This window comes from Neopsephotus bourkii, unplaced genomic scaffold (assembly GCF_033783945.1).
Source record: "Neopsephotus bourkii isolate Nb327-2 ecotype Australia unplaced genomic scaffold, CSIRO-AGI_Nbou_v1 NB_1655, whole genome shotgun sequence".
In the NCBI taxonomy this organism is placed as follows: domain Eukaryota; kingdom Metazoa; phylum Chordata; class Aves; order Psittaciformes; family Psittacidae; genus Neopsephotus; species Neopsephotus bourkii.
In genome coordinates, this window is record NW_026902129.1 from 4,475,100 (window position 1) to 4,547,188 (window position 72,089).

Below are 72,089 nucleotides of genomic sequence, written 5' to 3' on the forward strand. Positions count from 1 at the left end.
AGCCCACTTACTGAGCCAAGTACATGATACTCTGTGAATCAATAGGTAAGATACCCTTTCTCCCCCACTAGATACAAATTTCCTGTTGCTTCTCGCTTTGCCTTGTATTTTAATCTCTCTTTATTTTCAAAATGGTGATTAATCGACCTACAGCTTTTAATATTCAAAGCTGCATGACTTTTTCTCATTATGCAATCAGTAAAATTAATGAACGACAGCTCTGCACCACCAGGAGGTCTAGCTGAATAGCAAAGGGACTATAGAAACAGGTTATTTTTGGGTCACTGTCAGGATGGATTTAATTTTATTGCAGCGAATATTTCTTCCAGTATAGAAAAATGTTTAGTGAATATTCTTGTGTTAATGAAAACTGTTAAATTTATGCTACTTCATATTTGGCATCACTTCAAAACCTCACTGCAGCACTTTGTTAATTTACTTTTGAATTCATTTTGTGTATAATGGCAAGAAGGAAGAAATGTGAGAAAGCCAAAGTCTTTGAAGAGTGAAACTGATGGCTCTTAGATACAGCAAATCAGTTTGGATTAGGCTCTGGATCCAGTTATTTAGTGAAAATACTTCATTTGTCTCCCATGGGATTAGCAGCAAGCCTTAAATCAAGATACACAATTCAGTTTCATCCATCTTTAGTTGAATCTGGGCTGATTCCCAAGTGGATGGAAATGATAATTTTCCTTAGCATGTCTCTGTAGAAGCTTCAAAGTAAGGTCCACAGTTATGAGAAATGAATGTGAATGGTGCTTGCATGCCCACATACACAGTTAACAGTGAGTGACCATAAATGTATTAAGTAGAAATTCTGTTTTGAGCACAGCTGAAATGAACCTTACGTAGTATAATGATTATTTTGCCTTCTGCCATGAGACAGAGTAACATTCTGCATGTATTGGAGCTGTTCCTCAATACAGATGTACGTATAGGAAGGGTGATGTGGTGTAAGATGACAACTCCGGATGGAAGCCAAACTGATTATCAGATTTATCAGAGCCTGCATGGTGTCTGATGAGTTTACTGCTCTGACTATGGGTTAGATTAACATAGTTTCTAATGATAACATCAGAAACGTGATCTAAGAGGTAGGGAAAAATTCAAGTTACATTGGGAACATTCTGGTGTAAGATAAGGCACCCTGTAATGGTGAAGAGGTGATACTTCTTAGGATAGTCTGGGAGGAAATGTGAAGTCTCAAGGGACTGCTCACAAATCACTGTTTGCAGTGCTCTCTGGGGGAGTTAGCTGATTAAAAACAGGAGAACATGACTGTCCTTGGAGCTCTGCCTTATCCCAAAGGAAAACCAAGTAAGTAACAAAGTGGACCTTTTAAATATGATGAGAATCTGCTTCCTCTGCAGAGAAGTAGATGTCCTGGCTGGTGAAACAAGAATGAATTAGACACTATGTACAACTCAAAACAAAATGAAATGCTATTAGGAGATTTAAGGTTATTTATGCTGGAAGAGACTATGTTGAAAGTTCATTGCATGGGAGGGATATGTGGAGCTGTTGGATGCCCTAGCAGTGTGGGAATGATTTTAAAGAGTGAGAATGACTAGAAGAGACAGGAAATAAAGAGATGATTGTACAAAAAATGAAAAAGATAATATTCCTGCAGTCATGTACTTTGTGGTAAGTAAAGTGAGTTTTTAAATGCACTTATGACTGGGAACCAAACCCAGGCAGATGTTTGAAGACTGGTAATATTCATCTGTGAAGAAAAGCATCAACCATTTAGTATCTTGAGGTTAAAGCATACCGAACATCAGAGTCCTTAGAAGTACTTTCATCTTGCTCTCTTGTTGGACTTTTCCTTACAAAATAGCGTATCATTAGACAGAAGCAAGGAGCTATGATGGCTTCCGTTTTGTGAGTTCCATTTGAAACGCAATGCTCTTTCTCTCTATATATGTATTTTGAGATCACATATTCTATTAAGTCTTACTAATATTTTACACAAAGGTCTCTGTCTTTATATATATGTATATAAGAGCCACTTTAAAATGTGAATTTTAACATTTTCTTGATGAAAAATATCATAACATAAATTTTGGACAACAGTGACTGACACCTTTCCCTTATCTTGTTTTTAGTGCAAGCTGCTGTAGTATTTTAACATATTTTTTTTTTTCCCTGTTGCAAACTGATCTTTCTGGAAGAAAAAAAATGCTTACATCTACAGCTTGATCCAATGTAAAACTGGGTGATTCAAATTCAGTGTTTCTTTCTGGGGAAGGAGGGTATCTTGATCGCCTTATGTAGCTATTCCATTGCTACTAAATGTAAAACTAATAGTCTAGAAGACCACAACACAGAACGTTTTTTTTCTTGGAAGAGAAGGGATTGTGTGTCTTCCTATTCAACCAGAAAATCTCATAGCCTGGTGGCTTAACATGTTTCTTGATTTAACAATCTGTTTAACTTTTTGAGTGAGTGATCTAGATCTTCTGTTTCACTTTCAGCATCATTGTAAACTAAGACTGAGCTTTTGGCTCTGAGTTTTAAAGTAATTGATCCATTTACCTCCACTTTCTCAAGGTTAGAGGGCTTTTGTCCCTTTGACTCAAGGCTGTGGCGACTAGGTGGATAGAGTCATAGGGGCAGGGTCTCCCTGTAACCTCCTCTATGGCTGGGGCCAGAGACCAGGCTAGTAGACTGGTGGCTCCTTCCTCAGGCCAAGGGTGTTTTATATCCAGTAATGGCACATGAGCAAGTTTTTGGGACTGCTGTTTGAAGAGTGTTTGTTACCAGACATTAGATTTTAGATTTCACCCAAAAAGCCAAATAATTACATTCACAGAAGGCTGAATGCAGTCTTGAACTTGTAGGTGCAATCATTTATTGGGTCTGAGTGCTTGTGTTCAGTTGTCCAGTGTGCAAATTGTCAGTCACTTTCAAGACAGTAAACATGAAAGTAAAACAAATGACAGAAACTTCTGTCACTCTGTAGGACAAAACATCCCTTTTTATCTCTCCTGCTCAGAAATGCTAGTGGTAGCAGATACTGAGGGAGTAGTATTTTCTCCAGTCCTTCTGCTTCTTTAGGAAACTACATAAAATCAGAACCATTTGCTGTATAGAAAATTGGAACAATTTTTCTAAGTTTCACATGATCTTTTAAATGATGGAAAAACCAAATTCGTTTCTCTTGGCCTTTCACTTTCTTTTGAAATATCTCTAGAAAAAATAAAAGACATGGTTTGTAACTTCAGAATTTGCTTCATTTTGTCACCCTTATTATAAAATGAAGGACTCCTTCTATAGTGTCTTGTGCAGAGCACAGTCAATAAAAGTAAATGAATTGTTTACAGAAGAAAAGCACGCAACCTAAGGTTATAAGATAGGTTAATTTAATTAATCAGCAAGAGAGGGAAATACTGAAGTATTAAGCATAAATTCCTGTCTCTGCCACCTCAGCAGTGAAGTTTTCATTTATTTGTAGGCCCAACTTGCATAATTCCATGTATTGTGGCTTTTTCTCAGACAGAATATGTATCTTTCTGCAGGGAATATATGTTTTTTAGTAAATAAATCTTACAAATTAGGTCATATTTTCATTTAAAGGAAAAAAAAAAGCCCAACAAAATAATCTATTGTGGATATTTATGAATTCTATATGGTTCCTGTTATTTTCTTCATACAAGACAGCAGAGTTAGGAGAAGTTACAGGTTTCGTCAGTCTGACTTTCAAAGGTCCTTGGAGTGAATGACTTTTCTGCAATGTAGAAATAGAAAATGGAAAAAGAGGTTATGTTATAATGCAGGTGAGGACAAACTCTTCCAGACAATTTGTATTCTGTGGAGTAGTGCTAAGAAGGAAGATGACTCTTGATGTTACAAAAATACAGTTATGCACGACTGTTCCTGATCTGCACCAAACTATTCCAGCAGAAGCAATTTTCCATCTTTCTATAGCATATGCTCATGTTACCAGATATATAGTGTCTTACCTGTACAAATGTAGTAAGAATTGCCAGCGCAGTGTGGAAGCGGGCTACATCACAGACAGGACTTGTTAGAAAATCGATGTAGGATTAATGATCTGGAAATGGGTACAGTGTATTGGATTGCACAGGAATGGATTTACCATAAGTGCAGTGTTTGAGGTCTCATTTGAAAGCTTCCAAAATTCAGAGGAGTTTTGATAAAATGTCCTTGTTTGGGCATCTGTGTAATAAAGGCTCTGCCTTAAGATTTCCTTAGGAACCTGGCTGATGGTGTTGAGGCAATAGTCTAAGTTTCAAACTGCCATCTGTCGGCCCAAAGAAATGAAAAGCAGTCTCTTCTTAATGAAGAGAACAGGAGGCAATAATTATGGGTCTGAGAATACCCAAGGGGGGAAATTATTTGGGATTTGTAAGGAGCTTTAACTTTTGGATACTATTTGATCACTGTGATGCTACATTTTTGACAACAAAGCTCTGGTTGTGTTTGAGGGAGCACAGTTCTGTATGGACCTAATGTATGCATGACACTGCTCATAGTTAATGTAAGTAAATGAAAATACTGCTTTATTTTAAAAGTATGCAAAACTATGACTTTCAGTAAGCGAGGTAGAGAGGAGGAATGTGTTCCATTCAGAAGGTAAAAGCTGCAGTGTTCATTAGATGTCATGTCCTACTGGGTTGGTGTAGATAATGTGCAATATGTGTGTTATAACAGGCAGAGCTGGTTAGTGTTTACTGGTTGCAGCATCTCTGAACCCCCTGGGGACATGTGCAATGACTGACCATTAGAAAATACCATTTGACAAGAAGACACAAACACTCCCTTCCTGCAGAACCTGCCCTGCTTCTCCTACCTGAGGCATTCAGAAATGTTTTGGAAAACTGTGCAAAAAAGAAGGGGGGGGCAAAGAAGCAGAGGAAGAATAAGAAAAATTGGGATGATCTTGTCAACTATGCAAGGAAGACAGTGCAGGAGAATTTGCTTATACTCACATGTGGAAAGGTTCAGCTAAAATCAGGTTAAAATCAGGGTATCATCAGGGAAAACATCACATAGTACATGACTGGAAGAATGCAAGGACCCTGTTAATCTGACAGTTGATCTACTCACTTAATATTTTTGTATCTTGCTCCTGAATGTTTTAAGTACTCATGGCATGGAAAGTAATGTGCAGACCTGTCTTGAAAGACATTTTTTGCCAAGATGATTTTTCCAAAGGATGTTTGGCTGTTTTGAATTGTGACATCTGTGAGGGTAGCAGGTGATCTCGCACCGGTTGGAGTGAAGAGGTCTGTGTCATAAAATCAATGACTGTAGATTACTGCTAGTAAGAAAAACTTGTTAGAAATTGTGGCCAGAGGTCTGCACTTGAAAGCTGTATGAAGGCTGAGCTATTTCCTTAACCCCCTGAGTGTTTGTTTTTGCTAATGCAGTAATCAGCATTAAAAAGCCTGCAATTTACCAGTGGATCACTTGGTGAATGCCACTTTTAAAAGCTCATCTTTACAAACTGACAGAAGTTCTTTGTGCGTAGCTTTAAAGTAAGACAGGACTTCAGGGGCAGATACATTTTGGTCAAACTGAGTGCACAAGGCTGCTGTTTGCTTGCTAGAAATCTTTCATGATCAACTTTGACCAGCTGAGGTGGTAGTTTTTAAAGGAAACCATAAATCCATCCATCTTTCAAGGTTTGCTTCCCTACAGATTAGCCCTAGCAGCTACCAGTTAGTCTTGTCTACAGGCTAGTGGCATCACGTAGGTAGAGGTGTCCTTTAAAGAGGATTTGTAGAAAGCGTGAGTTTGGTTTTTGTATGCGTTTCCTGCAAGGATCAAAGCTGAAGGTAAGGTTCAATGATCCCAGCAGCAAGGTTATGAAATGCTTTCAAATATTTATATTTTCTGGTTTGGAAAATGAATTCCATGTAGAAATATCTGTGAGCTTTTCTTCAGAATATTTCTGAAGACTCTGCTGAAGTCTTTAGGGAATGTGTATCTTTTTTCTGTGAAAAGTCTGACAAATTTAGTGCTTTTTGTCAGAGGAGATAGCAGACGATTTTGAGCAGGGGCTGTTGAATCTATCAGTGCAATGAGGAACTCCCACTGATGTGAAACTATGCAAAATGCAAGTGTAATAGACAAAGAAAGGTACAATACAAATCCAAATTTATACAGGCTAGGATAGATTATGTTATGAATTTCAGTAATGACAATGATGAGGTTGCAACCTCAACGTGAGGAAAGCCTCAAACTCTTAAAAACAGTAAACTGCACTGGGAAGGGGAAATAAGGAGGGAGTTTTAGAAGGAAGATCCTCTACCCTCCTTCCATTTCATATTCTTTACCCTTCTACTTCCAGATGCCGGAGGAAGTAGGCTTGATGGATCTGGTCTGTCCCAGTTAAGCAGTTTAACAGTAAACTCAATTTTCTGTTATGGTGTGTATCCAGGTTTACTTTTATCTAAGCATCCTTGTGAGGCTGTGTCTCCCATGATGCAGTGCAACCCCCCTTCATCCCAAAGCAGGATATACATAGAACAGATTTAGGCTCGTAGGGAACTTACTGTAAGGTAAAAAAGGGGAGGTAAGGCTTCTGTAAGGCAGCATACATTGAAATAAGCAGCTTTGAGTTGAACTGATTCAAGTGCTTTGTTTTAACAAATGAAAGATAAGCAGCTGTTTAAAAATACTTTGTTTACAAATGCATAAATACGCAAAAAAAGTGTTTCATTGTTTTGTTTTTTGTTAACGTAACTTGTACTGTATTAGTAAACTGGAGCTGAAACTTGGTTAGTGTGTAGGATCTCATCACATTTTTTATGTTGACGGACAGTTAAGAATTTAGAGTTAGTTAGACTCTGTTCACCTGGTTTGGAACTTTCGAAGTAAATCCATTAAATACATCCATGGATTCTTAAACTGACAAGGAGTTTTTTCACAGAGGGGCCCCAGACTGTGGGTTTACACTTAGTAGTTTTGATGCCTATTTTTCCAAAAGTTAATTCCCAGAAGTTCTGTATTGTTAATGGGAATACTGCAGTGTCTCAGGACCTCAGTTTGCTGTTCGTAAACTGTGTATAAAGTGTGGCAAGAATTTCTCAAACCAGACTGTAAAATCCCAGGTACTCTGGTTTCCTAGTTTTGGCTGTATCTAAGCTCTGTTATTAATGATGACAGCTAATAATTCAATGTTCATTATATGCCATTAGTTGATTAGCAGAGATATCTGTTCTGTTGACAGAGAGTGGGAGTTCCTTGGATAAGTCCACCTTATGCAAGATTTTCCCAGACATTTGCGTGAACAAATGTGATTCCATTTTCCATTAAAAAGATGAATACTAATTTTGGTTGCAATTCAGTTGTTTAGGAGCCATGTGGGACATTGCTTTCCTATCTCTAGACCAGCTATAGTAACAGCTGAGAGGAGGCTTTGGTTTGTGCTCGAATTTAGCATGCATTATCAAGGCCATTATAGGGAGGTTCTCCTGCCATCAAGAATCTGAGCAACGATATAACCAATGACTAATGCAAGAGGACAATTACTTTTGTCATCAGCTGTCAATTGAAGCCATATGGTCTAGACACTAGAGCCATGCTAAGTGATGCACTAGTAATTCAGATTCAGATGAAACCTCTTTTATGGTATAACCTTCATGCAGGGAAATTATACTTGTTTTGCAATTAATCAACACATTCATTTGTGTGTGGGTGAACAGCTTTTCTGGGGAAGAGATTAATGTATCAAGTTTTTCTCCCTCAGGAATTAACTAAACTTAAAATCTTATTCTTTTTTACAGTGTGTATAGTGTTTCTGAATCTGCCTACTTCTTAGTATTATAGAATGTGAGAGTGTAAGTAAGGAAGAAAACTATAAAGAAATGCTAGTTATATTAAACATCTGAGTTACCTCCTGCCTTTGAAGACAGGAAGACACATAGTTTGAATGCTTTTGTGTTTTCCTGGCCTGGTGGTAAAATACTTGATATTTATTCAGGGTAATAAGGATCCACAAGGCCTTGAAATACATTAATTTGAAAATAGCAACTACTGGAGAGCAAAGAGAACCAGTGGTTAAAGGCTGAGTTCTCATTGGCATAAGCAGCACTGGAGGAAATTTTTCATTTACTCTGTTAGTTCAGAATGGCACTTAGCAACAAACCCAACTGTGTCTCAGCCGCTTTTGTACCCTCTAATGGGAAGTTTTCTATGTGAACATTTAAGTTATGCTCATTCCCTGTATAGTGCTTTAATGCAGATTTTTAATGCAGTAGTAAAGAATTCAGTCTAGGTTAGTGTTGGTTTGTTCTATTTGTGTTTTCCGCATGCATTTAACTGTGACAAGGTGTACATACTCATATAGGTGGTGTGTGGGTTACAGTTAAACAGGATGAGTTCTTACTGTAGCAGCCCAAACCAAAGGAGAGCCTGAGGGGCTCAAAGAAAAGCTTTTTCTCTGTGTGTAGCAGAGAAATGGTGGTGACATCCCCACCTTGCCTTATTTAAGATTTCCATGCAGCAGACGATTTCTCTTTGCAGTAAGGCTTCCTATCAGCTCCTTTAAATATGGAAAAATAAATCCTCTTTACATCATAAGGCAGAGTTTATCCTAACCTCTCCCTTGGTGGAGAGCTGACAATCCTATGTTGTTCTGTACTTGTTGATTACTTATCAGTCTCCTCCTTTCCAAGTTGTATCTATAGGGCAGCAACATTGCCTGTAGTTTGGCAGCTTAGCCTGTTGATCAGTGTGCCTTTGGGGAAGATAGCATGATTGCTGAGCCTGGGAAAGGCTCTGAGTGTGTCTGTGGGAGTTATGAGAAGGGAAATTAGTGAACAGGAAAACTAAGCACCTTAATGTAACTTTAATGTATTGCATAGTTTCTCTGTGTAAACGCCTGGCCATCTTTTCTGTGTGGTGAACTCATTAATTGTGAGTTTGGCATTTCAATCATTTTCCCCTCAAGGAAGCCCTAAAGGTTAAAAGCTTGAGGGGGATGGAAAATGTTTTCATTTGCTCTGATCTATTACTTAATGGTGTTTAAAGGGATACCTCCCCACCAATGTTAAGTATCATGAAAATTAAATTTAGTATGCTCTTGAGTTTGGGATTTTTTACCATGTATTCGGAAGATGTAAATAACAAGTTCAGTGCCGTCAACATTAAGTGTATTATGCTGTAGGGATAAATCTTTGCACCATGAAAGAAAGAATGTTTAATTGGGTGCATAAAGTTACCTACATTTATGTTAAACAAGAGAAGTCCCACCAAGAAGTCTGGAAAAATGAGGGGATTCAGTGTATTTAATGTCTTATTTATCAAAGTGTTTTCTGAAATACAAGGTGGCAGAAATTCATCTCTGGTGTAAATCTGTTGAATTTAGAAAGAAGAGTGGGTAAAGGAAATGGTAAATTCAGCGTTTTTTCATACTCCAATGTGTTGTTAACTCATTTCTCAGGTAATAAAACTGGAGAGAGAGAGACTTTGCTTGATTGGCTGCCAACTGCTCTGATCACTATCTGATTACAGCCATAGTAATTATGTACCTTGATCATCCAGGGGGTTTTGGTCTAGGGACAGCAGATGAAGTCTCAAGCTTGTGTCAGGGAAAAAGTTGTTCAAGTGTGCAAACTGTTTGTGTGAGCATGCTTTCATTTGAAAACTGTGTATCCAGTTATGAAGTGTATTTCCAGGTTTGGAGACTGGTAGAAATGAAAATCTGATTTCAGAAATGCTTGTGCAAGTGAAATTACAAAACTTGACCTGTGCCAACATAACCACAAAAGTTGCTGAAACCTCTAAGAGAGCAGCTGCTTCTAAAGTTGTTACAATCCTGAGAGACACATTCATCATCCTCTATAGACTTTTTTTATCTGATGGCTGATATGTTTTTGAGATTCATCATAGATTCAGGATCTAAATCAGTCCTTCCTGATCACCCTACGCATTTTTTTTGACTTACTGTTCAGAATGAAAGCTTTCACTTCTCTCCTGCTGGCCTCATCAGTGGTGAAATAGACCTAATGAGAGGTGTTGACTGTGAGGATTGGCAAAGGATTGCCTCTGATTGAAAATTCAGTGTGGGTGCAAGTATGCAGCTTCAGATGTGGAAACAAGCCATGTACTCTGGAAAGAGATGATTACTTTAAGTCTTGCCTGCATCACTTGTGGTTGAGTTTGAGGTGTTCCCCTCTCACTCCAATACTGTTGGCCAGCTTTCTGACTGCAATCCAAATCTGTGTAAGGTGGTTCTGCACTGCTGAAACAGGGCTGCGTGCTTCCAGCCTCACAGCAGCTTCAGGATTGAGTTTCATTGCCTGTTCAACCTTGAACCTGCGTTAACCTTAGACTTTGCATGTAACTTGGTATATACACTTCAAATCAAGAGTGGCATCTGGTAGCACTTCTTGCTGGCTGAATTAACCATGTTGCCATTAAGAGCTAGAAATTATTTTATCATACAACATACATAATTCCATTTGTGCTTCTGAAAATTACACTGCTGCTAAAGATGATTCTTTAAGTAGACACAGGAACTCCTCCAAGCTGTTTGAGATTGGTTGAAGTCTTCCTATAATGTGCTTGCCAGAACATGAAGAAATGTGCTTTTTTTCTTTTCTTTTTTTTCTTGAGGAGTATGAAAGCATCAAATTTTTCTCAAGTTAAATCTCACAGGGTATGAACTGCAGTTGAACTCTCAGCAGGATGGTTACTAAGGCAATCACACTGGGCAGATGCTGACAGGGGAATTGGTGGAAACTCCTGAGGGTCTTTAACCCATGTCTGGAATGCAGCACACTGCTATTAAAAAATGAGCTGTGGCTTATGCGGGTGGTTTGGTTTTCCTTGATCCCCTCTTCCCCAGTTATATCTGACTCTCAAGTTTTTATCTTCAGGTCTTCACTGCTCCTGAGCTGGCTGCCTATGGTAATACCCATACATAACTTGGTTCATGCTTCTGCTCTAGTATTAATTTTTATTTCACCTTTCTTGACTCTTGTGTAGGGTCCTGTCCCTGCATTGGTTCCTGCCCTTACTCCATCCCAGCTCCTGCCTGTTTTCTTCCTTTTTGTTTCCATTCTTTTGGATCTAATCTTCAGACAACGGAGCTGCCTTGCCCCAGGCTTGAACACAGAGGAAATAACCTTCAGGTAGAAATGAGTGAGTATCCATATCTGTTTGATGACTTGCCAGAACAGGGAGTAGTGGATATGTTAGATTATACTCTGTGATGTCCCTGGTGATCTGTTTTATTTGAACCCAGTCTTATAATTCTTACATCCTAGGGAACTTTAAAAATGTCAGCAGTGCTGGAGGGAACATCACAGGACGTGAGCTGAGGCAGCTGTAGCTGTAAATGGAGTCAGCTCTGTCCTGCATTTAAATCTCTTCCTGATATTTCTGTCATATCTGCAGAATGACAACATGCTCGAAGAAGTGAATGGTAATTCACAGCTGAACAAATTAAAAAAATCCATGTCTTAATAGTCCATTCAATGGAAGTGGATATGAGGTTTGGTTATAGTAAAGAATCCTGTAAAAGTCTGGATGGTCTACTTGGACTCCCATTCCACCAGTGCTTAGTGCAGTAATTGAGCAGAAGGGCGGGCAAGTGTAATGCTGCAGGTAGGCTTAAAGACAACAGTATTGCAGCCCTCTTTAGGTGCAGTAAATCTTTGTAATAGCAAGTGCCTGAAGCTGTGTGGGCTATTAAGACTTCACAAGCCACAAATCGTGCTATGTACTGGACACCTTCCACAAGCATACGGAAAAGAGTGAAGCACAAATCGGGTACCTTACTTGCTGTGGAGAGCGGCAGAGAGCTCGAACAACCAGGGTACCCAACTTAACCTCATGTGCTGTAGCCTCTCTCAAAGGGTACCTTGGAGTTCTTTCAGCATGAGTCATTGTCCAAATTCCATCCCATTTAGCTGAGAAGTACAAGGAGCCTGGGTAAAGTGCACCTAGAGAACTGAAATAACAAAAGCTCTTGGCAGTACAAAACAAACTATAGTAATATTCTCTTATCCATATTAAACATACAAAGAAGATGGCTCAGTACAGGAAATGTGATGGAACAAGTATCATCTGTAGTGATTGATAAGCAGCTGACCATCTTTTATTTTCTCTGAGAGGTCAGGCACTTTCACTTGGCCCCAGTTTGAGGTAGCAAAAATAGTGCCGCCAACGTTCCTATGGCAGTCTATTATAGATAAAGCTGCTGTGCTCAAACACAGGATATATTGAGGGAGGGAGAAGACTCAGAGAAACATTGGCAGCTCGAAGTTCTGAAAAAAATCTTTCCCCTCCTGCTCCCCCCTGGTTCTTTCATGTCCCTACAGAGCAGGAGGTAGTTTTCCTGTGTAGCCCAAATGTAACTTCCCAAAACAAAGTTATCAGTGCAACAAGGCAAATGGTGTTACAGGTTGGGTTCTATGGTTCATGTTTCTGAATAACTTAATTTATTGCAGATGCTGACCATTGGCATTCTGAACTTTGAAATCACTTTAATCACAGAGCTCATGCATTCCTTAATTCAGTTTTTAAAACACCAGGATTTGGGTTTGTTGTCTTTGTTAGAACTGCTAAAGTAAAGGTGGGAAAGCTGGACTAATGGGACTGATCTTCAGAACCCTTTCTCTTGCCCCCTTTCTCAGGGGGATCATATGGTCTTGTGGCTTTAATGAGATAATCATAATTGTTCAGATTGCTTTGTTGGGGTGATATTCAGCCTAAATGGCCTTTCAGTTCCAATTATAGACATTAATATGGCAGTTAAAGGTCAGAAAGTGCTCCAGGCTGGTGCTTTGTCTATCTAACACAATAGCAACTAAAAAATTGCTCTGCCAGTTGCAGCGAGAGGTGTTAAGACAGTAGCTAAAGGTCAGGAGAAATGCTTCCATAGAACAAATTGAGGTAGAAAGACAAGCAGCTGTAAATAACGCTTAGTAATGTTTACATCTATTTAGTTTAAGTGATACAGCTGCTAAATCAGGACAGTTTGAATCAGGTAAGTCCTTTTAAATGAACAGCATTTACTCAGATTTAAAAGGAATGGATTGGTTTGCTCTCCTATGAATTAGAGCTTCCGTGTAACTGGGTTTCTCCATCCACTTCTCCAGCTAGTTCCATTGCTAATTCCTAAGTGAAATCTTCTGTCACTGCATGCCGAAAAAGACAGTAGGCAGCTGTGCAGCCTGACTTGGTTTTTAATCTTTAAGAAGTGGATATAAAGAAGGAAATAGACCACAGTTAAAGCTGTTTTCACTTTCTTTTTCACTGTGCGTTGATATTTTAAATGTATGACCCTTTTTTGTAAAATTGCACTTAGGTTTGGTTGGTGAGTGCACACTGTCCTCACACAGGTCTCATTAGCTTTAATCACATTTGCTTTTTTTGGGGAGGGGGGTGTGTGTGTGTGCGTGCTACTGTTCATAGCTGATCATACTTGTGATGTGTGATGTGGTTGATAGGTGGGGGGATATCTTTACTATGCGCATCTGCTTCAACCTGTTTGGAATTGCTGTTCTATGGAGTCTTGGGACTGCAGTCTGTCACTGTCTTCACACCATGAAGAAATTTGCTTGCCAGACACATGTTTAGTTTTACTGTAATTTGTCCATTGCAGATAACACAGAAGTAGAAAGAATATAATTCTCATAGGTCAGGGGCTGAGTATCCCTTCCTTGGACTCTCTTGCTTACAGTGTTAGCAGTTAAAATGTGTATTCCCTGTCTCTACTTATTAAACCAATATGCCCTTGTGCTATTTTAAAACCTTTACCACTTTTAGAAGTTGGAAGACAATGCTAACAGCTCTGAAAGTATTGTGAGATGGGGCCCAGGGGCAGCAGTGCCATCATCCATGGATTATCATGCAGTTGAAATAGAAGTGACAGGATCTCCATGTCTGAGTTAGCAAAATGCTGATTAAGCAATTCCAACTCCCTTATCCCTCTTGCAACTTCCCATTTCACAGCCAGTTAACTCCGGCAACTCATACTGTGGACAGGATCTGTTCTGAAGTGCAAAGGATAATTTTTTAAATATCCAGCCTTCCCTGCAACTTGTGGCTTTCAGAAGGCGATATAGTACTCCTGCAGTGGGTGACAATAGAACCAAAGTCTTACTGCTGCAAGGCAGTTATGCACAGACTGAAAGGCTTCATAAACTTTGGGCACTGATTTAGTAACTTAAGTTTCTACTCGGACTGCCCAATAGATGAAGCTGAAACACCCCCAGAATGTCCTTAAGACTTATTTTATGTCTCTACAAGGTCTGTGTTTTTTGAACTAGAGAAATTTTAAAGGGTAGGAACAATTGTGACTGGAGTAAAGCTATTGACAGACAGTAGGTCTATGTGTTTTACACTGTCTTAAACTGTAACACATTATTCATGATCTCTTTCAGTTCTAGTACTTTCATTCTCAGGAGTTCTTCCCAATCAGCTCAAGGTGAAGGGGAAAAAGCATGCACTTCAAAATCATATGTATTTTCTAAATTTGAATTTCTGTTTTATCCTTTTTCCTATGATGATGAGGAGCTTAAAACTGTTTTCTGATCACTGAGTCTCCTACTTTAAAATGCACTTAGATATATACAGAACTCATTTGCAGCTTCATCAGGACATCTGGGAAAGACTTTTCTTTTTCTTTTGTTTTTTCCCTCTTTTAGGTTTAAAGGTAGGTCTTTAGAAAATCCTAAAAAAGCACCTTTTATGACTCAGTAATAAAAAAAGATGTGGTAGTAATGTCTGAAAGTTTAACTTTACTGAAAGCTGATACATTAATTTAAGACTGTTCAGTTCTGGTAAAGAAAGAAGCTATCTGGAGAAAGAAGGGGAGTGCAGGTTGGCAGTTTTGTGTTTTGTGGGCGTTTAAACTTACTCTGCCCCCTTTGGAATGGAGATTTTGTGGATGATGAATTTCTCATTAAATTTGCATTTTTCATACAACCTTTTTTTTAAAATGTGTAAATTAGCAACCAGTACTGACACATTAACACACATTTGATTGCAACGTGAGCTGTGTTCTGCCATGACTCTCAGAATATCTTGATCATAAATCTCCTTCTAATAGGCTTATCAAAGAGCTGCTACTTTCCCATTTATACTATCCTGTTGATGTGTTTATCAGATGATGCTGGATTATACACCACAGAGCTACATCAAGAAATTCAACTTGTCATAATCAGACATGAGACTGTAGATGGGTAGATGGGATGGCTGTTTTCACTCTTGCCTTTGCTATCCTATTGCCCTGTTTTTCATCTTCTTTTTTCTTTTCTTTTTTTCTGGAAAACAAAAAAAATCCTGCAGAAATGATCCATTTGAGGAGCTAGTACTTGTTCTTATTGGCTGTTCTGTAATGTTCCCATTTGTTTACACTAAAATTGTGAGGGACCAGTTGTATCAGCTGAATCTTCACACCCTTGAGGCCTGATGGGATTTATCCCAGAGTGCTGAAGGAGACAGTTGATGTTATGGCAGGACCCCTTTCAATCATCTGTCAAAGATCCTCAAGTCTGGAGAGGCCAGTGTTACTCCAATTTATGTGAAGGGAGTGAGTAAAGCCCCAGGAAACTACAGACCTGTTAGTATAACCTCAGTGCCTTCAAGAATTACTGAGAAGATCCTGCTGGGCTATTGGAAGGCATTTAGAGGACAATGCAGCCATCAGGCTGTGTCAGCATGAGTTCACAAAGGGAAAGTCCTGTCTAACTAATTTGATCTCCTTCTACAATAAGCTCAGGAGCCCTGTGGGCAAAAGGAAGGCAGTGGATGTAGTTTTGCTGGATTTTAGCTGTGAGGTGAGCAGGTCTACAGTGTGTTGCTTGAAGAACTGGCTGCAGGGCAGGGCTGAATGTGGCTACATCTGGCTGGTGAGGGGTCACCAAAGCTGGTCCTCAGGGCTCAATTCTAGGGCCAGTTCTGTTCAATGTTTATGTCAGTGATCTGGAGGAAGGAGTAAAAACACACCGTTAGGAAGTTTGCTGATGATACTGAACTGGGAGGTGCTGTTGACTTCCCAGTGATTGGAGCATTGGATAATCACTGATGGCATGAAGTTGAAGAAGATTAAATGCCAGGTTCTGCAACCTAGGATGAAGTAATGCTGGACGCAAGCCTAAACTGGGAGAGGAGTGACTGAAGAGCAGCCCTGCAGAATGGGGTCTGAGGTGTGTCATGGAATGCACCTTGCTGAGAAGAGAGAAGCAGAAATATGTTTGTTGAGGTAAAATAATTCAGTAGAGTTCATTGAATTCAGTGGAATTCAGCAAAGTCTAATGGGGGTTTACAAAGGTTCCATCAGTTTGATGGGAAGGTCCACCTTATTAATTGCTGCATGGAAGAAACATAAAAAGGAAGCCTGAAGTAGGAGTGACTCACACTGAGACCAGAGGTGCAGAGGGTAAGGAAGGGCCTCCCATTGAGTCATGAGGTTCAGAGTGAAGCCCCTTGCTGTTTAGGCTCCTGATGGAGCTTAGGTGTGGCTGGGTCCAATCTTAGTCTCAGACAATTGTTTACATCTAATTGGGTTATATGTACAAAGCTATAATAGTTAATACTGAGCAACTACATGCATTAGTAATGTTTAATTAGCATGCTATTCATACAGCATGCTATCAGCCAGTTACTGAGGATATGTTGTGAGTAAGGGATCTCTGCCTTAGTTAAGGAAGGATCTAATTCCAGGTGAGGAATCTCAGACCTTGAGAGGTGTCTTTGCTCAAGGAGAGAATCACCTGGTGTGCAACCCAGCTGCAACTCAGGGACAGCTCAAATTGGGCTCCTGAGGGTAATATTTATACTGTGATGTAGTTGGCTGCTAGTCAATAGTATAGACAAGATAGATGTCTTCATTTTACTGCTAATATCTTGTTGCTCCTTAGTCAGCCTGAACCAAAGTATGGCTAGGGGTCAAGTGTATCTATCACAGGGTGCTCATTGACAGATTGACAGGAGACTCAGCAGAACTCAGCAGCGCCCAAAGCAAACTGAATCCTGGGACACATCAAACACAGTATAACCAGCCTGTCACTGACCAGGGTGATTATCCCTCTGTATTTAACATGGTGCAGCCTCAGCTTGTGACCTTGTGTATTCTGTGCAGTTCTGAACCTCACACTTTGAGAAGGATGTTAACATGCTGATGGGCTCAGCCTTGCCCCGTAGCAGGTCCCTCTTGGATCTGGTTGGCATTGGCTCTGTTGGACATGGTGGAAGCTTCTAGCAGCTTCTGACAGAAACAACCCCTGTAGCCCCCATGCTACACAAACCCAGTAGAGTAGTATTTCTAAATCACGACAATGCTCTACGTCTATTCCATCTACTAATGGAACATTTCTTAGTCACTTTGTACATTTAGTCATTAAATGGAGCTACAAAATGACAGGCTCGTTCTTGGAACCTGTTATGCTATTGTACTTCTCTGTATATGCGGAGGTGGGCGAGTACTGAGATAACATTTCTTGGTACATCAGAAGTATTTATCCTGTGTGGTTTTTTTCCTACTGTTCTTACTAGCTTTATATGCTGAGCATGATGGCCTATGGTATGGAACGTCTCCTGGGTCACTGGGGTCAGCTGTCCCAGCTGTGTCCCCTCCCAACTCTTTGTGCACCCCCAGCCTACTTGGTGGTGTGGTGAGAAGCAGAAAAGGCCTTGACTCTGTAAGTACTGCTCAGCAATAAGGAAAATGTCCCTGTGTTACCAACACTGTTTCTAGCAGAAATCCAAAACACAGCACCATACCAGCTACTTTGAAGAAAATGAACTCTCTCTGAGCCAAAACCAGCGCCTAAGCTTGTGTGGTATCTGTTTGAATAAGAGTCTTGTAACACCTCCAGTATGTAGATAGATTTATTTGAGATATCATGTGCCACTGTGGTGTTAATGATTGTCCAGAAGAAGTAATGTGTATATCTGAGCATGTGTGATGTGCTCACTGCAAGGGTGCAGGTTTCCTTTGCGCTTCTGCACGCACACTACATACCAGAATACAGTAAGATCCTATAAATACTGCATATGCAGATGCCCTCTCGCTCAAAAGTTCAGCCTTTAACAGGATATAAGGAAGAAGCTCTTTACGATGAGGGTGGTGAGGCCCTGGAACAGGTTGCCAAGGGAAGTGGTAAATGCTCCATCCCTAACTGTGTTCAAGGCCATGTTGTTGAGAGCCTTGGGTGACATGGCCTAGTGTAAGGCCCATGGCAGGGGTTGGAACTGTATGATCTTGAGGTTCTTTCCAACCTAAGCCATTCTATGATTCAGTGTTTTTCTGCATTTCACCTAGAATTGACTATTATATGAGGGATCCATGTAAAAAAAACTATATTGTTTTAATTTTATTCTCTCATGGGTACTATATTTTAAAAAGAAGTGTTTGAATGTGACAGTAAAAAATGAAAATATGAAAATACAATTTGAATTTGGAAACAGCATTCTGAATCAGTGGTTGTGCTGTCTTCTTTTTTGTGTAGAATCAAGCAAATCTTTACTACTTAAGCCCTTAAGTAAGAAAATCAGTAAAGGCAACACCACAGTTCAAGTAACTCTAACCAAAAAAAGGCAAGCAAAAGGAAAAAAAAAAGAATTGCTGTGCAAAAAATTGCCTTGTAATCCTGGGAAATAAATAAAGTTTGCTTTCACCATTTGTTGAGATGCCATTTTGAAAGACAGGATGCTTTATGTTGCAATTTTCCCCTTGTAATTCCCACTTACAATAAGATATAAACCATGCCAGTCTTGAAAAGCAAAACCAAGGAAAGCCCTTTAAAGTCTAATGATTATACTCCATTTTAAGTGACTTTTGGTCAGTGATTCCTTCCATTTCTAGATAGAAGGTAAGGAATTATGTGGTGAATATGAACTAACTGATTGCACACCAAATGAAAATGTCCTTGATTTGAAAGTTGTATGTCACAGTCGCTCTAGTTTTAAAGCTGCCCTGGCATATAAGCAAGAAGGGACAATCAGTCAAATAAGCTGAGTGCAATGGCTCCTCATTAAATAGGACATTTTTCTTCTTGACATCCAAAGTTTGCTGTGCTCCAGAGTAGAAGTGTACAATTACAGTACATGATGTTAAAAGCTGAAGTTTTAACACTTTTAAGTCACAGAAGTTTACTTACCATCTCCAAGTATACTCCTCAGCTGGACTTTTTGTTTGCTTGAAACTAGTATATATTCAGAGGATCAAGATAGGTTGGAGAGAGCCTTGGGTGACATGGTCTAGTGTGAGGCATCCCTGCCCATGGCAGGGGGTTGGAACTCGATGATCTTAAGGTCCTTTCCAGCCCAAACCATTCTATGATTTTATGATTCTATGGTGGTGATCTTTGGTTTTAAGGCATGTTTCTGTTGTGTAACCTCTTTTCAGCAGCCTAAATGCTGACATGACTTGCTCAGAGAATATTGGAAGGAGAACCATGAAGAGTGTTACTGCCTTTCACAGAAGTCTGTCACGTAGATGGGATTTATGTTTGTGCTTTTCCAGAGTTAACCTCAGAGCCCACTTTTTGACAGACTTTTAGGGCAGGTGCAGATGGACACTAACATAGAAATGAGACAAGAAATTGCTTTAGCATCTAGAGCAATCTAAGTAAATTGGTCAGGGAGAATCTTAACATTCTCTATCATAGTCCAGAATTTCTGTAAGTGATTTGGGAATGTGCCAGATGTGATAATTTCCTGTATAAAACCAGAAGGCATACATGCCTCTTAAGATAGACAAACATGCACATACACTGTCAGTATGTGCTGCAGGAGCAGTTCTCTAAAAAGCAGGTAGGAGTTTGTCTTTTGCATGTAGGTTAATTATTTTTTTCAACAGCAAGAAATATTTGTGGTTTCAAGTACCCGAGACATTACAGTGACATAAAACTGTTAAATTTTTACTTTGTTTTTAATGAGCTTGGTGATAGTTTTAGTTGAATAAGCTCTTCAGTTCCTCTTTAGGAAAAACAAAGATAGTTTCTAAATTGGAAAATACATCAGCAAAAATCCAGCATTATTGTCTTTTTGAAATCCCATTCCTCTACACAACTGGGTGATGCTCTGAAGTTCTTTGTGTACAAATGGATATAAATACATCTACCAGAAGAAAAGTAAATCTTAAAATGTGTTTTAAACTATTCATGTTGAGATTTCATACAGGTGACCTAATGTAATAAAGATGTCAAATAGAGGCTACATGGCTTAATGCTAAAGCAGTGGATGGCAGTCCAGAGAGATGGGTTCTAGCTTTGGCTCTTCCACTGATTTGTCCTTGAGGAATTGAATTTAGTCTGTCTTCTGCCTCTTTTCCCATTTGGTCTGTCCAGCTTATTCTCTTTCACTAGGTAGTAGTATTATGTGCCTGCAAAGCATTCAGTCTGATGGGTCCCTAGCCTTGACTGGAGCCTGTAGGTGCTGCTGTATGCATGTAATTGGCACTGATATAACGCAGAATTTTTCAGAGAAGTGAGTGCTTTGTAGATACAGTTCTGTGGATGCGGTAGGCAGTCTTTGAAAGCATGAATCATTTCTTCTTCCCTTAGAGTGCCTTGTAAATCATCATACATTTCACTCAAAAGTTCCAGTCCCCTGATTGCTCTATCTCTGAAGCACTGTATTCGGCACGTTAATTTAAAAAATCAAAGCTAAACTGTGCAATAGAAGACTAACACATCAGCCAGCTTCTCTAAAACCCTGTTGCACCCAGCTGCTTGGCTCACAGAAGACCTGAGTTCTGGATTAACCGCACTGTCGACAGCCAAATGGCCTTTCTGTAGGCCAACATGAATCTCAGTGGGCTTTAGTGGTGTTCTGCACTGTAATAACAGGTTAGACAAAAAAGAAAAAGGAAGTCTAAATACCAGTGCCCAAAATGCCAACTTTTCATGCTTAAAGAGAGATGTGATATTTATCTGGTTTGTTTTGGTACCTGCTCCCACAAGAATTTTTTGTGTCATGTACATTAATATCAACGGAATTTCACAAGAAAATGTACAAAAATGGTACTTAGATATGGCTTAAATATGAAAGACAGTGTTTATTATTACATCAAAGAATCTTTAAGTAGACAAATGAAATTAAAATTATGTATTGAAATGAGCTTGGGTTCTTCTCATGAGAGAAAAACTGCATAAAATGATTTTGATCACAGAAAACACCCCTTTTCCTTGTTTTGGTAGAGTTTTCTTGCTTTTATGAAGAAATATACTTAAGTGCAGTAATCATGTGCTTCATTCAGATTTAAATGACAGTAGATGGTTATCAACTTTAGATAATAAAAAGTCAGAAACTTCTGCAGCTGTAGTCATCTGTTCAGCCTTAACTTGGCCCTCTTCTACATAGGATTTTTCCTGCATTGAATTACAACTTCACTTGCTTTTTCATTGACCATTGCTAAAATCCTTATATAGGCAGCTGGTATCTGATCAAATTCACAACTCAAGCTGAATTTGTAGTGCATTTGAAAAGTTTTCAATAAAAAGACTTTGTAGAAAGGAAAGGAGAAGCCAGCAGAGCTGAGGCTGGTCTATAGTAGAAAGGAATCATTTCATCATGTGCAGCTCATGCAGTAAAAATGTGGCTTTCAGAGATTAGTTTTACATAGCATAAAGCAATTATATGTTTATTCAACTTTTGTCTTTGCAATTACATTCATGATTAAATCTGACTTAATTCTGTTCATAGAGGAGTAGAAGCTCTACAGATCTAAGAAAGTCCTTAGTTTAACAAGGAAATACTTATGTGATTTAGGGTGTTGGTGTATGTGTGGTCCATTCAGACGGTGAAATGAAAAATCACTCTTTTGTACAGGTTTGGTTATAACCTGTGCTTGACAGGAAAAAAACAACCTGACATGCTGCTTTTTTTTTTTTTTTTTTTTGGGTACAGGGGCTCCCCCCTGCCCTCAAATAGAAAAATAATTTTCCCCTAGTAAACTGTTAAAACACAGTGCCAGTGGTTTGGTTCAGGAAAAACCAAGAGGAAAGAATCAGATTCCAGAATGAGGTAAATGAATTCTCCCCATGTTTGAATAATTACACAAAATTCACTCTGACATAAAGTGCACAGCTTAAATATTCCACCACCACCTCACCATTTTGTCCTGAGCTTTCCCACATTCAAGAGGAAAACAAGCTGTTTTAATTCAGGAGAAGAAAAAGATATTAAGGCCACTTATGTACACACTTTATTTACAGAAGCTTAAGCAATCCTGAACATGCTGGGTGATTCCATTCCGCCACTCCTGTTAGAAAAATCTTCTTGGCTAAGAACAGAGCACAGAAGAAAATGAAAGTGCTTTGAAGTCAAAAGGGAAAGAGAGCAAAGGAAATCACAGCTGTAAATAAAACATGCCCAGCAATAAAAATGTATGTGCCATATGTGCTGCTGAATACAGGGGCCTGCTGCAAGTCTTAACTCTGTGTAAGGATTTTTTTCCACCCCTCTGCTATTTCTGCTAGAGGAGAAAAGCTTAGTGGCAAGGTTCAGCAGGAGCAGTCTCAGGTGTCCACTTTTAACTACAAATGAACTGTCTGGGCTTGAAGTCCTATGCTTAAACTTCTGGCTTTAGAAAGTGTAGCCAGTTTTTGGTCGGTTTTTTGTTCGCTTTTAACACTGAGCTGAAGAAGAAATGCTGTTCTTTCAGGGTTGACCAAGTCAAGTTTTGGGTGTCTTACTTAAAGACCAACTAGACCTGGCAACGTAGTAGTATTTCTTTACATGCTGATTTGGCTACGTTCTGTGAGTCAAATAGACCTCTCCAGTATTTGAGCAGTGGTCTGTTCACAGTCTTAATTTATGTTCACATCTACTTGCTTTGTAAAGGATGAAGTAAATTGCTAATATTACCTCAGTTTCATGAAAGGGCACTTAGACACAGGGATTAAAGGTTTAAGGAGGTATTAAGGCTCCAAACTAGAAATGAATGATAGAATTTTTGAACCTTCTTGTAGATGTCTACAGATTCCTTAGAATTCATTCCTACTTTTTTTTTGCTTGAGGCAGAATAGCAAATTTTATCAGATTCAATTTCAAGTAAATAATAGAATTGCAAATACAAAGCCTGTTGTTACATTAGGGTAACAAACATTGGTTTAAAAACTTGTTAGGCTGCTGACTTTGTCAAAAGATTGCTCTTAATGAAAGAGCAAGTGTGATAGTAGTGAAGGAAGACTTCTGAAGGTGTTCAGAGAAGTTCTGTTCCTCCTCACAGGTTAAGTGTTTTTGCCTTAAGCCAGGGGCTGCGAGGAGGTTCTTGGCAGGCTTTCTGATCTGGAAATCACAGAGAAATAGAAGAAGAAAGCAGTACTGACATAGTTGCTGGTCACTGCAGGGAGAAATAACTAAATGGCTCTATCTTATATATATAGACTAGAAAAAGGTAAATAACTATGAAAGAAGGGTGTTTTTTTTTATATTTACCTACAAGGGGAAGCATTTTGGGAAAGAGTTGATGGGAACTTTTTTCTTTTTATTTTATTTTTCTTGATGTATTAAGGCATTTCTGGCCTTTTTTTTTTTTTTTTTTTTTTTTGCTTTATTTCAGCATTAGTCCCTTTGGAAATTATTGCCATGAGTCTACACAGAGCAACAGTCTTTGTTTGCAAGTGTAAAATAATGAAGTTTATTTAGGTGTGATCATTTTGAATGGCAGTTCTATACAGTTTTGAAATTGCTGAAAGGAATTCACTAAATTTTCTCTTTGTGCTACAGAGACTTCTTTTTTTCAGCAGGAGAGGTATAATTTACAGAGTGAATATAACCCTGGGTTAAGGCTGTTACGTTCTGATGCACTCTCTAGAGCATGACAAAAGCTTGGTGGTGTACACTTGACATCCTGATTGTATATATGAACCCGACTTTAAGAAAGTAAAGAAAACAAAGATCTTTCTGGTCTGTGATATAATGTGAGCAGTGATTGCTAGAAATATTGCAGGTATAAGACTGTGCACAGAATAAAAAGGCTTTTAGCATAAGATGGATGGGACAGCAACACCTATTACTGATTATTGCTCTAAAGTGGAATTCTCAATAGAATTTGGGGACTTGCTTAAGGGACCCAAATGGTTACTCTTACAGTGTCAGAGGAAAATACATGGTAAGCATGATCAGGTGCACTTTACTAAAAGGGTTATGAGTTTTAGACATGCTGCACAAGAGTGAAGGTTGCTTGCCACTGAGTGTGATTGTCTGGGGAAGGAAAATAATGGGAACCTATTGGAAGGTTTTGCTTGCACTAGTGCAGGCTGATTGCTAGTGTTTGGCAGAGACTCATGTTAAATGATGCTGGTCAGCAGGAACTTACTCACTGAGTGGAACAGGGCTCTGTCAGGTCTGCTGTTTTGATTAATTTCTAAGTAACATGCACATCAATTTTCAACAGAAATCAAATCACACAGCATTTATTCAGAGAACACTGCAGTCTGGAAGACTGTGTTTCAAATGATCTTTTGTAGCCTGGAGTTAGTATTTGGTAAGTTACAAAGATGCAGGTACCATTAATGAGTTTTAGATTTTTATTATGCATTCTTGGTGCCAGCTTCTTAGGTGCATCACTCAACACCCAGATTAGTATAATTGCTGTCAGTATTGGAGCTTCTCTAACATAGATGTGATCCAAATTTAATTCCTGGAAAGGCCTTTCCGTGCCTGACCCATAAAGTTAAAGCAGAAAATGGAAATATTCTCTTTAGCTCTTCTCCCTTCAACTTTTTAAACACAAAGTCCTTGATTTTCCTCCTATTTGTATTTTCTGTCTCTTTTTCTAATCATTAGCAGGTGATATAATCTTGGTAGCAGTATAAAATTGGTGAAGTATGGCCCACCCTTACTTGCTAGAATGGCAATTATGGAGCAGAAAAGTCCCCATGTCTATTAAGTATAAGACTGCCCTGCTAATGACTACTATTTCCTAGTGTAATTCTTCTTTTGGAAGGCTTGGTAAAAAAAGGCAAATTAAGTGCTGGCTGTCAAACGTTATTTTATAATCTTGTGCCTCAGGACGTATTACTTGTATGAATCTTTTTACAACAGTTTGAGGCAAGTGTGTGCCATCCCAAAATGTGAAGGACTGGTTGACACATTGCAGTGTTATTATTGCCATGTCATAGTCTCAGTTCCACTGCTGCTCTGTCTATTTATCAGCAGAAATATTCATGCATTAGACTGTGGCTTCAGGTGGTTAATCGTTAGTTCTCCATGAGTAAGCCAGCAAGAGCTGCTGTGTGCTGCATCTTCCATGGGGGACAGCTTGGTGTTGGGTAAAGGTTACAACTCTATCACGTTACCAGTGACCTCTCTGCAACTCTGTCTGTTTTTCCATCGAGGTTCTTAAGCAGTGATTGAATTCTTTACACATATAAAGCTCTCCCTTTGGTTAGTGAGATGCTTATTGGACTGTGGAACTTTTGGCTGCAGTTTGAAACTAAAGATTCTGAAGAAATCCTGCTAGAATAAGAGGCAGTACAGAATGCAGTGCTTTGCTGATCACAGTGCTTGTTTATGTGCAGAATAAAGAAATCACCCCTTTGTCTGTAATAAAAGCACCCTGATTCAACATGTTCTGAATAGGTGATACATAATAATAAATCTTACAGAGTGGAAGAGTAGATTTTTTTATGGAAGATAAACACTGGAACAGAGGGCAGGAGTGTTAACACAATTTATAGAAGTTGCAGCTCTTTCAGGGTTTGACTATACTCTGTATTTCTTCAGATACCTCAAAATATGATGCCTATTAATCACAAATATGTGATTAAAATATACAAATATAAGACCTGCTTTCTTCCATAACCACAAACTTGAAGTCACTACACAGTGCTAATATTTCATGGTGTGAATACAATAAACATAACCAAACAGGGAGATGAATCGTAAAAGGTACGTCTCATCTTAAACTTGCACAGCATGGTGGTGCTCTACCTTAATCCTTTAATTGCAGTGCTCTGTTATGTATCATCTCCAGATTCTGCTGGGCCGGAATGCTCAGTGCAGTCTTTACATTACACAATCCAGAAACAGTGAACTTGGTATTAAAATAGCAGAGGCAGAGTTTGAAGACATATGTGTCATTTTTTATAAACTCCGTATATTTACAGATATAACCCCATGTTCAGATGTTTGCTATCTCCCTTGTTTAGTAGAACCAGGAGAAAGACAGGAAAATAAAGGAGATAATGGGTGGTTATCAGTATCTTTTCTTTTAAGGTTTTATTCCATATAGAAACCTACAATTCCTCAAATAAAATGCTTGATTTTGTGTTTGTATCACTTCCATAGAATCATAGAATCAACCACTTTGGAAAAGACCTTTGAGATCCTCAAGTCCAACCGTTACCCCAGGTAACCATTACCCCAAGTCCACCACTAAACCATGTCACTAAGGGCCTTTTTGTACAATGCTGATCAATTTGCAATAAGAACTACCAACAATGGAATCTGTGGAAAAACCCAATAGTTTTTTTTCATTGTCCAAAGAAGTTCTTCCCTTAAGTAGTTGTTTGGGTCATGTCAGAATGCTGCCCAGTTTGGAGGCTGGGATGCATGAGAGCCAAAATCATGGTGACAGGTTTTGGCACAATTCTTAGCACTAGTCCTGGTAGCATGCAGCTTTGGTCTTGTTAAAGCCTTCAGATGAGCTCCTGCACAGTCAAATGAGGATCAGTAGTAGCACTGTTCCTTGTACAGTATAAAATGATGATGAGTCTGAAGTGTCAATACATGTATTCAATATTAAATCTTGCTTCTGGGTTTATGCCTAAACATGATCTGATTGGAGTAAATGGCAGACTCCTTTGCCTCACTGGGAACATGTTCAGGTACTACTTATGCAATAGTAGAATGATGAAAACAATCAACAGTAGGTTGTAACTGCATATAACTGTGAGGAAGAAATAAATCAAACAAGCACTTAAAGAATTTCCTTTTCTTAAAAGAAGAAAGCTATTGGGATACTGACAGGTATGAGCCTGTCATACATTCATTTGTTGCCTGTTAAGAGTTTTGCCTGCAGCCTCATGCAGGAAACTTCGAAACCACGGAAATGAAACATCAGTATGTGAACTGTAAGGTTATTCTCAGCCAGGGTCATTTTGTGTGAACAAAAATCTGGTAGAAGGATCGTATTCTGAGTATATTTTATATTATGGATCCAGAGTAAAACCACTGTCAGAGTTGAAAGTATGATGTATGAGGTTTTTCAAAGCTCATTGGGACATCTAGACCTACAGTGTAACTCGGCTGAGGAGTATAGATAGCTAAGCTGCTTATTTAGCTTTGGGAAACTTAAACATTTATGCTTAAATGGACCCAAGAATAAAAACAAGAAAAAAATGGACACAAGAATAAAAACAAGAATGCCACCCAGAGGGACCTTGACACGCTTGTGAGGTGGGCTGATGCCAACCTCATGAAGTTTAGTGCAAGGTCCTACACATGGGTCGGAGCAATCCCAGACACAGCTACAGGTTGGGCAGAGAAGAGATTCAGAGAAGCCCTGCAGAGAAGGACTTGGGGGTGCTGGTTGATAAGAAAATGAACATGAGCCGGCAGTGTGCGCTTGCAGCCCAGAAAGCCAACTGTATCCTAGGCTGCATCAAAAGGAGCGTGACCAGCAGGTCGAAGGAGGTGATCCTGCCCCTCTACTATGCTCTCGTGAGACCTCACTTGGAGTATTGTGTACAGTTCTGGTGTCCTCAACATAAAAAGGACATGGAACTGTTGGAACAAGTCCAGAGGAGGTCATGAGGATGATCAGGGGACTGGAGCACCTCCCGTATGAAGACAGGCTGAGCAAGTTGGGGCTGTTCAGCCTGCAGAAGAGAAGGCTGCATCGAGACCTCATAGCAGCCTTCCAGTATCTGAAGGGGGGATATAGGGATGCTGGGGAGGGACTCTTCATTAGGGACTGTAGTGACAGGACAAGGGGTAATGGGTTCAAACTTAAACAGGGGAAGTTTAGATTGGATATAAGGAGGAAATTCTTTCCTGTTAGGCTGGTGAGGCTCTGGAATGGGTTGCCCAGGGAAGCTCTGAATGCTCTATCCCTGGCAGTGTTCAAGGCCAGGTTGGACGAGGCCTTGGGTGACATGGTTTATTGTGAGGTGTCCCTGCCCATGGCAGGGGGGTTGGAAGTAGATGATCTTAAGGCCCTTTCCAACACTAACTATTCTATGATTCTAAGAGCACAGGCTGTGACAAGGGTTTTTACCTCCTCTTGCATCCTCTTCTCTGTCTTGTAATTAAGTAGCATGTGTCCCTGCTCCTCTGCTATTGGTGGAATATTTTAGACATTGGTTTTCAAATTAAAGACAAAATAATCTGGAAAGGTATGAAATTACTTAGTGCCAGAGTTGGGAGTTACTTTGACTGGCCTGTCCTCAGTGCCTCAGTGCCATTCAGCTAGACTTCAGAAGTGAAGTGAAACTCACTGAGAAGGTACCATTGCATCTGAATTATTTTTTAAAAGATGGCTGAAAGCATGATTTAGAGTTTTCAGTGTGAACATATAAAGTATGCTCTCCTTCTCCCACTTATATTGTGGAATGTATTTTTCTTGCTGATTGCTGTAGTTTTTTCTGCAGTAGGATGGATGGTTCAAAGTAGTTACCAACTCAAACATTATTCTGGGTCCTGCTGGACAGGAAAGTCCTCATACTGACTGTGCGTGAAACTTACATACTATGGTTTTCTTCACCTCAGTTCACTAGATTATGAGACTTAGATGCTGTACCTTAATAAGATAATGTAAACCTACTTTTCACTGCTTTAGATTTAGGAGATGGAAAATATATCTACTGTGTGTTCTATTTTAGACATGACTTAATAAATACATTTTTCTTACCCTTTGTTGTAGACAGTATTAAAAGTTGCTGGTGCAATAAATTAAAGATATCATAATACAGTCCTTGCTTTAGGAAATTTGGGATTCATAATGTTTCTAGGAAGCTAAACGTATGGTTATTTTATGACATGAAGAAAGAAAATGAGGTCTCAGCCTCCCTTGCCTCCCGTGTCTTGTCAATAAATTCATACTTATTTGGATGTGCTTCATGTATTATGATTTACTTGCTGAACTTGTGATGTCTTTTGCTAAGTAGAAGGTTTTGTGTTATGGGTGCAGAATACTGAATTTGATTAGTCATGTTATTTTATGTAGCTATGATTTTATCCCTATAGCAACTATTATAGAATTATAGAATAGTTAGGGTTGGAAAGGGCTTTAAGATCATCTAGTTCTAGTCCCTTGCTGTGGGCAGGGACACCTCACACTAAACCATGTCACTCAAGGCTCTGTCTAACCTGGCCTTATTGAGAAGAAGCACACTGAGAAACAGGAAGCTTGGTATCAATAATCCTCACTAAACAGCAAAATGACTTTGTGAAGTGTGCAGAACTTGAACAAATTTAGACAGTGTTTAGTGGGTTGCGGGGGTTTCTTACATGAGCAAATACTAGCTAGACTTGGAAAAGAGCTTGTTTCTCAGAGGACATCTGAAGTGCTTTTTCTTTACACCTCAGTGAAGAAAACTCTGTTCTGAAGTATTTTCTGCAATGACAACCTAATCATTACAGTTACAATAACACAACTGAAAAGGCAACTTTTGGCAGAAACAGATGTAAATATTTTGTGACTTCTTCTAGTTATATATTCATATGACACTTCTGTATTGCAGATGATTTGTCTTTACTATCTATTAAGGTCCCTTCCAACCCCAACCGCTTAATGATTCTATGATCTGTATAATGCAGGACCAGGTGTTTCATTAGAATTTGTATACATTTTTAAAGAAATCCCGTATAAAGCAAAAATAACCATGGTAAGAGAAGAGTTTCACTTGGTTTTGTAACAGGCACGTTCATCAAATGGAGGAATGATTTGAAAAGCTTTGGGTAAAAACCATTTTGGTAAATGAATGGAAGAGTGGGAAGTAGTGGGTTAAAAGTGGGTGAAAATTAGTAGTAATTTGAAACGGAAAGAGTTTTGTCTGCTCAGTGCTCTCTTTCTGGTTTGTCTTTAGCTTTTTGCAATTTTTTCACTTTGCTTTCAGCATTCAGTGTTATCTGTTGGGGTAGCTATGGAAATAGAGAAGAAAGATGTTTTTTGCCCCTGGTTAGCCATGAGAACTCATAATGCTATATCATTCCAATAGCTGCTTGTATGTAGGCAATAAGTGTACAGTAGAACCCATTTTGTTATTAATCATTTGCTGGAGCCAGCACACTGCTACAGCCTGAGCTATTCAGAGACATAAACTGCATAATATTTACTGTAATAAATCAATCTGTACCAGGTACCCTAAGGGATCCCAGACCTTTGGAGGAGATCCAAAAGATTCTAAGTAAGACATCTTACAAATCTACTGGTAGCTGAAAAATAAGGGAAGAAAAGTTACTAGTGACAAATATGTGAGGCATATAAAGAGAGATGATTTATTATGTTGGTGCTATGTATGTTCATGAAAGGAATCTGTTTTTCATTTAAGACGTTTTTTAAGTCTGTGATGGACTACGGCAAGGGAAAGCATATTTGAGGTTCAGCTTGTAGCAAAAGAAACCCATTCAATCATTTGATTCACTATATACAGCAATATTGCATAGGACATCTGTTAGAATAAACAATTATGAGTAAAAATGGCACATAAAAAGCAGCAGCATAAGATTAAAAGTGTAATGTGCTTACATAGCGTAAGCTTTAGTCTTATCTTAGGTGTAAAGGGCTGAAACACGAACTGGTTAATCTTTTTGGTTTCTTTTTTTTTTTTTTTTTACTTAGTACTCTTACACTCACAAACACCCCTGGAAATGGCGTTAAAAGATGACATTTAAATCTGTGAAGTCACTCACCTTGGAATGCCAAAATTAATCAAGGTTTCCTATGGTTTTTAATCTTTCTACCTTGTTCAGGTCATTTGTGAAATAGGTTTTTATCATACAGTACCATAGTCTGTTTCCCCCGTTCTCTTCAGCCAGATCCTTATCTATCTCACTGCCCTTTGCCTTCTTTCTGGACTGCGTCATTCTTGTCTAAGTCTCCACCCTGAATTCTCATCCCATCCATCTTAGCCGATCTATCTCCTTTTTTCTCATATCACTCTTTTGCTCTTCTGTCCTCAGTCCTTCCATCATTCTTCCTGTGCAGTTTTCTCTGTCCAGTTACTTCCTTCACACTGGCATAGTTTTTGGATGCATTTCCCTCTCCCCCTCCTCACACCAGTCCTGTGACCAGTCTATGCCATTCTGATCTGATTACCAACCCCACTGACTTGTTCTACTTTATTTTCTCTTCTACCATCTAAATGCTAGGATTCCTTTCCTACTCTTTGATTCACAGTTTTAACTTCCCTTCCCCATGAATCTTAGTCTCTGTGTAATCTTATTGCTTGCCATTACAAATTAAGACAGTTTTTGATGCAGATGTGTGGCAATACCAGTTTAACACATTCCAGCCACTTCAGCAGCCATTGCCCTTTGTCCCCACTCCTGTGCTGCTGACTCTTGAGACAGCTGATGAGGATCTAAAATCATAGAATCATAGAATAGTTGGGCTGGAAAGGACCTTAAGATCATCCAGTTTCAACCCCCTGCCATGGTCCAGGGATGCCTCATCTCTTGTTTTTGAGCACAGGCAAGTTCAAATGAGAAGGCTCAGAAGAGACCTAAGAGCAGCCTTCCAATAACTGAAGGAGGCCTACAAGAAATCTGGAGAGGGACTTTTTACAAGGGCATGTAGTGAGAGGACAAGGGAGAGTGTCTTTAAACTGACAGAAGGAGATTTAGGTTAGTTGCTAGCAAGGAATTCTTCCCTGTGAGGGTGCTGAGGCTCTGGCATGGGTTGCAGAGAGAAGCTGTGGCTGCCCCAACCCTGGCACTGTTTGAGACCAGGTTGGACAGGACTTGGAGCAGCCTGGTGTGGTGAAAGGTTTCCTTGCCTGTGGCAGGGGGTTGGAAGTGGATGAACTTTAAGGTCCCTTCCAACCCAAACCAGTCTGGGATTCTATGATTTCTGTGACTTCAGATATGCCATTCACAGGGTCATGCAACAATGTGGTATTTGTTAGCAGAAGTGGGGAGGCATTATGCTCCTTCCCACCAGCCAGAGGCACAGGAACAGGAATTCTTTAGTGACTTCTGCCACAGAAACTCCTCTGTCATAAAAATTATGCACTCAGATTAGGGAGTCTGTGGCCTGGACTGTCAGTGCTTTTGCAGCTGGTACCCAGGCAGCAAGGAGGAAATTGCTTGTGTCAGAGGCAGACAGGTGAAGAATGAGCTACTTAAAAAATTACAGGTTCTGTGGAAAAATTAGCTGAGAAAAAATATTTCCCCTGGACCTTCTCCGAATTGTTCAGGAAGAACAGAATGTCATCCAGTGAGATATCGCCATCAGTGCAGAGACCTCAGGCTGGAGCCGTAATTGTAGTTTTTCTACTCATGAGTGCTTGAGTTTAGAATCTTTTTTTTAGGTATAACACATATTTTTGGTTCAGTTCTTTCTGTAGGGATTTTGAGTTATTAATATTTTTGAGAAACTCATAAGAAAAATTCAGCAAAAATTAAACCACATTCATGCCAGAGGAGCACATCACTGGTGGTGTAGTAATCACTAGACACACACTAGACATAGAGTTTACTGCATGAAAGCTGTATTCTGTTATCATGTATCAAAATAGGTAACTGCAGGTTGATGTCTGAGCAGATACTTTTAAAGCGAGAGATGCATTTACAGTAGTGAAAACATGAGCAGCATGTTTGCCATTCTCAGTCAGATTGTCATATCTCCCTGACTCATATTCTCTTTCTATTCCTACCGTTGTTCTTTAATCCATCACGAAAATCTGCTTTTTGCAGTTATGTCCTGTAATACAAATGCTATCCCCAGTATTGTCAGTTAACTGTAGGGCACGTCCTCTCTAAGAGAGATTCTAAAATCCCATCAGTCTCACCTTTGTGCCTGGCAAGATGCTCCTGGAAAGCATGCAAATGCACATGAAAAACAGTGAGGTGGTTGGTGACAGCCAACGTGGCTTCACTAAGGGGAAATCCTGCCTGACCAATTTGGTGGCCTTCTATGATGGGGCTACAGAACTGATGGGTAGGGGCAAAGCAGTTGACTTCATCTACCTGGGCAACATCCTTGTCTCTAAACTTGGCAGACATAAACATCCATTTGGTGGATGGACCACTCGGTGGATAAAGAATTGGCTGAATGGCCTCATACAGAGAGTTGTGTCAACAGCTCGGTGTCTAACTGGAGATAGGTAACGAGTGGTGTTCTTTGGGGGTCAGTTTTGGGACCTATCCTGTTCAACATGGACACAGGTCTCCCATTTGGAGTCCGCTTAGTTAGGCTTAAGGAAGAAGCTCTTTACTGTGAGGGTAGTGAGGCACTGAACCAGTTTCCAAAGAAGAGGCAAATGCTTCATTCCTGGCAGTGTTCAAGGCCAGGCTGGACAGAAACTTGGGGGACGTGATCTAGGGTGAGGCGCCTCTGCCCATGGCAGGGGGTTGGAACTGGATGATCTTAAGGTCCTTTCCAACCCAAACCATTCCATGATTCAATATTAGAACTTAAATCCTTCAACAATAACATCATTTTTGTATGGCAGTCCTTTTCATGGTGCATCCTCCTTTTTTATGTGGCTCATTATACATAATTTGAGCATCGCTTTTAAGAATGGCCATATGGTGTCAATAAATAAGTCTTTAGAGGCTTTCACTTATCTTCTAAATATGGTTCAGTGGTGCCTAATTAAATCAATATATTAAAAACCCCCATAATCTATACACATCAAGCATCTTGAATGGGTTGTTTTAGTATTTAGATCCTGACTAAGGACTCCTTGAAGACATATCTTTCAAGAGAGAAGCTGAGGTATTTCCCACCCCTTAGCTTTTTATTTTCTATTGAACCATGCACCTTTTATTGCATAAAAACCTGTATAGCATATTGGTAGTTTTATTTTTTGTATTGCTCCATGTTTTCAGTCTCAGCTGGGGTCCCAGCAAAAGCTTGAAGGTGCTTGCCCCTGCAACAAAAGCTGAATTGGAGATTATACCAGGGCTGTGCTTGTCATTACCCCCCCTTCCCCCCCCCCCTTGCTTCACTGGGAGGAAACTTGGTGAGTACTGCATTGTGATATTAAATTGCATATCAACTCGTTGTGTAAGGTAATGATGGCAATGGCTGATTCAACTCTGTGCTCTTCTCAGACGTAATTGGTATCCTGATGTCTGGCACAGAAGGTATTCAGTGTAGCTCAGGTACTTGACTTTGACTTACTCTCTAGATGTTCAAAGAGCACTTTGATCTTTTGTAGGAGAGGTTAAGCAAATGTCACCTGTGTCTGTCTTAACAAGGAATTGGATTTTAAATGTGTAGTCAGCAGGAGATGAATTCTGTAGATTCTGGAGCCCTGCATGGCATTGTACAGTATCCATCTTCAGCTCCCAGGAACACAACTTGCCCCTTTGACTGCCAGCAGAATACAAGCTGCTCAACCCTTTTACCTCCCAAAATATCCTGGTTTCACTGCCTTGCATTTTGCCTTTAATACTTGTTAGACACTGTTGCCTGTTTCTATAGCAAAAAAATTCCCACAGCATTAAATTAAAAGCTGCTGTTTCTTTCTTTAAGACATAACTGCTCTTTCCCTCTTTTGTTCTCATGTGTCTGTGCCTTTTCCTCTGATGCTTCTCAAAGGACTGACTTAAAATGTTGTGTATTAGTTGTGTGCTACAACCAAACCATCCTTCACCTTCCTGACAAGATAGGCTTGATCACACTAGAACTGATTCTTTGTGTGTACTGATATTCAATCTAAACCCTGCATATACTGCATTGCATATACTGACACTTGCTCCACACATAATGTCTTTTTTCCCCATAGGCAGCCATTAGCATTCTAGTGAGCCCTTCTGAAAACTGTTTGGGTGCCAAGGTAGGAAAAGAAAGCCTAAATAACAAGTAGATTGGGCAACTTGCATAGCCCTGCTTAGATCTGCTCCAGTGCTGATATTCCAGCACAGGTTGGAATGGCTGCTTAGAGCAGTGACCTCCAAAGTGGGGCACATGTATCTTGGGGGCTGTGCAAGACAATCCAGTGGGATTTGGGAAGAAAATATTTTTTAAACCTATCCACTGTGTGCTATTTATTTTGTCTTTATATCATCTGTTTTGGTTTCTATTTTTTTATGATTCATCATATACATATTGGCACAGCAGTACCTGTATAGGATTTATATATAAATCTATCTAAATAGATATAGGGCTTGCATGCTTAAAGACTTCTTACTGCTAGGATTGCATGAGCAAAAAAACTTGGATGAGCTTTCCAAAACTGAAGTATCAGTAAACAGGTAAATAACTACCAAAGTTATATCAAAAGATAGACTTGGTTTAGCTTTTTTTTTTTCTGCAACAAAGGGAAATATTGCTCTAATACTTTTTTTCAAAGTCATAGTATTTATCAGAATGCTTAAAAATTTGTGTTACCGAAATAGTGAGGTGACCTGAAGAACAAGAGGTAAAGTAGTTAGAGTATGGGGCTTTAAACACCTTTGTACCTTACGCTTTCAGGTATTTTATCCTACATTACTCTCTCCATGGAGCCCTAGGTCCTGCCAGAAGCCTGCTCCAGTGCACACTTCCCATGGGAACAGGCTTCTGGCCTCCTTTGGGCATCCCTCTGCCCTGGTGTGAGGTCCTCCTTGGGCTGCAGGTGGAAATCTGCTTGGACCTCCATGGGCTGCAGGGGCACAACCTGCCTCACCATAGTCTGCACCGCAGGCTTCAGGGGAATCTGCTCCAGTGCATGGAGCACCTCCTGCATCCTTCTGTGCTGACCTTGGTGTCTGCAGAGCTGTTGCTCTCACACAATCTCACTCCTTCTTTCAGTTGCTGTTCTGCAGTTTTTTTCCCCCCTTCTTAACTACATTATTCCATTGGTGCTGCCACTGTCACTGATGGGCTCAGCCATGGCCACCAGCAGATGTGTCTTGAGCTGATTGGCATTGGCTCTATTGGACATGGGGGAAGCTTCTAACAGCTTTTCACAGAAGCCACCTGTAGAGCCCCCCACTACAAAAACGTTGCCACACAAAACAATACAATAGTAAATTAACTTCACCTTTATATTTCTATCTGATTTCTATCTGAAAAGTCTGGGCAAAAGATTAAGTGTGAGAAGAGGAACTTTCATTACCAATTAATAAACAGAGCAGTAAAAGAGTTCTCATTTTTCAGTCATTCTGTATATAAGAAATAATTATGATAAGCTTTCTCTAAAATCTTTAAAGAAACATAATTATAGCTTTGGTAAGGAAGTAGAATCCAGTGCATTCTCTAGGAGGGTTTAAAAATCAGTATTTGGTCACTGTTATATTGACTGATCTGCAGAGTTAGTTTTCAAAGTTCTGTTTGATTGCTGTGGAATCCTTTGCATTGCAAAATGGTTCTAGATAGTTACTGCCATCCCAGTGCATGGGATGCTTGCCTTTGGAAAACATAGCTGGGAAGGATGGGGCTTCCTGTAAGCTCAGCATCCTTATCCAGTCTGTATTCCCTTGCATTGTCCTAAAAAGCTGGCTCTGAAGATTTCATGAATTTAAGTTCTTCCGTGATCCTTTGTGTATGATAGCCTTGCTAACCTAATGCTTTAAAACCACATTTTTAAAGCACTTTTTCACTAAATTGGAAAAGCTGAAACTCTGTTTTTCTTAAAAGGGAAATAAGGGAAAATATGCCACAGCTAAATATATTTGGAGTAAAGGAAGAGGGAACTTTCTGCTTAAGACCATTTCCTTCAATTAAGAAGTGCAGAAAGATACTCAGTTTCAGCCATTCCTAGGAAAGAGGGACGCAAGAGACAACCTGACAGAACAGAAGCAACATCAGGTCGTGGTAATACCCTGAGAGAATGATGTAAATAGAAGAGGAAGTCCAAGACAAATGAATTTGCAGATGAATTTCATAAATTTATTGGAAGACTGAAAATATTTGTGGGGAAGCAGTACGCTGTTTTTGAAAACAAAGGAACAAACTGGCATTAAGGAGCTCCCTTATAGAAGCTCCCTTATTACGCTCTTTGTTACAGCATTTGTGTAAGTTCCAAAAATATGAACTTACTCTGAATAAAATGGTTTTAGTTTGTTAGTTGCCTAGAAGAAGATAAAGCCATGACCTGAAAACACATACTGTTTGTAGTGATTTCAAGGAGACTTAGGACAGTCTGTGTGCTACAGTCCAATAATCTTAAATTCCTGGTAACAGTTTTAAATAGGAAATGGCATGTTTGTAGTTCAGAAGGATGTGCCTGAGCAGGGAGCGAAATCTCTTGCCTATAGAATGGGTAGAGCTAAAGCCAAATACATGATCCAAATACCTGATACACACAATCTATGTTAGTTATGAGGCAGGTAAGAAGAGAATAGGATGCAGAACTGATCTAATAATGCATGACATGGAATTTGCAAAAGACCAAGCAAGGTAAATGAGGGGAAAGTTCATTGTTACAGGGTAGGGCAGGTGAGCAGAGTGATGAAAACCAAACCAATTACAGACATAGTCCTCTGTGCTCTTGCAGGTTGAGTTCAAAGAGTTGCTTAAAAAGCTGTTACCCCCTTCAGTGACTGTATCACTCCCTCTGGAATGATTTAAGCTGACCTGCAGTTTGTAGCTTCAAAGCAGAGTGAGTTACTCTTATTTCAGCAATTGCTCCCTACCATGGGTAGGCTGAGCTGAGGTGACACAGCTCACGCTGGAGCATGATAAATGAAATTGTTCAAGCTGTCCACAGCAGTATGCCTCGTACACCCAAGGTGTCTCATCATATTGAACCTTGTGGTTGACCAAGTTGAACATAAAGTGTTAACACCCAGCAAGATTTCAGAGCCTTTAGGTTGAACAACCGTGAGCCAGGGAAACAGAGAGAGATAATGGAAAAGTATGAGAACAGCAAGGACATCCAAAATGAAAGGAACCTGGTAATAAATTTACTGTTTTCAGGTAGTATCTATTTTGTTTTATGAAACTATAGTACTTGCACCCAAAAAACCTTCAGCGTGGCTGCAGGCAGATTGGTTTAAAGGTGCCTTATGATGATGTGGCTTCTTTTCCATCTTTTACCTGGGATAGGAATATATGAGTATATAGCAGTATCCACACTTGCAGAGTTGCACCACTTTATGTGAACTGGTAGAGTAAGGCAGAGGAACTTTTGAGCGTAGATACGCTCCTAGGGAAGTTTAAAATATTCGACAAGGAAACAGTAAGCCTGATCAAGTTTAACAAGGAAGAGTTTGGTATATTAGCAAAAGGTTCATGGAGAATATTTGCTGCTTAGAGAGTACAAAAACTGTTTAAATGCACTGCAGCTGATGAAGGTATAGCATGGCGGGCTTCAATTAGGAGGAACTACTTTTAGGGAATAGCCACAAAATGATGTGTGAGTTACAGAGGTGACATAGGCAGTCAGTCATCTTCCGCAAGGAAGGAAAGGAGCAGTTCAGTCTTTGTGAGATGTGAAAGCATTTCCTGCTTTCTCAGTAAAGGAGAAATGAACTGACCTGTTCCCTTCTCAGCTATGAGAAGGGTAGCAATTAAAAATTTAATGAGGCATAAGTAGCAGAGTGAGTTCAGGGGATATGTGAAGTAACAAGCATAAAAAGAAAACCAATAATTTAAATCAATTTAAAGTAATTCTAAAGACCAAAACATCCCCTGTAGTTTACAAAGCTTTTTGATTGAGCATTATTTAATAGTTTTAAAATAACGCCTAGAAATGCCAAAGACACTAGTAGTCTTGGAATCATTGTTGCTGCAAAAATACATGAGTAATTCCTGTCTGAAAGGACCTACAATCTAGAGAGATACAACAGGCAAAGTTTGGAAGAGAAGTAACACTGTTCAGAAAGGGCATCTGTGCAGGAATCTTTTCAGTACTTTGACCAGGGTCACAGAATGACTTTTGTCAAAACAAAGTTATCTTTTGTCTGAGGCGACACTTTGATGATTAAGTCCATCTTAATATATAAAAGCCTGTGATAGAAAGATGATTTATAAAAGCTGGGAAAAAAAATCAGACTGTATCATAGGAAGAATGTTTTGTCACTGGTTACATTTGTGAGGTCTGCCCTTAACCCTCCCAGTTCCTCCAGCCTTCTTACGGTCTGTGGAAGTGCACCTCAGCCTCTTCCATGTGCTTTGTCTCTTGCCCTGTTGAGTAGCAGAGCTGTCCTCTCCACAGCCTTTCTTCTATTCCAGGGTGCCTATAGAAACCCTTCTTGTTGCCCACCATAACCTTTGCTAGTATGAGCACCATCTGAGGTTTGGGCATTTCCACCACAATCCCTGCAAGCACTCAATGTTCCTCCCTGTTCATTTGTCCTAACTTCTTACTCGCTACACTTCTTTATATTTGAGCTCAGTCAGGTGTTCCCTGTTGCTTCATGTTGGCTTTCTGTAACATTTACTTTACTTAATAGTTCATCATGTTGGGCCATTTTTGTGCTCTGAGAAGGTTGTCCTTTAAGATCAGTTGGTCCTCCTGATCCCCTTTGCCCTCCAGAGTAACATCCCGTGGAATCCTGCAAAGTAGTCCCTGAATTGAAGGGAATCTGCTCTCTTCAAGTCCAAACTTGTGATTTTCTTTTTTTTTTCCTTCTGTAAGGATCATGAAGTGCACAGTCTCATAGTCTTTGCAGCCAAGGCTGTCCTTGACTTTCACATTTTTGACCATTTCCTTACTGATTGTAAGCAATACTTCCAACAGAGTGCTTCGCTGATCAATCACCTGCATCAATTGTCTTCAACACACACTAGAAATCTCCTGGATTGCGTGTGGTCAGCTCTGTTGGCTGCCCAGCAGACATTTCAGTTGAACATCCCCATGAGAGCCACATTGGGATGGCAGCTTCTGCCAGCTGTCTACAGGCTTCATTCACTTCTTAATCTTGTCTTCTGCAGCAAAAGCCTGTGCCACCCATGATGGTCTGTTCTGTAACATCATTCATGAGTTACCAGTTCCTTTGTGGTGATAGCTTTGTGTGCTCCAGGCATTTGTGTACAGCAGACCCCTTCCTCCTCACCTTCCCAGATTGTTTTTCCTGAAAAAAAACATGCATCCATCCATAAGAGCACTCCAGTGAGACCAACTGCACCACATCTCTATAAACAAAGTGAGGCCCCAGCTTTACAGTTCCTAGATGTTTCCCAGCATTTGGACTTTTCACGTCCCCTGTGGTCTTGCTTTCCCAAGGTTAGCATGAGGGTTCCCTTGTCCTGTGGTGCCCTAACCTTTCCTCCTATTTGGGTCATGATAAGACCTCCCCAGTATTCCTAATTTACAGTTCTCATCAGGTTTACCGATACACTCTTGCCCCATTTTATCCAAGTCCTCATTCCTCAAAGCCTGACTATGCCACTACCTATGCAGCCAGATCTTGATCCAAGAAGTATGTCCACTCCTACTTGAGCCTTTCCTTTCACTGCAAAGATTGGAGTGAAGAAATTTCTTTGAATACCTAAGCTTTACAGAGGCTATTTTTAACCTAAAATATATGTATTAATATATGTATTAAACTTCTGAAGCCTTAAAAGTTTTCCAAGTGCCATTGTCAGTCAGGCACAACACAGCATCAGGTCTATTAGTCAAGCCTTTTCTGTTTAAATGAACACAAGAAAATACTTGATTCTGAAGGGTACCTACACAGAGTAATGTATTGAGGTGTTTCATACTTTTTGTAATAACAGAAAATGGAATTTTTAGTACTTCTGCATGAATTACTTTTAATTTTTCTATATTAAGTTAACTACTTTGTTTTTCTTCTGGAGTTCCTCTTTGCCATGCCCAGTAGGTGATGTTTTATTTAAAACCACAAAGTCTCATTTAGTTTTTAATTAAAAAATGTTAAGTTCATTTCTTGTCAGTAAAACAAATATTTGTTATTACTAATACATTTTAAAGGCAAGCATAGCACTTCATAGTGTTTGTACGAATAGTGGATATACTGCACTGCTTCAGCAGGAATTAATGTCAGTCATTCGACCACTGCATTAGAACTTTTCTGCAAGCAAATACATTTCCCAGTCACGAGTGGAATACAGTTCTTCCCTAAGAGAATTCAGGGGGATACAGCCATTGAACCATCAGATTCACACGGTAAAGTAACGCAGTGGCTTTTCTTGCTGCAACTGATATCAGTCGCTCCTGAAATAACACCAGAGTATTTAAAAATCTAGCAAAAAATGCAATTAAAATGGGGCTCTCCCTCAGTGTGACAGAAACTGCCATAAGTTGAGGCAATTTTGTCATTTTTTTTGCACACTTCTGGTTGTTTCTGTATCTTTTTAACATGTTTGACTGTTTCCTTCTCACCCTCTGTGATATTCAGGAAGAAATCTACCCGTTTAAAATGAAGAACAGTTTGTTTCAGTTCATACCGTACTATTTAATAATATGGTGTGTTTCTGATGGATAATGTAGCTGTTCATTTGTTTGGTTTTCAATCAGCAAAGAGGACTAAAACATGATGTTTCCAATATATGTACAGACTGGTGATGATTGTATCTATGTTATTAGATCAAGATGTTTTCTTTCTTTGGCTTCATTTTAGAAAGGCTGAATGCAAATATTATGACAGTCCTGTATAATTTATACTGCTTTTGGCATTTGAAGTAGGGAAGTTAATGTAGAAATAAATTCCAGTATCACTTACGTAAAACCTGGAAGAGCTGAAGTCTGATTGTGGTTTTGGGAGCTGTGTCTGCCTTTTATTGATACTGCAAATTAGTGTGGTGAGCTATCACAGTGAGAGCTGTTGATTTAAAAGTTCTCTCTTAAGACTGCAACCAAGAATTGGTTGTGAGTGGTAAATCTGAGCACAAAACCTGTGCCCAGACAGGTCTTGAACTTCTGAAAGTGCTTTGTGTTGATGGTCAGTAGCAGATTTTATAGTTCAGGTGCTCAAAGTATCAAGTGATTATGGGAGATGTGTAGTGGCAGAAGTAATCCCTTGCCTAAGAATAAGCTATAAAGTCATTAAAACATCTCTATAGTAAGGGTCTGTCAAGCTATTAGAAGTTCTCAGCCACAGCCGCCTGAATTTTAGAATGTGCATGTATATTACGTGTATAATTCCTGGGAAAAGTACCCTAAGGTCTTCTGATCCAGAGATTTTGCCTACAGCTCAATGCATCTCTGTCTGAAGTGTTTCTACCATGGCTGCTTCTGCGTGGATTGGAGTGAACAAAGCCTGCAGAAAGTGATCTGACGTAAGTGGGAAATACTCATTCTCTCTGCAGCTTTCAAATAGATGCCTGAGATATGGAGAAGACAAGTTGCCATGGAAAGTGAAATACTGTATTCCAAATATGCTACAGTACATTCTGTATACTATAACATTTTCCAGAGAAAACTGACTTAGAATCAGTCCACCTAAAAACTTGTGTGATCTTTTGTTAAAATGCTTGTACTAAAGCAGGGCAGGTGGGAGACCATTTACACCCAAAGCTGCTTTTTCTTTATTTCTTCCTAAATAATAATAATAATAATAAAAGCAAATTTCATTCCTCAGGGTAGTCTGGACAGGTCTGCAGACACTGTTTACTCTGTGTGCATGCCACTATCATCTTTCCTCATCTTTGACGCTACTAGTTGCTTGTTGTCTTAACTCCTTGAATGTGATTTCCAAGGGTAGTCTGAATTTTCAATGTGTGAGCTCTCTGCTTTGTAACCTCTTTAATATGCACTCTTTTTTTCCTTAAAAATAACATGGTTTGTGACAAGAGAATCATAGAAGTGATAGGATCAATATGCCTGGTAAGAAAATGCAAGAAAACCATGCCTTGTCTCAGCTGATAGATTTGTGTCAAAATACAAAGCAGATTTTTTTAGGTCTGAAAAAAATAGGTTTTCTCTTTTCATAGATTTTTTTTTTCTCTTAGTATCTATATCTTCATCTTTTCCCTCATTTTCATTGGAGTTCTTCATCGTCCAGCTATGAGGCTTATTCAGCACCTATGGAAGCAGGTGCAACCAGAATCAAAACCCACACCAGAATCAATTTATATTTGTTTCTCATACTATTAATATTCTAGAGGGTAAACTCCACTGCTTGAGGTTTCTGATGCAAAATCTGTTCATTTGCCTTCTGTAGAAATCATCACTATCCTATTAATCAGGATCAGGTACCTTTTGTTTCCCCCTAATACAAAAGGGAAAATCAACTTCTAGGGGAAAGAAACCACTCATCTTCTGTGAATGGCTGGCTGTGAGTTTTGCAGATTAGCTTAACTGTGTGTATCTCCATTGGACAAGGCCTTGAGCAACTTTTTTCAGACTTTGAGGTTAACTGTGCTTTCAGCAGTGTTTGAAGGTCCCTTCTACCTAAATTATCCTGTTACTTTATATATGCAAAATGTATATATGTGTAGTCAGTGTACATGCATGCATCACATCAATACATTTACACACAGCTTAATTGCTTGCTTTGCTTTTCAGTATCAAAAAGCTGGTCAAATTACATGTCTTTGATACTAACACATGTATTCAGAGGTTGGTGTCTGTGTTCTGTGGTTTAGCCTGTGAACACATGCTATGTAACTCAGTCTTTCCTCACTACATCCTTTTTGTTGTTAGACTCTTTGTTAGCTTGGTTTTGGTGCTTTTTTGTAACATACGTAAGCCTTATATACTTGTGTCTATAACCAGATTTTATGGAATGATGTACAAAACTGTGATCTGTTTCAGACTCTTTGCTGCCATACAAAACTAAGCTCTTATGGAAATCTCTGTTTGCTTACAGGGGAACAAATTGTCCATACTCGGTGAACATCAAAGCAGAATTAATGGCTGGATCCCCTGACTGTCCTCCTTCCAGGGCCAGAAGATGGCACCTCACCAAGGTGCAGCTACCTGGCAGAATGAAGCAGTGAGAAAGATGGAGGGTGGTGGAGAGATCTGCTTCTTAAAGGCAGGAATTCCCTACATGTCCTGTTTGCCTTGTGAGAAAGAAGTAACACATCACTTGCAGCATGCATACAAAGGAAGTGACTGTGCTGACTGAAAAGTGCTTTGAATTAACAGCCATTCCTCAATGACCATCCACCAAGAAGGGAGAAGTCAATGTCTGATGAGATAAACTGCATCAGTGTCCCATCAATGGGGAACCTAGTGGGAACATGGATGTTGAAAGCACAGTTCTAGCTGTGTTTTCTCCTCTCCATAGATCTTCTGCTTTAGAAACATGAAGAGAACACAGAAGGCTTTGGGTGAGTACAAACAGAATTGATATAAAACTGCTAAAAGTGTTTTGCCTATTACTAAACCAAGTGCTAGTATTTCCCGTTCTGTTAGCTTCTCCTTTGGATACTTTCTTGCACATCCATTTTCTCCCAGTGTGGAGTTTAGGGAAGTGTCAATACTTTCTTCTGAAATGATTCTGAAGGGTTGGACTTTATGGTACTGAAAGTGTCAGAGTCTGCTGGGGCTGCTTCTTGCCTCTCTGAAGTACATGTACATTTCTTATACATATTTCCAAATTTTCTGACTTATTAGTTGAACCAGTGTAGCGCGTCCCTCCTGTTGAGCGTATTCCAGTAGGTTCTGTGCAGAAATGTTTGTTCTATTTACTTCCCTTTGCAAAGAAGAATGACCTTAGATACCCTTGATGTCATTACTGCTGTACAGGCTTAGACAAATCCTGCAGACCCCAGTCTGAATGAGGAAGAATTAAGTGACACCTTGAGGCAGGAAAGAGCAAAATATGGACAGTTCATTTAATACAACCACCAGAACACTTGGAAGGAAAGATAGCCCAGCTGACTGTGAGATTGCAGCTGTGCTGGAGGAGACCTGGTTTAGTCACCCAAAGTCTCCACCAGGGGTTAGTCTGCTGGTGCAGAAGCTATAAAAGGGCAGAGGACAGGGGTGCCATGACAATTTGGTTTGAAGCACATGCTGAGTCAAAGCTGTGTGATGTTGAGCACCAACTCTGGTTTAAGGCTGGTGTAAGCATAAGCAGATGTATGTCTCTGAGTGAGTGTTTTCCCCTGAGTCCTGCACATGTCTCCCCTGATGCTCTTGGTCATGCTAAATTGCCCATAGTTTACATCTGACTACTACTTTGAGCAACACAGTGTTTTGAGAGGTAGCATTTGCTTAATGTTGCAAAAGAAGTATGGGAAGACTGATGTTTGAGCTGTCATTTGTCTTTGTTGTCTCCTAGCTATCTCCAGATAATAGAGGAGTTAAATGCAGAGTTTCAGCATCTTTTTTAAACCAAGATCGTGCCACATACAAAAAATGAACTGAGGTTTTAACAAGCAGGTTTTGTAAAGCATCTTCTATTTTCAAACTTTTCAAGTGTTGCATCCTGCAGGCCGGTTATGGCTTATTTATTGGGTGAGCTTGGTAAAAGTTTTAATCAAGCCAAGCACATAGCAGTTTGAGAGCCATGAAGTTTTATGTCTCTTTTTGGTTAGTGCAGTATTAATCATGGAAGCACAGAAGGGTTGAGGTTGGAAGGGACCACCAGAGGTCATCTAGTCCAACCTCCCTGCTCAGGCAGGATCTTGTAGAGTGCATATACCTCTGGTTTCCTCAGAAGTCTCATTTTTCCTTATTCGGGTACTTGACAATGAGCTAATGTTCAAAATGCAAACAGAGAGACTTTACACATTGCCTGCAGTAAAAAACCATTTTCTTCCTATTTACAATATATGCCGTAATGGGGAAAAAGTGATCCCAGCACCATACTAAAATGAATTTAAACAATATCATGTTGCAGGAAAACTGGCAATTTAAAAGAAAAATCCCTAGGAAATTCAGGAGAACTGAAATAGCTTAAGCTATTAAATAAATAAAAAAATCAAGAAGTAGAAATACAAAAAGCTCTAATAAATTGACCAAATGGAGAAGGGCAAATTGAAAAAGAATGGTTTGCATATGACGAATTTGCATAGGCAAAGTTCAAAGCAACGCTTGGGAAGTTTCAGGTGGAATTTCAAATTAAACTCATTGTACCCTAGTCCCTTGTTTGTCTAATCTGACACGCAGGGGAATGGGGCTGTTAGTGGGTTTATTACTCTATCAGCTCTTCAGCATACATTGGGAAACTCTGTTCAGCTGATGTTTTTTTTTCACTGTTAAAATAGGAAACACTGAAATAGGGACATGGGTGGAGAGCTGAAGCAGCTTCCTGCAAAGCCTGGTTAGGCTGGCCTAGTTCTTCTCAGGAGATAACATTGGAGTCATCATGAAGATGTCTGATAAACCAGATTCCAGGTTCTGAGCCACTTGCAGAAGCCAACAGTATCTTTAATCAGCTATGAGCTGATCATGATGTCCTTTATAGTTACCTGGATTCTGAAGTGAATTGAATTATTTTTCTAACTTGTTCTCCTAAAGCACATGGATTGTTCTTAGTCATGGATTGCGGCAAATACTGGGAATTCATATTGTCCTTTCACTGTCAGTTTTAAGTTGAATGTGCATAGGTGAGTCTCTTTGTCAGTACTGGGAGAAAAAAGCCTAGGTTTTAAAGGAGTTTGATAAGAAGCATTTTGTTGTGTTTCACCGTGTATGTGTTTCAGGAAAATTAGACTCTTTTATTAGAGATTATGTGTCTCCAAATCCAGAGGGGAATGAAGTGTAAAATATTTGACTTCACTTTGCTTGAAGTAGTTTGTTTTCCTCTGTTACGGTATACTTTGTTTTCAGAAGTAACCCTTCTGATTATTCACAAAGTGAAGGCCTTTTCAGTTAGAACACAGGCTTACTCAGCCTTCCATAGTTCATTTTATTGAGACTAATGGGATGAGATGCTGAAAATGGTTCACATCCTGCCAAAGGTTAGCCTTGTTCTTAACTGCACTAACTATGCCATGTGAAATGCATAGTAGTCCTTTCAATTTTGCATTGAATTTTGTGTTGCTAAGGAATGTGGCACACTTTGAACTTAGGAGGGACTCCTAGGAAAACTGAGAAGTAAACTAAATGAAAAATGCAATATACACACCAAAGTGTATGAACTGTATGTAAGCAGAGGAGGCTGAGTCTGGAATAGTCTTTGAAATGAAGCAACAGTGGGCTTGAGGTTTTGGAAGCATGTAAAGGAATAATGCATCTAGCAAAAAAAACCCACAACGGATTGTAGATGGGAATGGTAGCTGAAATTTGCAATAGCAATGAAACGTAAGTTCAAATAAAGAAGATATGATGGGATTTGAAGAAGGGAAGATAGTGATGGAACACGTGTCAATTGCCATAGTGATAAATAAGGTATTTCTGTTGAAAGGTGATGGGTCTAAGGTTATACCTGTGTCACTGGTATTCTCCGAGACAGGGTGTCAAGGAAAGTGCTAAAACCAGTAATGTTTTGTCAAAGAAATCTAAGTTTTAATAGTGGAATAAATCACTGTGGTAGTTTAAATGCCAGACTGTTAAATAAGCTCTGGGGAGATATGGTAGAGTGTAAGCATACATAGTCCAAAAGTTTGGAAGCAGCCCTTGTGCAGTAACCTGGATACCATTCTGCAGTACATTTCAACATCTATTATAGTCTTCATCATTCAGTAATAGTGCCTAATGCTGAAAGGTGAATTAGTAGGTTGCTGAGATGAAAGGCTCTGAACTCCAAAAAGGTTTAGATTTCACACATTTCATAGCATGCTGATACTGCAAAATGATTTTTCTTATCTCATAACACTAGTTTTTTGGTGATAATTCAATTATAGCAGTTTATAAACATTCCTAGTGCTCCTCTGGCATTAGTTAGGTTTCGGTTATAATTAGGTTTTTAAATATATAATAAAATTGGAATTCCAGTCAACCTTTAAATCATTGTGCTGTGCTCTTTGGCTGCTAATCTAGTGCTTTCAATGCATGGCTTCAGAAATGTGTAGATGCCTTTTTATCCTTGTCAGGTAGAAATTATATTTAAACCCAAGATGGAAAATACTGACCCCATTGTTTACTCTGTTAAGTGGGTCCAGAACACCCAAAAAAAAGTGTTTCTTTTACCTAATCTTATTTGCATTTTATCACTTGTAATGGCACCATACAAATCAGTTGTGAGTCAGACCTGTTAAAAGCAATGACATGGAGTGGAACAACATGAATCTAGTCCTTTGGCCTGTTAAGTATCTTCCATTCGTATTAAGGCTCAGTATAACTCAGAACTGACCTCTGTTGAATTCTTGGCCAATTTACATTAGTCCACCCTTTTTTACTTGTACCAGGCTTGAATTTACACTCTGGGCCATACCTGTTCTGCCTGCTGAGATGCCCGAGTCTGGCACTAGAGGTGGCAGTGTCTGTTTTGCATTTAGGAATACTTGTGCCACCAGGTCTGCCTCTGCCCCTTTCCCACCTCTCATCTCCCCAAAAGGGGTTCATGCCACCTCCTTGTAGCTGTGTGAAGCAGTCAGGATCAAACCTTTATGATCATCTTGGAGCCCTGTGATGTGTTGAAGCAGTCTTTGCACAGAATTACAGCTAAGACTGCACAGCAGCACATAAGGAGCTCTGTCAGTGATGCTTTAGCCCAGCACAATGGCAATGCTAAACAGTCACAGGAGAAAGAAAGAGCAACATGGCAGTCTTCTAATAAAAATACTTCAAGCTAAGATGAATGGCAGAAGCAGCTTCAATTAGGAGTAATTAGGTTGTTGAAATACTTTCAACACTACATGATGCAATTAAACTGTTATCGCCACTGGTACCCAGCCTCCTTTAAAGAATGAATAAGTATTCTTTATGGAAGGAGAAAATTATATGTAATGTGGAGAGACAAAATATAAACCAATCAAAATCTAAACCAGAAAAGTAATGAACTAGTCAGTGGAGATGGATGGCGACTACCATTCAGATGGGTCTAGGACTGAATTTATTTGTACAAGGATTGATTTGTGTAAGACAAAGCTTCTCTTCTGTCTCTTAATCATAGAATTATAGATAGTTAGGGTTGGAAAGAACTTCAAGATCATCTAGTTCCAACCTCCCTACCATATATGAGGGTAAATGTCTTTCAAACTCCTAAAACATGCCTTAGATTTTTGCAAAAGCCTTAGAGCACCTCTGTAAACACTTGCAGTAATGTGTAATGGAGATGTGTACAATAGCTCAGAAGGCACGGAGATTTCTGTTCATGCTAAACCTGGTTCCTGCTATCATGACAGCGCTACCTGTGATAGTGCTAAACCCGTATTAGGACATGCTATTCTGCTAACACCGAGAGAGAAAAGTGTCCTAGACTCCTTGCTGCGAGAGACAAAATAACTCGTGTCTGAAATCCTATCAGATTTCCCACAAACCAGATACACTTAATCAAAATACAAAAATTATTAACTTTATGAAGTAATTACCCAATTTGATGAACCTTTTCCATCTTAATTTTATTGATAATGCTTATTATTCTTCTCTGGTGCATACATTTAGTCTTCTACTTTTAATTCATGATATAGTTTTTAATTTTTTATGATTCTGTACCATTTAAAATTACCCTTTTTGTAAAACAGCTGTCAATGGCCATGAAACACAGAATTAGGGAAGCTAGAGATGACATGTTCTTTTAAGTTGCGAGCCTTAAATCTGTTTTCCCAGGGCATGAGTATTTTCAAGACTTTATTTTGTAGTGGTTTGATTTAACTGTCTTGAGCAGAAGGGATAATACCAGGAATATTTCTGTTGGCTTCTTCTGTGGAATTCTGTATTTTTGACTTGCTTTTAATTCTGTGAATCATACATCACTAATGAGGCACATCTCCCTACTTCCTAAAGTAGGTAATCACTCAGTTGATTGTACAGAGGCATGCGCTGAAGCACAAAGATACTGTGCAGCTTCCTTGCAATTATGCAGCAAGCTAACATAAAATAACAGAGGGGAAAACTGAGGAAAGCTATTCAGGGTTAAGTAAGGAAATCTTTAGGAAGGAAGCAAAACTGATGAAGACTTTTTCATCTTGGGAAAACAGGAGAATTAGTATGTTTTTCAAGTCAAACATCATCCTAATGGGAGCTAATAGATTTTAAGACTCCATTAGACTTATGAATATGAACAAATATGTCTCAAGGAACATTTTGCATGAAAGTTCTAAATGAAAGGTCTGCCATCATGTCCATTATTTAAGCAGCATTTTATCAACAAAGACCTTTAGAAGTAAAATCCGTAGTCTTGAAACCTGTCAAAGCTGTTGGTTTAGAGAGGTACAGTAATGTCAATGGAACATTAACAGCAGGTGTTCTGTGTGGCAGTCGTGTTGATTTCAAGTCAGTATTGCATGAGTATTCATCTTCTCAAATGCTTTCAACTAAGCCTTACATAAACCAGAATTCCGATATAAATGCTGTTACTTCTCGCGTGGTACCTATTAAATTATCCTTGCCTAATCAGACTGAAAAGAAAATGCTAGCCTTGCACCATTTTGATTAGGGGCCTATAGCAAGGCTCTGCATATATGTCTTCAGCAAAATTCCAAATTCTGTTATCTGTAACCCTCCTCGATGCCAAGAGAAGACGTCACAGTTAGAAAGGCTGATCACACACTTTCCACTGTATGCAGGACTTGCACTTCAGCATACGTATTGTTTGCATGGGGCCACAACTTTGCCTTTACTTATCTTATGACTCTCAAGACAAAAATTCTGTTAGTATTTAAAATAATAATGCTCTGCAGTTGTAAGGTTAAAAGAAATAACATGAGTTTTGTTTATCTAACGGTTCGAGTGTTGACATTAGTCTCAGGTTCTATTAGAGTAGGGCCAGAATGATGAGCACGATCCCATAGTATAGAATATACTCAGAACTCTTCTCACTGTCAGTATACTAATGTGCCGTGAGGAGCTGATGGCTGGGAAGAACAGGGAGACAAACACCTTTTATTTTATAGTGTACAGGCTGAAATATTGGGAAGAGGGCTTTGCAGAACCCGCTGAGATCAAATTCTTCATGGACACTACTTTCCATAAAGAGCTCTATTGATGGGAGCATGATATACTTCTATGAATCTGAGAAAATAGCCCAGGATTGGCTTTGTCTTTGTTTTAGACTTTGCTCCTTTCAGCAGAGCCAAGGGGCAGGTGTCAGGGGCAGGCGTGGGTCAGCAGAAGAAAGAATAGCTCTGTGGTCTGTGAAGTTTTGGGCTGTTCCTTCAGCTTTTTCAGCTTAAGAAGTTATTAGCAGTGTGAGATGAAGCTGCCTCAGGTAACATATATGGCTGGTTCAGGACCTAGATTCCAGCTGTCTTTTGTCTAGAATCTGCAGGAAGAGGGTAATTCCTGAACATGGTACTTCAAACAAACCTGGATGCCCTTTTCTGCTATGTGAAGAAACCTGAAAAGAGCCCATTTGTGCTATTAAATGTCATTTCTTTCAAACTTTGGGCAAATAGCCCACTTTCTTTTGTTCTAATTTGGAATGCCTTTGAAGCAGAAACCTCCAAGGAGGTTCTGAAACAATTTCCAAGAAAAAGAGTGTAATTACTTTGTACTGCTTTGTTCAGTGAACTGAAACAAAGCCCTAGGCAAGGAAGAAGTTTGTATTTGTTTGCCTATAAACTCCATGTATGTGGTGCCACTACCCTACTACACTACTGTAAGACATGTGTAAGATGGGCCACATCTCACTCTGCCTGCTGCTGCACCTTTGGTAATGCTGTGTAATTTAGCAAGAGGGGCTGCTTTATTTCTGTCAAACTGCCATTTTTCAGTAGGTTCCACAAGCAATAGCAAGTCATCATGTAAGCATATTTCTTGGAAATAAATAACAATAATTCAGAGTAAAATCATCCTACATAGAGATCTGCAGCCTGAGTGTGTTCAACATCTCCTAGAATGAGTTGAATTCTTAGCTCTGCTGAGGACAAATGTAAGACATCAAACTATGGAAGAACAATTCATTCGGAATGCTTTCAAAATGAACTGCTTTAAACTGTCAGCGTAGTCCCATATAAAGAGAGAAATCTTTTTTTACTTTGTCAGCTAGCTAAAGGTTCTCCAGAAAAGAGCTTCTCCCCTCTGCCACGTTTGAAATGCAAAGCTCTTGTGTACCAGGAGTGAAGTCCACATTAAGGAAGTTGTCTTTTAGCCCACATGAGTTATAGTTTGGCTAACAGTAAGTAAAGTTTTAAGAGAAGGATCCATATTAAAGTGCGTTATTTTCCATAGACTTAGCAGCTATCCATTATCCAAAGCAAACAAACAAACAAAGGAAGTCACAGAGTCACAGCCTGGTTTGGGTTGAAAGGGTCCTTAAACCTCATCCAGTTCCAACCCCCTGCCATGGGCAGGGACACCTTCCGCTAGAGCTGGTTGCTGAAAGCTCTGCCCAACCTGGCGTTGAACACTGCCAGGGATGGGGCAGCCACAGCTTCTCTGGGCACCCTATGCCAGCGCCTCAGCACCCTCACAGGGAAGAATTTTTTCCCTATGTCTGATCTGGATCTCCCTTTTCCCAATTTAAAGCTATTTCCCCTCGTCCTGTCCCTACCAGCCCTTGTAACATGTTGCTCTCCAGATTTCTTATAGGCCCCCTTTAGTCACTGGAAGGCTATCCCTCCTGCCCAAAAGCAGACACTGAATTCATCATGTACTTTGTACAGCAGTTTAAAGACATCTCTGACCCTGCCTTGAACAGATGTTACAGATGTGCTGTACTTTCAGAGGAAATGTGGTAGCTCTTCAGCAAGCTCCATGGCTGCCTTCTCCTTGCAGAAGTGACTCTTCTGGTTGAAAGCAAAGGCCTAGCAGGAGCAAGAAGAGGAATTTTAGATGAGATTACTGCAGAAAAAGTAATTGAAGTGGCTGGTTGCAAGCCTGAGATTACATTAGAAGCGTAACTAAAATTGATTTGTATCTGTGCTAGAGCATTATGATAATGAAGTCTTTGGCCATACCAAAACGTTATAAACATGACTTTTAAACTCCCTTTGAAATTTTTATTACAACTGCGCTTAAATTCATTATGAGTTGCTAGGAGGTCATCTTGTTACTAAATATGCAGAGTCTGCACAACTCAGTGTGCTCTGATAAGTTTGAGGAAATAGCTGCGTAAAGAAAAATAATAGAAATAAATGGATATTGGATCTTATTGTTTTGTGTAGTTAGTGAGTGAGCTCAGCCTTGATCCCCAAACCTCATCAGCACCATCATCCATTGTATTTGTAAACTCTGTTGTTGTTCTGCTGACAGGCAGGGTACGCAACCTAACAACCATACACTAGGTGTATAGCATGCACAGTTCATTAAACAAGTACACTAAAGCAAATAAGCATAATAACACAAGTCAGGTATATATCTCCATATATATATATATAGTAAATAAGTACAATAAAGCAAATCAGATATCTGTATGAGTAAAGTAGAAAGGAAAATTAGCAATGCATCAAAACACTACTGCATAGAGAGAACAAAGATTAAGAAAAAATACATTACCACTTACCACTGAATCATCATCCAGGCCCACATTTAGGCTAGGAAGCCCCATTGCAACCAGTGCCAGGAGTCTCAGGTGACTGGGAAAATTCCCACACAATGCATCCAGCTATAGGTGAGGCTTCGGATTTGACTACAAGAGGGTCCTGCTTTTATACCCTCAGGAAAACAACCAGCTTTGTGCCAGTTTTGTTACTGTTCACTTATGCAGATTGTCCATGCTGAGAGCATTAGGCTAGTCGCCCCACTGTGGCCAAGTATGCAGGTCATAGAACATCTGCACCTTCATGTTTTCCTGCCTCTTCCCAACAAACAGTCACCATGGACATGAACATGTATACTTTACCGAATACACTGTGACAAATAAAGTACTTTGTTATGTGTCTCAGTCACGAGAGCGAATCAGCTCTCAGCTAGGTTCCCATCCATTGCAGTTGTTCCTTCTATTCTAAGAATGTTTGTTGTTTTCCACAGGACTTTGGTCTTTTGCCCTTAATTGTAGCTCATCTGTTAAATTTACTCTTACCAGCAATTGCTTCACATTAAAAACTTTGGGGACTCTTTTGGTGGACTATTTTAGTAACAGAATGCTTGGACATAACAGAAGTGTTAACCGATACCTGTGTGTGAGTTTTTGATTTTTGTTGAAGTGTGAAGGATTGCAGAAAGTCTCAAAGACGACATACAATCAAATTATTATATTGTTGTATTTCTGAAGTGCTAAACTAATTCAGTACAGCGAAAAGATGAGATACAGTTATGAAACATGGTAAAATTATTTAATCTCAATCGTACTTCGCTTAATAGTCTGGGTGCTTTGTGAGGCCATTGGAAAGAATGCACTTTTTTCCAATATTATGATCTTAAAGCTGGAGAGCATTATCATAGAATCATGGAATGGTTTGGGCTGGAAGGGACCTTAAAGCTGGTCCACTTCCAACCCCCTGGCACGGGCAGGGACACCTTCCACTAGACCAGGTTGCTCCAAGCTTAATCCAACCTGGCCTTGAACACTGCCAGGGATAGAAGGCACAGGATGGGGCAGTTTGCTCACGGTATTCTGAGCTACTTTGTTATGTAAAAAAAAATTACATAACATATTACTCAGAGCATGCATACATATAGAAATTTTTATTGTACCTCCTAGTACTTATAGAACATCAATAGGCTAAAACCTGTGTCTAGTACATAAATAGTAAGAAAAACTGACACATATTTAATATGGCAAAGGTGTACCCAAGTATTAAGAAAATCTGGTATATATTCAATATGGCACGTCTTTCAGTCTTAGGAAGTTTTATCTATATCCTTTGCCGACTACTGAAGCAGCAAGGGTTCTTTATGTTCCTAGGAGCAAGTCTGCCTTACTGTCTGTCAGAAGTGCCATAGCTCTGAGCAGTGTCAGCCAGGCTTTCTAAGGATCACTAAATCTGCAGAAATTTCTGCAGGTTCAGAGAAACTGGAAGCCTTCAGTAGTCAGCTTGCTGGCACTAGCTTCATCCTTCCTCGCTTTCCCTTTTAAACTGCTGAACAACCTAAAGACAGTTGTCAACTTTTTGGCAGTAGTCAAATGTAAACATCTCACTTAAGGTATCAGATATTGTTATATAGATATGGATTAAGATGGCCTAATTCAGATAATCCTGAGAAACTAGCAGCTTCAGTTGGTTTCCAAAAATCAATTAATTTCTTAACTATATAAATACATCCATAGGAAAATTATCATTATCTAATTTTGAAACAATTTGCCAGATAAATTCTTTGGATGATATTGTCCTATATTAAAACTCAGTTTTCTCAAAAAAGAAAAAAGTAATTGGGTTTGTGATATCTGATATCTATTTAATTAATTGCAAGAGATGAGTAATTAGATGAGGTAGAACTTCCTGGAAGGAGATGTCAGGTTACTGCTGTAGGGGACTAAATGAGCCTTCTATTGTTCAAGGGGACAAGATAGGTTGCAGTGTAGGGCAGGCAGATGCAGAGACAAAGCAATGCATTCGCAGCCTGAGGAGAAGGGAGGAGCTCGGAGGTGTCAGAGATGAATAGTCAAGTCAAAGCTTGCTGCATCCCAGAAACCTTATGTAGTGCTACGAACAAACCTGGAAACAAGGAAACTGTAAGAAGGAAGAGGATTTTGTATCTGCTCTAAGTGTCTATCATGACTGAAGAACTGAAGTATGCTACTTTACAGTCTTATAAAGGCAGATTGGTCAAAAAGGCATCTTGTGGGTATATATCTATATATCTCAGGATTCTCATTAGATCTGGATAACTCTAGGTCTTGCCACAAAGGTCTACAAGTAAAAACCACTTAACATAAGGCCAAGTAAAGATAGAATAATATTGATAAAGTAAATATGCTTCATTATTATTTTAATGAGATTTTTATGGTTATGAAATACATGTGAGATAGAATAGGTTGCAAAGACCATCTGCTTCTTTAGATCAGCTCATCCCGTGTTAGTACAGCACCAAATGAAATTTGGAGAACAGCAAAAGTGCTTCTGGGACATCAGTGGTTGAAGTGTGAGGTTTAGAAAAAAATTAGGTAGTTGTATAACATATCCTCTGGTCTTCTGTGTTGTCACCTCTTGGTTAAATGTCAGTTGTTATTCAAAATGCACAGAAATCCACAGAATAATTCAGTGAATTTCAGATGGGATTAATATTATGTGATTACTTCTGTTATATTACCCAGATGCGGAAAGTCATTATTTCTGAAGGAAGTGCTCAAAGGAACTTAACTGGCTATGGCACAAGATTTCAGGAAAATAATGGGTATTTGAGGGGGGGTGCTAACAGTTAGGAAAGTGACAGTCCCCCAAAACTGTCTTTTACAGTAAGAATGTTGCTCTCTATGAGCAGTATAATGACAGTGTTCTACTCTCATTCACAGATTGGTATTTCATCATTTTAGGTGGTGCCTGCATGAGCAGTTTGGCTTGCTTTTTATTCCATTACCAGCCCCTCACGCAATTCGCACACATGCTAATTCATTTCTGAACTCACTTCTAAAGCAACTAAATTGCTTTGTTCAAGGAGAAGACCTCACCACAGATGGCGGGATAGCGTGCTTCAGGGCCTCTTCCAAACATGTCTGCAGGGGTATGGATTATGCCAACTTTGGCTCGCCCAACTATGACAAAGGCTGGATTTGGGGACCTTTCCCTTCAAACACCTCATGCCTTGCTCCAGAAGATGTCCTGTGCAGCCGTGGCATCTTGCTGCATGAACAATACATGATGGGCTGCAAGAACAGTTATTTTAGTACTGTGAAGTGAGAAACCACAAACAGACTTATGCCTCTTAACTACAAGTGTGGTTTGGAGAAGGTACAGGCCAAGTGCTATGGGAAGTGAAGGAGTTCAGTTTGTTCTGGAGTGTGGCAGCCTGAGAATGAACATAAGCCAGTGCCTGGCAACTCAACAGGGACTTGGGTTCTGAGTGCCATTCACAACACAGTGTAGACAAATCTGTAGTAATTCTTCAGAGAGACTTTTTTCTTAGAAACACACTAGGGGTTTTGAAATGTTATAAACTTTAGGAGTTCTTGCAGGGCCAAGTGTTCACATTAAGATTCCTAATGGACCAAAACTTTCAAAAGAATGAGTTTTGTATTTAGAGAAATCAGTCAAATATGACAGTGCTGCAACAGCTAGGACATGGAAACACCTTGCTAGGTCCCTCAAATGGTTTTAAAAACATTGTGTATAGCAAAATACACTGCAAATGCAAAAGCTTACCCATATGTCTTCATTTAGAAACACCCTCAACAGTAATCACCCTAATTTAGTAGCTTCACCTTTACTATGTAGATTTTAATAGCAGCTGGCCTTGTTTAGTAGCTGCACTATTTAATAGCTGCACCTTTACCGTGGACCTTTCCTATTGCAAGCCGTAGGGGAAAGTAATTAAGTTTAATGAAAACTGTGCTTCCCAAACAAGGATATATGGCTACTCCTATGAAATGGTCAGTAGGCTAAATCATTTGTGGAGAAATTATCCACAGTCCAGAGGTTAAAGTACTGTAGCTCAAAGTGTAAATTAAGACTAAAGTGTAAAGAACATGAATTGCAGAGTTTCCTTGTTGACAGCAAGAAAGTGACTGTGCCCTTACATGTCACTGCAAGCTCAAGAACTCACATGAGCATCGTTCACTGAGTGAAGATGGAGGCTCCTTTCTGGAGCACTGTGGAAATTCACAGTCCTTCAAAATAAGCATCAAAATGAGAATCAGATTCTCACACTGAATCTTGCTTCTCCTGCCCTGTTGGGATGTATTCAGCACCAGTCTTTGCACTTCTGCTCCCTGAGTTATGTTAGACAAGGACACAGAGTTCACAGTTTGAAGTGATTTAAGGAAGAGTAAAGAAACAATGAACTATTGATATGCTAGCAGGGACATGATAACAGCACAAGGAATGAGCAAAAGAAAATACAGCCTTTTTGTTTTGTTGTGGTTTTTTTTTTTAAGGATGATTGGAAGCTCTTGGGGAAAAAAAATATGAGATTCCATTTTTGTTTGTATGTTATTTTAAACCAGAGATAGTTGAAGACACAGGTCCTCTTTGCTATAGAGATGGTCTTGTTTCATCCTTATGATCAAAGTTGGCGAGAACACAATGGTGATTTGATGGTGATCAAATCTAGGAAAATCACAGTTCTTTTTTTTGTAAGGGATTTTAAAAAAATATCCTTTTTTTAGATAAAATATTTTTTTCTGTTGAAATAGCTTCGCTTTCCAGTAATGACAACATTAGTACTACCTCTGGAAAGACTTTTTGACCTAAGAACATTGTGTTCAACAGTAAAATGTCTTGGGATTTTACTTACTAAAAGGTTCCCTACTATTGCTGTTGTACTAGCATAGAAGTTTTATTACTGGTATTGTTGCTGCTTAATATACAAAACATTAATAGAGCAATAGCACTATGAGATCTTTATATGTTTTGTATTTCAGTTCTCATATTGCTGTGCAAAATGTGCAAGCTTTTCTAGCAGATAAAGTGATGTACAGCAGTGGTGAGATAAAAGCTGCAAACAGCAGTTATGAGATGCTTTTGATCAAAAAAATCACTTCATTTGAAAGACAAGCCTCAGAAATTCCTCTCACCTTGTAAATGGGCACAAATTTATTCTTTGTTGCACAGCAGTAACGATTAACTGAAAATACATTGATTTGAGTTACTAGTGCTCTGAGAACTGAAAATCCTAATGAAGCTATCCCTACACGGATGCTTTCATTGCTGTGGTATTTCTGCTTTAACAAAATAAAAGCAAAATGGGGAATTTTAACTTATGTATATCCTTGGAAAACCAGATATTACTGTATTTCTGGTTGATAATGTGTAGAGAATAATAATTTGGTTTGATTATTTTAGCAGGATGTATTGCAGCTGCTAGCCTTTACAGTGTCTCTGGAATAATAGGAATATCTCAGTTTTACTCAGTTTTGTAGCAGTCCTGCTTGTGTTTCTATGTTCTTATATATGCAGTGTCTAGCCCAGCAGTTTAAAGTGTAATGCTCAGCACTAGCAATGAAAGATACATTTTCTTGCTGCGGTTCTAGGTTCCAAGTTTGCTTTGCTAAAAGCAGCAGTGACTTTTTAAATGACAACCTTTTAGTATGTTTGTGATCTGTGAACCTGTGCTAATCAGCCTAGAGAGTCCAAGAGGTTATTTCTCCTAACATATATCCAGTTATAAAAAGAGGAATTCCAAAGTAGGTGCAACAAATGCAGGGTATTGTGTCTCATTTCTGTGTTTTCCCAGCATTGCCCACCCGTATCTTTTGTTTCACTACAGTCATTTTATGGTAAGAGGAACAGTTAGTGGCACCTTTACCCTTCAAGCTGTTGCTCTGTATAACCTTTCCACGTGCAATGAGACAAAAGAAGAAATACAGACAAAATAAATGCAGTGCATAATACATGTGCTTTATCCCTTGTACCGAGGTACAAGCATCATCATAGGAACCTGTGTCTTGTCTCCTAACTTGCCCTTCTCTGTTTCGGTTGCATGTATGGTGCACATGCCCTCCAATGTATGAAATGTCAATTTAGCTCGTGACCCAAGGGCTTTCTCGCTTTACTATGGGTTGCAGTCCATGGAAAACACAGCTGAGGTAATAATCAGACCCATAAAATGCAATATTACCTTAGGAGTATGAATATGTTGCAGATTTCTGAGACAAATTAATGAAAAGGAGGAAAGAAATTTCTCCTGCTGTGAGAAGTACTGATTTCTCTGGTCTTTTTGAAGAAACATTACACAAGAGGAGCTGTAATTACACTGTGGAGTCATTCTTAATGTTTCTTATCTGGAACATCATTTTTTTCATCTGATTTTTATAGCAAACACAAGGCAGAATGCCTTGCTTGTGAGCAGACATCTTTCCTTTGGAATGTGCAGCTGCTGACAGGCTTACCAGCAGTACCTGAAATGCAATTTGTGAGTCTTGGAGGGGGGATAAAGAGAGAGAAAGACAATGTGGTCTGGCTTTGATTAACATGTATTATTCCATTGCCCTTAGCTTGTGGCAGAACCGGGTTTTCTGCATGACATGCAGCTGCTACACGTTGATTGTATAAGGACCTCAGCAGAAGCTGTAGCTTTTAAAGACCACAGGACCATTTTTTTTCCACCTTTAAACTAATTTTAGATAAAAAGAGCATTAGAGATTTCAGCCACTGTGAACAGGAATGAGCACCAATAGAGGTGCCTTGCTAAAACAAGGCAAGGGTAATGTTTAGGTGAACAGGGGCATGTACTAACTTCATTGTTTCTAATCTTTTTGCTTCTAACAACATACCATTGCATGAGTGAGAAATGCAGTTCACAGAATCACAGAATGGTTTAGGTTGGAAGGGACATTAAAGTTCATAGAGTTCCAGCCCCCTGCCACAGGCAGACACCTTGCACTAGACCAGGTTGCTCCAAGCACTGTCCAGCCTGCCCTTGAACACTGCTAGGGATGGGGCAGCCACAGCTTCTCTGGGCACCCTGTGCCAGCACCTCAGCACCCTCACAGGGAATTGTTTTGCAGAAGCTAATTTTGGAGAATTTAATCTGTCACCTTCAAGGGAAAAGCTGTGTAGGGGTTCTGCGTACAAGCAGGCCTCCCATGTTATTGCAGTTAGAAGGAAGGAGGGCTCGCAAATACAAAATCTAATATATGAGTGTAGGACCATACATTCCATCAAAAGGTAGCTGGGTTAGTGAAATGAGCTACCTAAACAGGCATACTCATCATCAGGGTTCAACAAACATCTCCATCACCACTTTCTCTCCAGCATTACAGTTCAGTTACCCACTCAAAATCTGAAGTCAGGTTACAAGAATTCTTTTGTGGTTTTCAGTTTTTAAGTATATTGTTTATCTGTAGCGTGGCGTACAGTTGGAGTCAACAGTTCACAATCCTCCTTGGAGACGCATGCAGGTTATTTGGCAAGTTCAAAGGAAGCTCACACCGCTACAACCTTACTGTTTAGTGGTTATTGGAGCACACAGATGTCTTTTGGCAGTTCAGCTTTTCTCATGTCCTTTTTAATTATTAGCATGTTTTTCAGACAAACAAGATGTGTTGGTTTAACTTTTAGTACTGTTAAAATATAGTATATATAAAATCTAATTTTGCAACTATTTTGTGAACATTTGTAATTAACAGTAATAGCAGTGTGGCTCATAATTTCATAAAACTTAATCATTCTAATTTATGAAAATGTTTTGGTAATGCATTTATCATACAGGCTGCGTCTCAAGGTAGTGTTGAGGCTGTTTACTAAATTTATTGTGTGAAAGGATTGCAGTAAAAAAAAAAAAAGGCAAAATAGCAAAAAAGGAAAATACAAAGACTTTTAGGAATTCATGTCTATTACAGGGAAGGAGAAGGTTTCTGTTGACTTCTGATGGCTTTGGATTCAGGTCCCGGAAAAAGGAGCCCTTGAGCTATGCAGAATCTGTGAGGTGAAGAAAAGGACAAATACTGTTTCAGGTAGCTGCTGTAGAGCTACCAAAGAATGAATTGCTTGGTCAGTAGAACATGGAGGGAGTTACGATCCTTTGTTATCTTAATTTTTATCAAGATCAGATGGCTCTGGATGAAAATACCACAGAATCTGCTACTTATTAGTATCTGAAAAGATAAGAGAATCTCTTCATGTTTAAAAAATAGAAATCAAATACCTTGATTTTTAGGTGCTGAATTTATTTGCCAACTCTGTTGAAATGAAGTATCAGCATTAAAAATAAAATCTCTCCCAAGTATGTGTAGGCATCTGTTTGAAAACTGTGAGGTGTTTTTCAAAGTATTTCTCACTCTGAGGGTGTCCGAGCACTGAACAGGCTGCCCAAGGGGGATGTGGACTCTCTCTCCCTCTGGTGACATTCAAAACCTACCTGGATGCATTTCTGTGTGACCTGCTCTGGGTGCAGGTCACCTTGGCAGGGGGTTGGACTGGATGATCTCCAGAGGTCCCTTCCAACCCTGATGACGCTGTCATTCTGTGACTGGGCTTGGAGCAACCTGCTCTAATGGAAGGTGTCCCTGCCCACGGCAGGGATTTGGAACTGGGTGAGCTTTAAGGTCCTTTCCAACCCAAACCATCCTATGATTCTGTGACATGTTGGCATGAAAATTATGGTTGTCATGAAGCCATGGCAGGAGTATTATCTGTCATTAAATCTTATACATTCTGGATGGTACAGTTCATTTGTTCTTCCTTTCTTAGTGTCATTCCTCCATCTCAACTTCAGCTGTAGAACTGTTTGCCCAGGATCTTACTGATATAGGAGTTGCAAACAAGTAATTACTCCTGGTGATTACACTGAAATTAATTCTTCATGCAGGTCCTAAACCTTTCTGCAGGGCTGCTCTCCAGTCACTCCTAACCCAGTTAGACTTGTGTCCAGCATTACTTCATCCCAGGTGCGGAACCTGGCATTTATTCTTGTTCAACCTCATGCTATTAGTGATTGTCCAATGCTCCAGTCTACCCAGATCCCTCTGCAAGGTCTCTTGTTTCTTGAGAGCGTCACCAGCACCTCCCAGTTTAGTATCGTCAGCAGGCTTACTGACTGCATTCAACTCCTGCCTCCAGATCACTAATGCAAATATTGAACAGAACTGGTCCTAGAATTGAGCCCTGAGGAACAGCTGTGATGACTAGTCACCAGCCGGATGTAGCCCCATTCACTACAACCCTTTGAGCCCTACCCTGCAGCCAGTTCTTCACCCAGTGCACTGTCTGGCTGCTCATGCCACAGTTGCACACTGTCCAGAAGGATGCTGTGAGGGACAGTATCAAAATCCTGATTTCAATAATCATTTTCTTTTTCTTTGAAAAATCACATTTAAGCAATCATTAATATCAGCCTTCAGAGAGAGGACTGACATGGCCCAAATGAACTAGCCGTGGCAACATGATACAGACCTGTTAGTGCTGGTGGTACCTATGGCCACAAATGAATGTAGAGCTCATTTCACAGCTACCTACTAGCACAATGTCTATTACAAGGAAAGCTGGACAGGTTCACAGTGATCAGACTATTGTCTCAAAATTGGACAGTGTCAGCATCTTACACCTACCTGTAAAGCCTCTGACTACCTCTACGCAGTTTACATTGCCTGTTCTCTGTAAGCCTGACAATTACAGGTCTTGGGCTGCTTATATACACACACAAGTCTATCACAACAGGTCTACCAGAGCATGAAACAACGGATGACACTGGCAAGCCAATCTTGTTTTCCTTGAGATAAGTGTCAGGGAGTTTGGCTTTGTTATGGAGGTTTGGACAGTAACTGCTTGTCTTCTGAAAAAAGAGGATTTTCTTACTTGCTTACTGTTTCCATGAACCTTTGCAGGGACAGCTAGGTAATACAGAGTGAGTCTGGGAAACTGGTCACTGCTGGGTTAACTTGGGTGTTCTGTGAAGCTTTCTCCTCCAAGAGAAGCACGCCAGTAGGGACCTGCTCTCTTTCTTCAGCTCCAAGCAGATACTTCTTAGTTAGATACCACTTTGAAACTCTCTGTCTTCTCACGTTGTCAGACTCTCCCCATAGATAGGTTATTTACATCTTCAACTATGAAACTTCTCCTTCTGTTCCATTATCCAACTGTGTTTATTCCTGGATTTTAGGACATAAATGCCTAGATTTAAGACTCCTTGTTTCTGGAGCAGCTTCTCTTACACTTACAAAAAGACGAGAGAACTAACTTCTCTGAATAAGAGCAGCAGGAGATTGATTGTTAAAAGGAGAATATATTTCACCAGCAGACATTACCTGAAGGGCAGATGGAAAGCAGCAACTGTTAATGAGGGAATGCATTCAAGATTAGAATTGAGGCTGTGTCAGTAATTGATTTTGCAGCTTAGTAGCCAAACCCAAACCCTTTCCCAAGTTCATGTCCACTCTCTCACTGAATCAGAAAGAGAATTTTAATGAAAGTCTCTCATCTTCCAGAAGAATTCCTTGGTAATCTCGTGTGCTATACAGTATTCATCAGTGTTATTTCCTCCTGTTTCTGCTCTTCCTTTCTGCAGAAAAGTGATAAATATTCACTCTACCAGAAAACACGTTATTCATGAGAAATCTACTCAGAAGCAAGAAATAGAAGTCCAAATTCCTGCTCTAAAGTAGATCTCAACCTCAGTCCCCAGCCTCCTGAGAGAATTGTTCTTCTGAGAAGGCTGTAGGGCAGTAGCTTTCAGCATTTGGTTTGAGGAACACTAGACTCCTATAACTTACTGGTAGGAGTCCCTCAGAGGATAACAGAAAGCAACCCTATTGCAAGTAGGCTTCAGTTCACTGTACAGAGTTTGCTTCTCATCTGGGTAGATTTTGAAGAGTAAAAGTGATTTTTATAGGGAAATTTTAAACAAGTGTTCCTGGATATCCGATTTTAAACACTGACTCTGGCATGGGGATTTTGAACAAGAAAGCGTAGAAGCATACCAGGGACAGTGAAAAATGAGCTTCTGTTTGGCAGTATAGAATGAGACCTTTAAAAGTTCAAATGCTTTTCAAGTTATTTAATATGTAGCAGTTCTTTGTTCCTATTGGAAGAAGCTATAGGAACAGCTAATGAATAGAAAACTCAGTGAAAAGCAGATCAAGAGGAAGTACTAGTGGGATTCAAATCCACATTAGGTATTTGCTACTGAATCTGCAGGTAGGATATGTTCAGGGAAAACTTTTCCATTTGTATAGACTGAAAAAACAGTTTGGGAGAACAGATGATCTACATCTGTGATGTGTAATTCCTGAAGTTTGTGGAATATAGTTTCTTGTCTCAAGTACTCAACCTGTTAGGGAAGATTCCCTGCCAGACTTGTTGTTCCTGAGTAGAGAGGGACTCCTGAGAGATGTGGTGGTCTTGGCCACAGTGATCATGAGATGGTCAAATTTAGAGGTTTTGGTGTAATGAGAAAAATGTTCAGCAGAGTTCCTACCCTGGATTTCAAGAGAAAGTGGGTGTATTGCCAAGTTCCACAAAGCAGAGCTTGACTAGAGAGCACTGTTCAATAGGTGCCTGAAGTGTGGAAATGAAAACCATATTAATTGGGAAGTGTATTTCCCAATTACATTGATGAACATGAGAAGGTACCTTAGTGATTTATTTGCTCTGCTGTATTGGAGGTCTCTCTTCCACAGCCAATAGCACAGTATCAACAAGCAACCACTGGGCAGAAGTTAGGATTTGAACAGATTGCAATTTGATGACTACTGAAAAATATCTTCATATTAAGCACATCATTTAGATGGCTTTCAAATGGACATTTGGTGTGGACTAACAATATTGTGTTGTAACACGACTTTTCTTTGTATTAATCACGTCTTATTAGGAAGTGGTTTACTGTTGCTTAGTGAATGTCTCCAAAACTTAGCTGTGGTTTAATTCTCAGTGAACCTTCCGTTCAGAAGCTTTCAGTTCACTGGAGGACTGCTTATGAGGGAAATATGTGTATCACTGGGCACCTCCTGTATGAAGATAGGCTGAGAAATTTGGGTTGTTCAGCCTAGAGAAGAGAAGCTTCATGGAGAACTCAGAGCAGCTTCCAGTGTCTGAAGATAGTCTGCAAGGATGGTGGAGAGGGACTCTTCTTCATCAGGGACTGTAGTGACGGGACAAGGGGTAATGGGTTTAAACATAAACAAGTGAAGTTCAGTTGAGACATAAGGAAGAAGTTTTTTGCTGTCTGGGTGCACAGAGGCTGGGGCTGCCCCATCCCTGGCAGTGTTCAAGGCCAGGCTGGACGGAGCTTGGAGCAACCTGCTCTAGTGGAAGGTGTCCCTGTCCATGGCAGGGGGTGGAAGTGGATGAGCTTTAAGGTCCTTTCCAACGCAAACCAGTCTGGGATTCTCTGACTCTGTCATTTGTCTTCAGGTGAACATGCTCCACAGAGATAATTACAAAATTATTTGTATTTCATTAATATCGTGGGTGCCTATTGTTAAAGTAGATTTGTAAAAACAAATTGTGGTGGGTGAGAATTCCTGCCCCAGTAAATAAAGGGAAGAACTTTGATCCTCATTGCCTGGGAAACATGGGAAAGGGTGTAGAATTCTAAAGATATCGATAATAAACATGGCAGGAATTATAGCATCATTTTGTAAACTAAATGCCTGTTCCAGTACTTTCAGATAAGACACCTGAAATGACACTGGATTGTCAGATACGAACTGTAACCAGTGCTAAAGTCTTTTAAAATGACTGGATTCTATTAATGTCCCTAAAAGCAGCAGTCAGCATCATGGCTCTGCTGAGCTGTTTTCACTGATCACAATGACCTGGAAGGCAGAGCAGTTTAGGTGTGGCACAGACACTGTTTCTGAGCCTGTTTGCACTATTCCTGAACACTAAAGATGTGTTGCATTTTCTATTGCATTTGCCTGGTTTTGCTGCTTATAGGTTTCAAAAGCCTTTCACTTGTAACAGTTCCCTTAACTGAATATAAACTTTCTCAAAAATATGTATTTTACTGTAAATCCCAACATGAACTTATTGAAAGTTTTGTGCCAGAAAGGATATGCAGGACTTAAAAAACAGACTGGAGGAAAGCCAAAGTGTGACCAGAGCTGTAGGTTGGGATGGATGTTGCCCACAAACCATACTGTAGTAACAGGACAAGCGGTGATGGGTTTTGGGAAGTTCAGGTTAGACAAAAGGAAGAAGTTCTTTACTGTGAGGGTGGTGAGGCACTAGCACAGGTTGCCCAAGGAAGTGGTAAATGTTCCATCCCTGGCAGTGTTCAAAGCCAGGTTGGACAGAGCCTTGGGCGACATAGTCTAGTGTGGGGTGTCCTTGCCCACACTTCAGCCCTGGGGTAAAACTTTCACACCTCATTTGGGACTTTAACCTTTCTGAGAGCTATATTCCTACCTCACTTTGTGGAAAGGCTCTCAGATCTTGTCTAACCTCCCTGGAAAGTCTCTTTTCCTTTAGGATTTACTACGTTGAGTCCTGAAAGGGTAAGAAAAGTATTATTCTTGTTGGTACCAAAATTCACCTGTACATTCATACTATGTAAATAAGGACAACTATACCATATACATTCATTTGGTTGTGGTGGTGCCAGAGGTGAAAGAAGGCTTTTGGTTCCCTCTGCATGAGCTTTGTAGAGAGATAGAGAGCATGCAGGATTTAGTCACCATTTCTTACCAATGAGCACCAAGTGGCATTTGCTACTACACTGTTTATGGTGAGGTCATCTTCATGGAAAGAATGGTTTTGTGCTCTTGATCATCTTTTTTCCTTGCACTTTCATAGCTCTTCTGCTCCTTTGGTCTTCACCTTTCGTATCTTTCTTTAAGACCTTTCAAGGGTTCTATTCTATTCCATCCCATCCCAATCCGTTCTGCAGTAGAACATCTAGAATTACAGTACTCCAAAAGAATATATAGTATTTAAGGTGCAATTATTATCATTTAATCTGCTGTGCAGTTCAGGAATGTGTTTTGCAGACAATGTAATATCACTCTTAAACCAGCAATTACTGTGCATCGCTAATTAAGTTGGTTTATCTGTGAGTGACATTAGAAATGTGCCATTTCCCCCTCCAGCTCTCTCTGCAATGCTTCTGCAGTGCTTTGTTTTAAGAAACCATCTTCTTTCACAATCTGTCACTTTAACCATGTGCCCCTTTGTGGTGGTGAACTTTCTTCTCTAACTTTTGCTAAGCATCAAAGTGTATCGCTTTGTGTGTCCAGAATGTATGATAACTGATTTACATTTTCATTGTCATTGCCAAGTTTTGTTCATTGTACTTATTTAAACACTGCATATGAAAATTCTGCACATGAATCTTTGTCAGGGTTTGGGTTTTAATTAAATCTGTGTAAATTACTCTCCAGCCCTGTGTAAGTTGTAGTAAACAATTGCTTGCTGTATTTTCTTCCTGAGATCTAGGAAGCTACAGTCCTCTTTCTGGGAAAGCTGACCATACAGTCTGAACTTAATGCTTCAATATGCATTGAATTTACTGAATGTGTTCATATACTTGGTTTTTACATAAGTGTGGAATTTAGAGTCATTAAAAGATCACGGTGGACCTTCTGTTATGTTTAAATTGATTCTATGAGTCGGGTTGCAAATATATGATACTTGGCTAAGGCATACAACCATCCATGTTTGGCTGTTCCATTCCAAGTTCCAAAAATAGCCCTCGTGTTTGGCCATAGAAGGCTTTGCAGGAGCTGTTTGCTGTACAAGTGCATCCAGAGAAGAGCTGGGCTTGTTCCAGCTGCCTTTGATCTACCCACAGAAAAGGAAAGAAGCAAGGTTTCTAGGCTTTTTAGTCTAGCTTCCAGTGGATTAAATCCTGCTACAGGGTTAGCATGTAGGTCCTGGCTGTGAACCTTTCCTATGTGAAGGGAAGAGGAACTTGCAGCATAGAGCACAGCTCAGCTAAGAAATGAGTCATCTAAGAATTCACTTTGATAGGGCTGATGCCAAAGCCAGAGTAGAGTTTCATCACTAATTTGTAATGACTTTGGAGCACATAGGAGGAAATTGCAGCCAATTTCCCCTCACTTTTTAGGATTTGACCAGTGTGTTACCTGCTTGCATCTTTTTCTGTATTAATGATATACGTTTCCTTCTCTGTTTCATGTTAATAACTAATAGATTTTTTCACATGAAGATGAAGAGATTGCTACTGTTGAATTTCATTTGAATAAATTGCACCAGTGCAGCATCTTCTAATTAATATTTTGCTCATTGCTCCTCATCATAACTTTTTGTTGTGCTTAACAGAAAATACAATATTAATTTTTCCATCAAAAGAAACCCTTTTGTTAAATGCCAAAGACATTTGTTTGCTTACAGCTGGGATGTGTTACAGTTTAGCCCTCAGAGGCACCAGGCCAGCAGTTTCCTTTGGAGACCTGCAAGAGTTCATGTATATTACGTACAGAGTATGCCACATATACATGGAAATTAATTGCTCACCCAAATTAGAAAGTCTTGATTGCTCCTTTTCCAGATGAATTCAAAAAGCAGGAAAGCCAAATAGTGAGCATAGTTATGCTTGTGCATTTCCAGTGTGCACTAGCCCCTGAAATCATCATGCAGTTGGAACTGTGGAACAATAAGAAGGTGTTGGCAAGCCCAGACATTTTATGGAGCTTAAAAAAAGCAAGGTTTGTGTGTGGGTGGTGTTCCCAGTATGACCAGCACATTCGTGTTCAGAACCCCCAAGGCTGCAAGCTTGTTTTCATTCTGCTGGGGAGATTGTTCTCATGTTAACATGAAAGTGCCTTTGTTTCTTTTGTGGCTTCTTTTTATTCCATTTGGAATCAAATTCATAACTTTGGAGTTTATACTGATTATTAGGGTGTTTTGTGATTGCATCCAAGTGTAAAATTTGGTTCTTTGGCTTCAACATCATTTCAGCAGATAGCTATTTTCTACCTTACTACATATGCAATTCATTAGCAAAGCCATCTGGCCAACCCTAGGCATGATGTGCCCAACTTGGAGTGTGACAGAGTTGTGTTTGAAAGATAAATGACTAAGTGTGTGTTGCCCTCTTGGAATTCCATCAGCTGTAACTCCTGCTTAAGGTCAGACTCTTCTCCCATTAGTTTGTTCCTTCTGTCGTTAAAAAAAATCTATATGATTTATGTTTGTGCTTTAACAAACCTCCAAACCCTCTCATTCATTTGATAGTCAGTAACACTGGGGCTCTTGACTCTGTGCTTCTGTAAACCTCTAACTTAAGTAAGAGACATCTCTTTCCTTTAAGTATCCCTAATGTAGATTAAACTCCAAGCTCTTCCTTTCATCTGTCTTTGAGAATACAGGAACAGGGAGCATCCTGTGGCCACAACCATCGTTTTCTTTGGAGCTTCCTCCAAGAGCGCATTATTCTGTTTAACAGACCATTGTATTCGAATGGAAGAACTGTCTTAAGGTTAGGGCAAAGCATGGCTCTGTTAAAGTCTTATCCCCTTAGTGGACTTGCATGCATGTAATGTATCCAAAGACAATAATTGATTGCATTAGTGATTTTGGTTTGTTTTTTTTTTTTTTTTCAATGAGGATTTTTCCTTGGAATCCACAACATCTGAATATCCACGCTCCCAGTGGGTGGCATTAGGATGAGGATGGTGATGAAATGAAGAGAAGAAATGCAGAAGAAAACTAAGGTCAAAACTAAGAGTTCTGCTTGTGGTCTACTGCTTTTCTCTTTTCCTGTTTTTAGAGTAGCACCTGAGAAGAAGATGAATTAGTGTGTTATTTGTTTTATTCTTCTGAAATAATGTGGTAATCTTTAGTCTTCTCAGTAAGATTGATTCTCACTACTTGGTATTTCCAAAAGAGCCCATAAGCCTTATTGCTGAGGGGCAGCCAGTGTAGCCAATTTACAAATGATGGAAACAACAGGAGGAGCAGGGTCACTGGTTTCCAGGTATGACTTTAACTCACACAGCTTGGAGAGGGACGTGTCTAGTAACTTGTAAAATCAATACTTCTTGTAACTCTTCTATGATTCTGTGATTGATTGCATATTTCTTTTAACCAGCTGACAGTAGGAAGAGTTGATCCAAATGATTTTATCATGTAAAAACCCAGTGAAGGACAGCTGAGGATAGCTAAGAGTCAGCTTTGAAGTGTTCATAATATAGTTATGGTACTTCCCAATCACCCAAGTGAATCAGCAAGTTCATCTATTTTTGGAATGTTCTTCTCATCATATGCTAAACCTGAAGGCAAAGGAGGTGCCTAAGAAGGAATTCAACCTGAACAAGAGATGGGGAAGTACTCATAGTTTTTTCTTAAGAAAACTTAACTATCTTTGTTTTACTGAAAGCAAGAATCAGGCCTGAGAGTAACAAGTTTCTGAAGGGTTCAGTGGCTGTAGGAAACTGCGAATCTTTGTTTTCCCCCACTCATTCTGGTAACTGAAGATTGGGTTTCATTACATTATTTGAGCTAAAGGAAAGAGAGAATGGAAAACTGATTTTCAAGCAGACTCTTAAGTTTTTAAATGTGATTTTAATACCTTTTTTATAGGGGGGATATAATTGTCAATTACTTGGTGTTTTACACAGCAGAGTGAAGCTGTGGTTATCTTGCCTATCAAAGCAAATGTTCCTACAGTCATAGTGCAAACCTACCATTTCTCTTTTTCTGTGCTTTTAGTGGTCATTTTCTGTTACTTAATTCAATTGACCATATAATTTTAGAAAATCCACTCATTCAAAAGCAGATTGGTTTTCTTTGGAAAGAAACCAGAAACTTTGCATGAATGTAATTGCAAATATCTCAGGTTATGATCTCTGTTAATTTTTTGCTACAAGTAGTGGCTTGAAACTGGTAGAAAACTGATGAAGAACAATGCGATTTCTTAGTTGGGTAAACACCATTATCAATGAGAAGATGCCTTTGGCAGAGATTCTTTCATATATACATTGAAGAATACAATGAGAGTGCAGATTTTTGAGATGGAAGTGTAGAGAAGTGACTTGGAAGCAGACAAAAGCAGCAGAAATCAAGGGAAAGGTAATGTGAGCTACTGAGATGATGGGAGAAAACTGTCAGCAATACTGTCATTTGTAAAATGTTATCTACTATGAGCCATTTCTTGTGTTTATTAGGTATACCTAGAATAAATTGAAATATTTAATTATGATAGTAATGATGTTAGTCCATCTTCAGCTGTAGAACTGACTCATTGTCCTGCTTGGACTGTTGGGATTCCAGTATGATAGACACAAGACCTGTGTAAATATTTAAGGCAGAACTTTTCTAAAAGGTAATATCCAGTATTTAATTCATAGAAAACATTGCTCTATTTGGACTAATTATAATACTACTTATTAGATTTTATTGATGAAGAAGCTCAGGTAGGGCAAGTGAAACAATTTGCTGTCATCTCAGAATCAAAGTTTGCAAAATACATACAGAAACTCTTCAGCAATACCAGGGAGGGTTGAAGATTTGCTGTTGTGGCAATGAACTTACTGAATGACTTTGAGATACTTCTGGCAGCCTATATACAAGTGGCTAGGGGCACAGTTCTGGCTCTTCTCTTCCCTTCCAATAGCTACACTGTACTGGTAAGCAGGAATTACCCTAAGATTTTCTTCTGCTGATTTTAATGGCTACAGTGCTCCAGAGAGCAGTGTGTATGACTATGTATCTATGTAATCATGACTGTGAGAACACATTAGTCTTTCCCATCTTGATCGGAGTAGGTAAAACC